This window comes from Mustela nigripes, chromosome 1 (assembly GCF_022355385.1).
Source record: "Mustela nigripes isolate SB6536 chromosome 1, MUSNIG.SB6536, whole genome shotgun sequence".
In the NCBI taxonomy this organism is placed as follows: Eukaryota; Metazoa; Chordata; class Mammalia; order Carnivora; family Mustelidae; genus Mustela; species Mustela nigripes.
In genome coordinates, this window is record NC_081557.1 from 20,108,460 (window position 1) to 20,180,548 (window position 72,089).

A 72,089-nucleotide genomic window follows, 5' to 3' on the forward strand; every position below is an offset into this window, starting at 1 on the left:
TTCCCATTTAAGTATTACAAACTGTGGAATAGAGTGAAAGGTCGGGTCTTGCCACCCTAAGTGTGGTCCTTGGAACAACAGCAGGTACTGGCTGGGGGAGTCAGATCTGCAGTATTTCATCCTCACCCCAGACAGGCCAAATCAGGATCGGTGTTCTAACAAGATCCTCAGGCAGTACCAGCTAGATAATTTGCAGGGCCTGATGCAAAATGAAAACAGGAGCCCTTAGTTTAAAAATTAGTAAGAGTTTCAAGATAGGGGCAGCAGAGCATTCAACCAAGTGTGGGTGGTACTACGCAGGTCTCACACCCCTGGAGGCAGCCCTGTCCACAGGTGATATTCATGTGTACACACATTGGTATATACCGATGTGTGTATTTACTGATACACATCGGTAAAGCAGGAGAGCATAACCCTAGAGGATCCGTGTGGCAGCCCTTCCCTAGAAGGGTGCTTTTTTTTTTTTTTTTTTTTAAGATTTTATATATTTACTTGACACAGAGAGAGAGATCACAAGTAGGCAGAGAGGCAGGCAGAGAGAGAGGAGGAAGCAGGCTCCCCACTGAGCAGAGAGCCCGATGCGGGGCTAGATCCCAGGACCCTGAGATTATGACCTGAGCTGAAGGCAGAGGCTTTAACCTGCTGAGCCACCAGGTGCCCCTAGAAGGGTGTTTTTAAGTTTACCTTTTTTTGTCCTAAAAAGACAAAAAATTTGCATTATACTCCATAAGGTCTTACCATGAAAAAATACGCACCTCCCAAGAAACCTGAAAGGAAAATTGATAGTCTCAGATGATGCATTGTTTATCTATAGCATCAACAGTCTTGGGCACTCTAGCCATCCAGGAAGCACACACATCCCCAGGCACGGAGCCTGAGGTTAGCCAATCCCAGGTGCAGACTGAAGAGCTGTGGTTAGCCAGTCCCAGGTGAGGTTAGCCAATCCCAGGTGCAGACCTTGATTAAATGGTTTCAGCAGAATCACACCATGCAAGTCAAGTTTCATGTGCCTTTCTTGCAAGTGGTTGGGCAGTCATGTTGTATCACTCTGGACCATTTATTGAAGCTCTTCGCACTTCAGTGCTCCCGTCTTATAACGTGGGGAGAAGAATAGTACCTCTTCAGAGAACCGTGGTGAAGATTCAGTGAGATCATAAATAAAAATACAACACGGAGCGCATCTCCTGGCATATGTTAAGTGTCTGATAAACATTGACTTATCATTGCATCCTGGAGATGAGGTTCTTGTGTTACTTGGAAGAAAGTGGAAAATGAGATGATAGAGGAGGGTCCCAAGGGCAGGTTGGCCAGCTCCCAGGCAGAGCCCCATGGGAAGGTACTTATTCTAGTGAGTTCATCTCAACCTGCGGTCTGGTCTTCATTCTACTGATGCAGAAACCTGATTTTATCAGCACAGTGGTAACTGGGGGGGGGGGGGGTACTGGATGCCGCTGGTGTGGGGTGTGTGTGTGTGTGTGTGTGTGTGTGCATGCACCCTCGTGTGTGCATGAGCTCAGAGAAAGAGAAGGTGTTGGGGGAGGAGAAGAGGGAGAGGGATTGAGGCCGAGCAAGAAATTTAGGGCCTGGTGAAGAGGACCTTTATATTTTTCAGTGAGAGACACTATTTCTACAAAGAGCTTGAAGGTTGTGGGGAGGAACACCACCAGCAGTGACAAGACAGTCTCAAGGGACTAGTAGATTGCTTCTTCTGAACCAACCCGATCTGGGGAGCGCTGTGGAGCCTTGCGCCTCAAAGGGGCGCTCTAAGCTTCAGCCCCAGAAAAGAGGCAAGACCGTCTAGCCAGGTCTTGCCTTTTGGGTATAAGCAAACCCACCGGATTTTTGCAGAGAACAAGGAGGATAGGTCGGTGGGCTGTGCTTAGGACAGATGGGATTAGTCTGAACACGTGGAGTTCCAGAAGTGCGTTTGGGGACCATTGCTAGGGAAATGTTTTTCTCTCTCAAACTCTACAACTGAATATGATAAATAATGTGTGTGTGTGTGTGTGTGTGTGTACACATATACATCCGATTATAACAGCTAAACATGCCTGTTGAAAAATTTTTAAATACTAAGGAAAGTACGGCTTTAAAAGTGAAATTCCTTCCTATTTCCTCCGTGCCTCCACCTCCCACCCCCCAACAGTGTTAAAAGTTTAATAAGTTTGCTATGACCACACTCACTAACCCGCTAGCAGATAACTAACAGTAGTATTCAGGAGGGCATGCATAGGTATTTCTACGTAAATACGATTGCCAACGTTTAAGTCCACGATGATAACCTGAGCTGCAAAGCTGGCCTGTAGGCTTGTGTCACGTGGCCGGGTGCCTTCCCTTCTGGTGAGCAAGCAGCGCAGAAAGGCAAATTATCGGGAATTTATGAGTAGAGTGGGAAAAAAACAAGAGGAGTGAGTTAATTTTCTGAAACGTCTCTAGACTAAAAGACAACCCCCATGTCCCCCCCAGTCAACGTTATCAGGGAACTAGGATCTCCTGGGACCACATTTTGGAAAATGCTGATCTTCTTCTCCGCCTATGTCATTTTGAGATCTCCTTAAAGCAGAAATTATTACTGGGTTATACTATGCCTTTTCAAATTCTTTGCATTTGTGTAAAAATTAATAACTTTCTTTAACTTACCTATGGGTTATTTGAAAGGATATTTAATGACCTATTTAAGATGACTAAACCCCATCCTATTAATTTTTTACTCATGTTTCAAAAGAGAGTGAGACAAGTAACAGTTATTTAAAATACAATAAACCAGCAGACCAAAAAACTATTAGTACTAATAAATCTAAAAGTCAAGACTGCCATAAGGGATGACTTAAATATATGAAATATTTCTTTTAAAACAACCATGATTTCTATATCCCTCACGTAGCCCCAGAAGCACAAGTTATGATTACTTTTAGGCATATAATACACAAACAGATGACAAACGGTACCTTTGGCCCCAGACCATTCTTCATCTCATCCACTAGAGGGTACCTGAGGGTTGTTCAGTGAAAGTACTCAGGAAACCAAATTATAATGAACCACAGACCCAAAGTGCTGCATATATATTTTAATACGTCTAGCACATTATTAACCAAATTCAGTGTGCTAAAAGACACCCAGGTGGTTTCTTCCCCTCTAAATTATAGAATCTTGACGTTTCTGTTCTGTAGACTGATTTTTACTTTTTTTTTTTTTTTTTAAGATTTTGTTTATTTATTTGACAGAGAGAGACACAGCAAGAGAGAGAACACAAGCAGGGAGAGCGGGAGAAGAGGGAGAAGCAGGTTTTCTGCTGAGCCAGAAGCCCTGTGCCAGGCTCGATCCAAGGACCCTGGGATCATGACCTGAGCCAAAGGCAGATGCTTAATGACCGAGCCATCCAGGCATTTCTGATATTTACTTTAGAAAATATTTTGAATCTTGCCTAAACCAGGGTAACTGTGTATTTTACAATATGCTAAACACAAGAGCTTTTCTAGTCAAAGTTGTGGTATTTAAGATTACTGGAAAGACTAGTAATTTTATTATCATAATCCCAGACTTGTTTCTCTATTTTGTGTAATTAGTATATGACTACACTGGATTCCCCCCCCCCCCCCCAAATAGTCTCATGAAAGATGCAGTGCTGCTTTTCCTTCATTAGATTCATCTTCTACTTCTCACTCCATGTTCCAGTAAGAGTTAGTTACTGTATTGTACAGTACAACTGAAAATTGAAAGTAGTCTAAATGACCAGTAGTAGGGAGGGGGAAAGCCAACAGTGTTATGGCAATGGATATTTATATCCATATAATTATATTTATATCTAATCTATTAATTATAGTGTACGTAAATTATAACACTATATAATGAAATAGTATTAAGAATGCATTTGCAAAATATGCTGACCATTCATGAAGAATCAGTCCCTGTGTTATGTGAATGATGAACAGGAAATAAATTCTAGCTATTGAGGACTATATAATTTGGCATGTATGTGCGGGCACGCGCGCGCGCGCGCGCGTGTGTGTGTGTGTGTGTGTGTGTGTATAAAGAGACCCATAATTGAATACTTGGAGTGTAAGAATTGAGAGCATGAGCTTTGGAGTCAGGAATTCACTTTGGAGTCCCACTAGTTTGTTATTTTTTGACCTTGAGCAAATTACTTCACCTGAGCGAATTATTTCTCTGAGCCTTGATTTTCTTATCTGTTAAATGGGGGATAGTCATCTACCTTAATTTTATTGTGAAAATTAAGTGGGGCCATAAACCTAAAGTACCTGACACTGAGTATTGATTATGGAGTTTAGTAAAGGATAGTAGAAGTGGTGGTTTTTATTATTGCCGCTTTCTGTGTGTGGCAGGGAATCACTGTGTGATGTCGTGTGTAACCGGCTGTCTCAGCCGGCTGCCCCCAGGATAAGATGGAAGCATTGTTCCGGGGCCAGACAGTTGCTCTGGTCAGGCAAGCTTCAGTCACATCCTGCCAGTCCAATTTTCTGGATTGCCCAGTGGTCTGGGCTCCCTGGTGTGTAGAAAGCCCTTGAGAAGGGATCTCCCCTCCCTTGGAGCAGTTGTGTGTTTCTGTTTTTCCTATAAGTGCTTCAAGATCCAGTGGTGAAAGTGGGCTTCTTCAGGTGAAGACTTCCTGTGTGGTCCTGAGAGCCAGTGTGCATGGCTGCTCGAACTTGAGCTAGCAGACGGAACTCTCTGCATTGAGAAGTAGGCTTGGGGCCAGCCTAGGACGGTAGAGGAAGTGTTCTCAAGGCAAGCTCTGAGTGATGCTAAAATCCAAGGAATCTGCAGAGCAAAAAGTCAAATGGAATCAAAAGAGCCAAATGCGCTGAGGTCAGAAAGTCAGAGGGGGAAATCCAAACGGATTACCAAATCAAGGTGGGTAGAGCCATCCTGAAATCCAAGGTGTAGAACAGGGGTTGGAAACTGGGGTGGGGGGGCACCTGGGTGGCTCAGTAGGTTAAGCCTCTGCCTTCGGCTCAGGTCATGATCTCAGGGTCTTGGGATCAAGCCCCGCATCATCAGGCTCTAGGGAGCCTGCTTCCCCCTCCCTCTCTGCCTGCCTCTCTGCCTACTTGTGATCTCTGTATGTCAAATAAATAAATAAAATCTTGAAAAAAAAAAAAAACCTGGGGGGAGGGTGCGCACAGGGAACAGTGAGGATTACTATTCACCAGCTCCTATATCCAATACTGGGAGTTTATATCCCAATAAGCTAATTTCCCAAGCTGGTAGGTACTATGAAGATGGATAGCATAGGACAGTGTAATAAGAGTTTCTGGGGAGGCTGTTTTAGCTAAGGTGGTGCTCTGGGCAGAAGGAACACCAAAGGCAAAAGCCCTGAGGCAGGAATGACAGGTCATTGTAGCTGCAGTGTCATGAATGAAGTGTTAGGTGGAAAGAAATGGGTTTAGAGAGGTAGTCAGGGCAACCTCTTGTAAGATCTGGTAAGCCGTGGTAGAGTTTGGATTTGAACCACGCGATGGGACACTATTGGATGTTTTAAATTGGGCAGGGGAGTTGAAGGGATCTGATTTACATTTTAGAAAGACCCCTCTGGCTGCTCTGTGAAGGTTAAATTATAATCAGGGGCTCCTGGGTGGCTTAGGATTATCCGTCTGCCTTCAGCTCGGGGGTCATGATCCCAGGGTTCTGGGATGGAGTCCCAGGTTGGGCTCCTTGTTCACCAGGGAATCTGCTTGTCTCTGTCTCCCTTTGCCTTACCCCACAACCCCCGCCTCCAATGCTCTCTCTCCTCTCAAATAAATAAATAAATAAATATCTTTAAAAAAATATAGCAAGACAAGTGTCTTATAGAGGCAAAGTCTTGGATCAAGGAAGAAGTAGGGATCGCTGAGCCAGATCGGATAGAAATTCCCATGAGCTGGGCCAGTGGAAAAATCTCTGTGTCACAGATCTACTCCCTCTCCAGCCCTGAGGTTGTCCTTGTACTGACACCAGGCCAGTAGGCGGGCCTCACCTCCTGACTTCTTCTCCAGGAGCCTCTTGGTCGTAGGGGTTTATTCGTTCAGGTTTCCAAATATGTACAACCCAATTTAGAATTTTGAGGGAACGCAGCTTGAGGGTCAAATGGAGTCAAAACGGGGCTTCCGCTACACATTTCATGCTGCTATAGTACAAATGAGGAGAAATAGCTCAGAGTCTTTGAAAATGCAGAGGGTGGGGTAGAGAAGCAGATTGGTTTAAATTGATAAACTGAGTTAGTTATTTAAAGACATAACTTGAAAGTCTATAAAAATAAGCATTACAATAGCTACTACCTACTGCGTGTCTGCCACGGGCTAGAGGCTTTGTAAATGAATCAGAGAAGTTACTGAGTTAGGAGTTTTTTTGTTCCTGTTCTGCCTACTGCTCCTCTTGTGCAAAACGACTCTGGTTCTGGGACTGATCCCTGTAAGTCTTTGGATGCAGTATAGTTACAGAAGTCTTTCTTTACAACCCTGAAAGCTAAGCATGAACATGGCTACCTTTTGGGGGACGAGGAGACTCAAGAGGTTGTTTACTAGGTCCAATTGAGTGATAAAGCAAGAATGGGAATCCTGGGCTAGCCAGCTCCAACATCCCCAAATCCAGGCTGGAGCAAGTTTTAGACGTGACTCCTACAGGTAGGGTGCGGTGATTAAGGGTGTGAACCATGTCATTAGAGGGTCTTGGAATTGAATCCTGTGTTTTATGAGCTGGATCATCTTGGCTGGTTACTTACCATCTCGGACCCTGTTTCTCCTCATCTGTAAAACAGGGCGAGACAATAGCCCCTCTTTCAAAGGTTGCTCTGAATATTATGTGAGATACATAGCATGGACCTGGCAAATGGAAGAGGACCCAATAAACGTTAGTTACTTTATATACATACCATGCTGGCCTCTGAGAGGGATATTTTGGCATTCGTCTGAACCTGTTTCCTTGCCAGCATCAGAAACCTATATCCTGCCCTGGAAATGTCTCACATAATAGATTGTGTCTGCTCAACTCGCTCTGCACCGTGCCTCGAACACCGGGCATCTAGGAAGCGGTCTGTGTGATGATATTACCCACCTGCATGAGTGGGTTTGATAGCTTTTCCAAAGGGCTGGTATTTCAGTTGTGCAACTGTAACTGCTTCGTGGCAATAGAAAAGATTTATTTTTTGGACCCCAATCAACCCTGAGCCCCATTTCTCAAACTCCGGCTCTGTCACAAGATGTCAACGTCGTGTGGTATTAACGTTTGGTCAAAGGTGCTAGTGGCATTTTGCAGACATAATGAACAACCCACATTGTCCAAGATTGCTTTGTGATGCCTTCTGCCCTGAGCCTTGCTTGCCCTTTAAGGCCCAGTTGGCAGGGAAAATTCAGCTGCTGGCTCACCTGGAAGACAGCAGAAAGACAAAAAGAACGGGATCGTTCAACTCTGCAAGAGCCTGGGACCTCGGAGTGAGGTAAATGATGCCATCCAGGGAGGGGGAAAGTCTCGCAGTCATCTTCCTCTAGACCCGAGCCACACAAAGGAAAAGATCTCCCATCATTTTTAAAAAATTAGGCATAATGGAGTGGTTTTCGAATGTGGGTGGTTTCGTGGCTCTGAAGAAGGCAACAGGCGTAGGGGCGGAGAACAGAGACAAAGGATGGGTGTTTAACTGAGCATGTTAACCATGGAGGGACCAGGGACTGGTGCTGAATGTGGCTCCAGTGTCTGGAGAGGGCTGAATGGCTTTACCCAATAAATAGTTTCCTGGGGTTTCTGGTTGCCAGTGAGAGAGAAAGAGGAGGGAGTATGGCCCAAACAATGCTGCAGAAGCTCTGACCTTAAAGGGCCTGGAGAGCCCAGCGGCTCTTCAGTTTCCATGTTTGTATATATCCAAGCACCGAGAATAATCCTGGGCACCGGTGAGCATTTAATCAATAGCAGCTGGGAGCCACATAGCATTGCGACAGCATCGCTGCCTTCAGAGAGTCCCTCTCCAGAGAGGAAGAGTGTCATCTCTCTCTTTCGTGGTGTGTGTGTGTGTGTGTGTGTCTGTGTGACTGTGTCGGGGGGGGGGGGGGGGCAGGATAGACAGCAAAGAGGAATGTAATAGGTTCAGATTCTGGTTCAGGAGGAATTGTTTCTCTTTCTTTAATCTTCCACCTCTAAATTGGGACAATAAATAGTACCTCATCTCATGTGATTTATTTGAAATTTAAACAAGATAATCTAGATAATTCATACGTTGGGCATTTAGCTTTCAGCAAGTGTTAGCTTTTGCTACTATTCTATAATAATAGTCTTCGGAAGATGGCATACTGTCCCAGGGCATGTGCTTTGTGGGTTTCATTTTAAAATTGACAGGTAGGGGCGTAGTGGTTGAGCGTCCCTCTCTTGGTTTTAGCTCGGGTCGTGACCCCAGGGTGGTGGCATCCAGCCCCTCCTTGGGCTCCACACTCGGCATGGGGTCTGTTTGAGACTGTCTCTCCCTCTCCATCTGCCCCCCCCCCCACCAAAGTTTCTCTCTCTCTCTAAAATAAATATATGCTTGAAAAAAAATTACATGTATATGCTATACAAAAAACGTGAAAAACCAAAAGAACATAGAAAGACAATAGCCACTCCAACAGAAAGATCACCAATGTTAACATTCTGGTGGATGTCTTTCAATTGTTTTTCCTCCCCAGTGTATGGACGTCTTTGTTCTATCTTTTCAAAATGGAATACTATACTCTGCTTCTTCTTTTTTTTTTTTTTTTTAATCTAGCAATAGACTGAGAACTTTTCCCCATGGATGAGTTGCTTCTTAAAATAGATGTTCCAGGGGAAGAAGCAGCCATACCCGGGGCCAGCAGATTCATTACTATTCTTTTTTTTTTTTTAACAAATCGGGGCGGGGGGTGTCTTATGGCCATCCAAATCTGGGAAACACTGCACACGCATTTCCTTGTTGGAAGATTAACTGTGCCTATTAGCATGTGAGCGGCTGAGAAGCTCTTACGTAGAGAACCTGCCTGACTTGGATATAATCAGTGTGTCCCAAACTAATTTAATACTGTGGGGCCATCTATCCTCATAACTCCCACTGATGCCTCCAGAATCATCTGGGGAAACACTCCTGCAGGCGAGGAGTCCTTAAAGTAGGGAGCAGGTTTCGCTCATCTTTGCTATTTCCATGGCCTTAAAAATGGGTTTTTAAGAAATTATGGAAAATGGGATTGGCCTGATGAATCCACTTTCTAACCAACACGCGTGTGAATCGGGGTTAGAGGCTGGGGCTGTGCTCTGAAGTGTCGCTGTGTGTAAAGCTAATTGGCCCCTTTGGGGATGAACCTGTGAACTTGGCCTCGTTAGCACCGCTGCAAAGACAGCTGAGTTTCTTTGGCTGGTGCCTGGAAATGGTTTTCTTCCCCAGAGTCTCACGCTGTCCTCCAGGTGGCGATGTGGGTTTGTCAACCTGAGAGCCTGAGGGGCGGGGGGGCAAGCAAAGTTTCCTAATCGAGGCAGGTGTGGATGAGGAGCAGAGCTGGGAGAGAGTGATGATGGAAACCCAGAAGTCACGCTGTCAGGTGTGTGGGCCAATGTGCTACGGAGGTGTTGCCGCATACACTGGGAATAGGACCCAGGTTTTAAAGAATCTGAGATGAACCAGTTAGCCAATACATACCGCTACCCTTTACTGAGCACCTGGGTAACATGCCAGATAATTTCCTTCATGATTTCTTTTGATCCCCCCAACACACCGAAGAGGCAGGTCCTGCCACTAGAAGTAGCAAAGCTGGAAATCCAACCCCGATGCTGACCAAGCACGGATACATGTAAAATATATCTCTATCCCTCTATCGATCTATCTATCAATTTGCTTTTCATTTATACAGGATGGGCCTAATAGCACTATGTAGTTGAAAAGAATATTCTGGTTAAGTCCCCCTGAGAGGATTCTGGGAGAGAGAACTTTTCTGATTTCATTACATTTCCTATGATTTTTATTCTCTCTTCTAGATTGCTGCCTCAGGGGGTTGCTCAGCTGTCACCCTATAATTCCACTGTGCTGGGGGTGGGGGAGGGTGCTGTGCAGAGAGCCATAGGACACTTCAAAGGGAACCTAGCCCTGACGTGGAGGGCAATGGAAGACAGAAGGATGTGTAGGAGTTAGCTGTGCAACGTCGGGCGTGGCTCTTCCAGCCAGAACAGCACATGCAAAGGCCTGAGGTCAGCAAGAGCGTGGTGCATTAGGGGACTGAAAATAGCTTAGTGTGACTCTCTAATAGGGTAAGGGTGTGTGATGCTTAGGCAGGGGTGGGGGTGGAGAGTAAAGAAGGGCGGAAGAGGTACAAAGAGTCAGGAGAGCGAAGGACCTTGCAAGCTGTGTTGAGAGCTTGAACTTGATCCTGAGCACCACTGGGAAACCCTGAAGGGTTTCCCCCCAACCCCTGAAGGGTTTTAAAGCAGATAATGAAATGGGCAGGTTTGCATTTTAGAAAGAGCACTCCAGCAGGGAGCCTGCTTCTCCCTCTCCTTCTGCCTGCTGCTCCCCCTGCTTGCGCCCTACCTCTCCCTCTGACAAATAAGTAAATAATTTTTTTTTTTAATTTTAGAAAGATAAATAAAATCTCTCCTCATAGTGCATGCATTCAAGAACATGAATGTCAGAGTCAGGCTGATGCTAATCACAGCCCTTAGGATTATTAGGATGTTTATTTTAACTTTGTTGACCCTCATTTATTCAGTTATAAACGCAGATAACGGTACCTACCTCATTGGAGTAGGGTTATGATTTAGCGCAGATTTTCCCTGTCGGACCCAAACCCAGTTCTCTCTCTCGGATGGGTGGTCAGTGGAACCACCTGATACCCCATTTACCTAAGCTGAAACCCATGCTTCCTCCTTTTCTTTACTCCCCACCCATGTGATTTGCTGTTCTCTGTTGCGTTAATGGCTCTGATAGCTTCCTTTTTTTTTTTTTTTCAAAGATTTTATTTATTTATTTGACAGAGAGAGGTCACAAGTAGGCAGAGAGACAGACGGGGAGGGGGTAGCAGGCTCCCCACTAAGCAGAGAGCCCGACGTGGGGCTCGATCACAGGACCCTGAGATCATGACCTGAGCCAAAGGCAGACGCCCAACTGCGGAGCCACCCAGGTGCCCCTCTGATAGCTTCTTAATTGGTCACCTGCTTCCATTCCTCTTCTTCAAGGATCCTTGCTCTGTGTTCTCCATAGAGCCGCCAAAGTGATCTTTTTTGTTGTTGGTTGGTTGGGTTTTACAACAACTTTATTGAGATATAAGTCACATACCATAACATTTAAAGGACACAATTTGGGGGCGCCTGCTTGGCTCAGTCAGTAGAGCACACAACTCTTGATCTTGGGGTCGTGAGTTTGAGCCCCATGTTGGGTGTAGAGATTACTTAAATAAATAAATAAATAAACTAAAAAAAAAAAAGCATGCAATTCAGTGGGCTTCAGTGTCTTCACAGAGTTGTGCAACCATCCCCACTATCTGATTTGAGAGCATTTTAATGGCCCCCACAAGAAATGTGGGGTCCATTAGCAGACTCTTCCTATTCCCTCCTTCCTCAACTCCTGGCAACCATGAATCTAATTTTCATCTCTCCGGATTTGCCTACTTGGACATTTTGTGTTAATGGAATCAAACAATGATGTGGTCTTTTGTTTCTGGACCCTTTCTCTTAGCATAGTTTTAAGGTTCACCCATGTTGTAGGGGATAGCAGTGTTTTATCCTCCTCGTGGAAGAGTAACATCCCATTGGATGGCTAGATCATATTTTGTTTATCCATTCATCAGTGGACGGCCATTTGAGTTGTTTCTACTCATTGGCTACCACACATACGTTCTTTTGGTGTTGACTTATGTTTTTAATTTTCTTGGGTTGCATGCCTAGGACCGGACTTGTTGAGTCACACGGTAACTCTGTGTTTGGCACGTGTGAGGGGCTGCCGAACTATTTTTCAAAGTGGTTGCAGCATTTTATAGTCCCGCCATCAATGTATGAGGGTGCCAATCTCTTCCCATTTTTGTCAACACTTGTCCCAGTCTGCTTTTTTGAATATAGTCATCTGGGAGAGTGTGAACTGGTATCTCACTGTGGTTTTGATTTGCATTTCCCTAAGGGCCAGTGATGTTGAGCATCTTTTCACATATCTATTGGTCATGTACATCTCTTCTTTGGAAAAATTTGTGTTCAAATCCTTTGTCCCCTCCCCCTTTTCACTTTTCCCACTATTGCGGTAAAATAGACATAATATAAAAGTTACTGTCCTCAACTACTACCGTTCAGTGGCCTTAAGCACATTCACAGAGTCGTTCACCACCGTCTGTCTCAAGATGGATTTTTATCTTCCCGCACTGAAACCCCAGCCCCTTACTTTCTCCTTTCAGTCCCTGGTAACTACTCTCCTTTCTGTTTTATTACTGTGGTTCTTCTTCTTGTTTTTAGTTTTGTTTTTGAAATACCCATCCTACTGGGTGTGAAGTGATACGTCATTGTGATTTTGATTTGCATTTCCCTCGTGATTAGTGAGGCAGAACATCTTTTCATGTACTTATTGAGGCACTTGTCTATCTTCTTTGGAGAAATTCTATTCATGTCTTTTGCCATTTTTTTAAAAAATTGGATCATTTGTCTTTTTCATATTGAGTGGTAAGAGTTATTCTGTTATTGTATTCTGGATCCAAGTCCCTTATTAGAGATATGATTTGCAAATATTATTTTCCCTTCTGTGAGTTGTATTTTCACTTTTGGGATGGTGTACTCTGAAATCAAAGTTTTTAAATCTGAGAACTCTAACTTATCTGTTTACCTTGCTTGCTTGTGTTTGAGTGTCATAGTTAAGAAACCATCGCCTAATCCAAGGTCAGAAAGGTTTACTCCTACGTTTTCTTCTAAATGTTTTCTAGTTTTAGCTCTCACATTTAGGTCCATGATCCATTTTGAGTTAACTATTGTATATGGTGTGAAAAGGAGCCAGGGTGATCTTTCAAAAACAAACCAGACTCTGTGACTCCCCCACTTAAAATTCTTTACTGGCTTCCTGCTGCTCTTAGAACACAATCCAAGTTCCTCACTCCAAGGTTTTCATCCTCATCTCAACGCCCCCTGCCCCCTCCCACCACCTCTCCTGCTGGAGCCTGGCGAGGGTGGGGGTGGGTGCTTCTCACAGTTCATAGTCATGCAAACTCCTTCTGCTGGGCGTTTCTGCCCTGGAAACAATTTCTGGGGGCTCCTGCCATTCTTTCCACCTCAGTGTAAAAGTGCCTTCTTCAGGAAGACCCTTGCTGACCACTCTACTACTCTAGGTTACCCCACCCACCCCCTTTATTTCTGTATTTGTTTCCTTTGCAGTAATTAACAAAGGCTGTATTTGCCTTGTTTATCTGCTTACTTGGCTATTGCCTCTCCCCTCACTGAAGTCCCAGGGGGACCAGGACCACATGTGTCTTATTCACCTTTATCCCCGGCGCCTAGTACAGTGCCTGGCACAGAACAGATGCTCCATAAATGTTTGCTTGAAGAAATGAAGAGAAAGGGGGCATTATAACTCTTTCTTCCCTTCCCAGCTTCCCTTCCACTGTTGCCAATTCTTTTTTTTTTTAAGACTTTATTGATTTATTTGTCAGACAGAGATCACAAGTAGGAAGAGAGGCAGGAAGAGAGAGAGGAGGAAGCAGGCTCTCCCCTGAGCAGAGAGCCCAATGCGGGGCTCAATCCCAAGACCCTGGGGTCATGACCCAAGCCAAAGGCAGAGGCTTTAACCCACTGAGCTACCCAGGTGCTCCCACTTTTGCCAATTCTATGATCTCCCTCTTTCGTCACATTTTGCCTGAATTTTCTTTTATATCCTGTTTTCATGGAATATGATCATACGGAGTTGGAAGGGCCAATCCCACTTTTTGTGGTTATCTTCTTTTCTTACTGTTCTTTCTCTCCTTACTGTTCTTAGCATGTAAGAATCAGTGCTGAGATTTAGCTTTCTAGCTCACAACAAAAAAAAAAAAATTTTTTTTTTCTGAAACTTCCTCAATAGCAATTCAATGTTGAGCTCTCCTGGTCTTTTCCTGTGTTTTCAAATGAATAAGATTTTCCCCCTCAATGAAGACGTAGGGTCTGTAAGAACAGGATTTCTTTTCTAACTCAGAGAGTAGATGGTTCAATTCTGGGCAAGCTAATCTCAATGCACAGCAAGCTGGACTTTTAAAAACCCAACAACACGTCAGGATCCAAATATTCCAAATTAGTATATTCTGAAACTTACAAACCCCACCGCATTCAAAACGTAATTAACCAAGCACCTTCTGCGTAGAAATTCTATGAGAAGTAATAACCTATGTTGTCAAAAATGCTGCAGAATAATTTCTTACAGATGACTCCCTGTTTAAATGGAAGAACTGGGGCCCTTTGTTTGGTGACATATCTCTGCACACATTTCTGCTTCATATCAGTTCAGCAGGATTATAATCATAAAAAGGGAACATACCTTCATCTTAATGTTAAGCTCTGCTCCCCCTGCTGATAGAAATTCTTTTGATGAAGACCATAGCCAGGAACATGGTTAAAGACCATTTCACCTGAAAGCTTCATATTCTGGATTTTTAAAAAAAATTTGTTTGCCATCTTGTTTATCATTTACAGATATCCAAATACCTAAGAAGTGAGCCCAAAGATGATTGAAACTTTTGATCCAAGAAATAACTCACACATTTGTTTTGCTTTGCTCTAATCTTCGGAGCTGTGTATCATGCTGACAAGTCCCAGATTTTTAAAAAACAGATTTTCCGTTGGGTTCCACCCCCCTCCCTTCACTGTGGTAATATTTTCTTCTATCTTTCATCTTCTAAAAAAAAGTAGGTGTAACAGTCTAATCAGCCTTTACCAACTTTTCTGCAAGAACAAGGCAGAAAATATGAAGATATAAATCAAGAATTGTTATTATTGTTTATGTAGTGGTGATATATGGTTCCAATGGTCTTTCTGTTTTACATGGCCACTTTGAAAACATAGAATGCTGCTCAGGCAAAAGCGATTTGTTTCTGAGCCCTGTGTTGGGATATTTCTAATAAATATTATTCTGCCTCTGATTTTATGATATCAACAAGATACCCCTGCAGTAAAATATTTTCAGATTCCTGGTATTGTCTATATTGTCAAACAAAGATGAGGTCCCTAAACTTCAAGACTGATAGGTAGAAAAAACATAAGACATAAAGTAACTACGTATTTATAAATCATCAGAACTCTGACAATGAGAATTTTATCCATGGGACAAGGTCTGGAAGTATGTGTGAATCAGCACATTCAGACATTGTTACTTCTGAATAAAGATACCGGAAGTGATTTTAATTTTTCCCCCTTTATCCATATTAATATTTTCTCACTGTGAATGTTTATTATTTCTGAAATAAAAATACATAAGAATAATTTATAAACTGGGTATAAAAATAAGTAAGTAACATTCTTGAACAAAAAATGGGGAGCGTAGCTTCTGAGAAAGTGAAAACCTGATTGATCATCTATTCATTTTTTGAGTTTAGATCATGCACATTGCCTTTAGCTCTGATGAAGACGTGGGTTCCCTTTTGTCTACCCCATCCCGCTATATCTGCATGCCCCATGCCAGGAGAAGCAAGTAGCAGACCCTCCTATTTCCCAGTGGGAAAATAGGTTTCTCCTTGGATTCCCAACTGGTTCCCACTCTAATCCTGTTTCCGCCTGACTTCTGTTTCCTGCTTTTTCCTTTTTTTTTTCCCCCTGCCTTTTTCTTCTGTCTAAAGCCACGTGATTCCCACAAGATACCCTAAAGACTTGGCCTGAACCCAAACTTCCAACTCTGATGAGTGGTATCTTCCTATACTCCACAAACCCATGTTATAGCCGTGCCTCTCCCCCAACTACTTCCCCCATTCATGGTCAAAGAGGACAAGATTGAAATCTTTTGCTTCATCTTTTTTTTTTTTTTTAAGATTTTATTTATTTATTTGAGAGCGCGAGAACCAGAGGTGGTGTGGAGGGCAGAGGGAGAAGCAGACCCCCACTGAGCAGGGAACCCCATGTGGGACCCTGGGATCATGACCTGAGCCAAAGGTAGATGCTTAGCTGACTGAGCCACCCAGGCGCCCTGCTTTTGCTTTATCTTAATAACCCCACTATCTCAGCTCTAAAAATTCCTCGTCTTTCAGTCTTATTTGGGAACAGAACTTAATGTGAACTGGAAAAGAAGGCTGGACCAGAAGATACAAAGGCGTGGTGTTCAGATCAGTGGCCTGAAGATCTCTAAGACCCATCCACTGTGTATAACTGGTCTCTGGCCTTACAGGTCTCTGGCCTGACTGGTCAGTACCCATGCTTTATTAGTTGTTAAATATTTGGATATCATTCGCAGAGTAAAGTTGTAGTGTTGTAAATGAACAGTATACAAGAGACCTGAACTTGAGCGTGACTCAACCAGTGGTTTACCCTCTCCAAGCCTTGGTTTACACACTGGGAAAATGGGGATGCTAATATCGCCTTGTCCCCTTAAAAGAGTTACTGTGATAACCAAACCATCACAAGGGATGCATAAGTTCTTGGGAAATTGTGAGAAACTGTGTGTAGGCATGGAATGATGATAAAAATGATCAGTTACAGTAATAGCAATGTTGGTGGTGAAGATCAAGGTGATAATGAAGAAAAAGAAGAAAAACTTGGGAACACTGAGGACATTCCCTTTCTGGTTCGGTAAGCTACCAACACTGCTCCCTGGCTCACAATTCATGGTAACAGTTAGACAGAAGCATATCAGCTGGCAACATCAACCCTCTCTGCTTCATGCCATTGTAGCTCCCAGCTTGGTGACTGGCCTGGTGCTGATAGGTGCTTCCCTTTGTCCTTGGGCATTCTTTCCACAATTTACTTCACATCCTAGCTGGGAAACCCTTCTATCCTGTCATTCCCAACACCAGGGACATCTGTTGATGTCCATTTAATGATCTGCTAGGACCTGAAGCCAGCAAAATGGAAATGTGGGATTATCCCAGTGGGTTCCTGTACTCCTACACCACGAAGTGAAAGCTGAACTCTCCCGTGCCCTCTTGCGATAAATGTCCCGTGATCCCCAAATCCGCTCTGCAAGGGTCTTGGATGAGCCTGTTGGTGGTGGCCAGCTGGGGTTAGTGATGCTGCCTCCTCTCTCCCTCCCTTCCTTTCCTGTTCTCGCCCACCAGCCCCACCCACCATTACGGAGACTCTGGGTCTGTGCTGAGTCCTGTAAGATGCTCCTGGCCAACCTTGACAAGAGCTCTCCCCACCCATCCCCACCGCACCCTGCCGCCCTCAGAGAAAGGCACCAAAGAGCTCTGTGGAGTCTGTTCCGGCAAGGGCAGTGCATGCTCCCCAAATAATTGGCTCCTATAATTCATTCACAGCAAAGCTTGGGTGGCAGGGAGGTTTAAATCCTGTGGCCTTGAGGGAACAACATACTCTGGAAAGGGTTCTCTTTGCCTTTGTTAATTGCAAAATAAAAATACTTCCTGGACAGGAGACCCCCTTCTGGGGAGGGCTTGGCAGTTCCTCCACATAGTAAATGGTCTCTGGGATCCTCTCTTCCCCTTTTCCTTTTAGGATCAGGTACTTAAAAGTTATACTACATGTAAGACAGTTGGGAGAAGACACGAAAAGCCAAGTCTTAAACAAGTCTTTCATACACAGAGAGCAGGGCCTTGGGTGTGGGGAAGTGGGAGGGGGTCATTGTGCCGTGGCCTTCTAGTCACAAAAGTTCTCAAATTCCACTTTATACATTATCTCTGAATGAGATTTGGCCTAAAGCCACAAAAGTGCACTGGCAGAAGTCACAATTTCCATTTGACCCAGTTTGGAGCATTTCTTAATCTAGAGGGAGACTCTCTCGACCTCACAGAGACCCTGGATATGACCACAAAGCCACCAGACCGATTGTCAGGAGCCGTGAGCTTGGGCTTCCCTCTACCTGAGGAATTATTCGACTAGTCGTCGTGTTCGACCCTCTTGACAGTCCTGTGAACCTCGTACTGTTCTCCGCCTCCTTTTGCAGACCGGGAAACTGACGTCTTGCTCAAGGCCACAGCTAGGAACCGGGAGAGCCGGGGTACAAATCCAAGCTCGTCTAACATCGGAGCATCTTTCCATGCTGCTATCATTAATGATAACACAACCCAGCATTGTATAGCTAACCCTGCACCATGGGCCCCTGTGACCGTCCTCCTGGTGGTACCAACTCCACTTAGGCCCCCTCCCAGAGATGGTCTTGCAGGAGTTGTCAGGTGAGGCTTAGGTTTCTGCCTGGGTTAAAATCCTCTAAAATTCCCTTCTGAGAAAGTGCAAGACAGCTGATGCCCTGATTGCCTCAGGTGACATCATGTTTAAGTTAGTCTGACCTCCCTGAGCTCATTTCTTTGTCCCGGTCACCTCTGCTTCCATCAAAAATAACAGGTTGCTGATAAACTGGCTTTCAGCTCCCCTGCTCAGACGGCGGACTCAGAATCTGTGCTCAGAGCAGGCCTCTCAAGTTCAAAAGAGCCCTCGTGCTCTGTATTTTGACAGGTTGAGAAATCCAATCCATTTATTTTGAAAACCCATTAAGCCCAGCCAATATGGGTTATTTAGAAAGGCCAGAATTCTGCTTCTGGTCAGGAGGTCGGTGCTGTCATAAAGTAACAGCTAAAGGAAGTGAAACAAAACATATTTTATTGTACAGCTATAATTCCCAAACATTCTTTTAAAATGTACTTTCAGTTAAAATAAGACAAAACAAAAACACAGCACATTGAATTGCCGGAAATTGCCACCACTATAAAGTCTCTTTGTTCAGAGTACACATTCAATTTTACACTCCTGGTTCTCAGACCAGTGGCAGGCATATAGTATAGTAGGTGCTCAATCAGTGTTCAATGAATGGGCCTCAGAGTGGTTCATTTTGCTACTTAACATCTTTTTCTAGGTATTAGTTTCTCTTATTCCCAGCGGCCGTTAAATCATCCTCAAGAAAAGAACATCTGATTCTAGTTCTCTGGGGTTTTGGAAAGTGCGTTTCCGAATTGGTAAGTTTGACTCTTCTTGGCATCTTGAATTATATTGTTTATGATACAGATAACAAGGTCTTATGGTCAGAGTCTCCAGAGATAACTCATTTGAGCCTTTCAACCTTGTGAAAGAGGAATGGGAGATGTTACTATTTTTGTATCACCTCCCTGGAAGGGTGCATAGCACAGACCATTCCCTAAAAGCAAATAACCTTACTATTAAGTGATCCTGAATGCAAATGGTATTCAGAAGATGGTACAGAGCATTCTTGCATTTTCCCACCGAGTCACCTTGCAGTCCACATCCTGTCCTCCCCTTGATGGGTATCTGGGCGGCCCTCTTTCTGGATCTCCCCTCCCTCTTCTCTTACTTCCCACAGTTCGCTCCATCTTCTCCCCCATCCCCCAATCTCTCCAAATGCCATCCTGGAGGATCACCAGAAGCCTCTCAAGGTCCTAAGCATGGATCCTGCCCTTGTCTTGGTGGAATTTAGTGGGCCCTAATCCTGCATCCAAAAATTTGGTTTGTAGTAAGAGGGAGCAAACATATACCTTGGACCAGAGCTGACTCTTGGAATCTAGCAATGACCCAGGAAAGAGGGCTTCTTCTCTCTGCCTGAGCTGGTGAACTGACTGGGAAGTAAGACCAAAGAGAAGCTGTTGGAGGTCAATGTGTCACCTTATTGATGAAGCTGATGTTGGAGAATATGGCTTATAGAGGAAGGAGTCCCAGAGTTGGAGACTTAGTTGTGCTGGACTGGGGTAGGCTGCCCTTCATCTGGGTGGAGCACTGTGGGTGGGCAGCTCCCAAGGGAAAGGGAGGGGAAGGTGGTGGGTTACGAACATCCTGTTCTTTCCTCCAAAACCATCCATCAAAATTACTTCTCCCCAACTGGGGAGGAATGAATGAAGACTGGGAGAGGCCAGATGTCACCTCCATAGATGTCTGCTCTTATGAGGAATCCAAGGAGGGAAGCATGTCCCTTCAACACAGCACATTTTATTGACCCACACTGTTTTTAAAAAGTTGACATAGTAGGTCATGTTTAAAAATAAGATTTGGCATAAAAACCAGAAAGTGGAACGATGTCTCAGCAGTGAACCTGTGTTCTCATGTGACGAGCTCTAAGCTGAGTCATGCCTGCCCCTTTAGGCAGCTCTGTGAGCTTTATTTTAGCTCATTAAGGACCCCCAGGCCTTGTTGTGGAGACATTACTCTCTCTGATTTTGCTCATTGGTTATGACCAGCCTAGTCCTGGGCATTTTCGCTGGTGGCCTCTGTTTGACATGAGTAAGCCTAGGACGGAATAGCCTCAGGGCTAACAAACCTGCCTCTTGCTAAGCTTGCCCACCTCTGTGATCATTGTCTTATGTTGATATGTTTTAGAGTAAGGTCTCAGTCTTTTGGGCTTACTAAATAGCTCTTCCATGCTAGAGGCTTTGCACTAGAGAAGACGAAGGAGGTGAAGGAAAAGGAAAATCCTGTCCTATTAGACAAAGGAAGAGTCCGAGGCCTAGAGATTAGGAACTGGTCAAGGTGTAGTGCAGAAAGAAAACACCTGTGCATGCTTTCGCACCTGTGCATGCTTTCACACCTGTGCACGCCTTTGCACCTGTGCACACAGTTGTAGTCATTTCCGATTTCCTGGGTATGCTTGATCCAGATGAGTGACAGACTGCAAGTTACTGAAAGATACTTTGCCTCCTGAGGGTGACCAGTGAGGCAGAAGCCCAACCTGACCCAGTTCACAGCCACTTTTTCAGGACCGGTGATGGGTGACACGGTGCAGGGATGACAACGAGAGAAAGTAGTCAAGAGTCTGTTTTTATAGCCTACCTGAAACTCTTCTATCTCTTCCAGAGGCGCAAAGGAGTTAATTTGGGGAAGAGAAGGGCAGAATTAAGCAAGCCAGGCCTGCACACACCCTTCCTCTACCCCACCCAACAATCTGCAGGATGTGCCTATCCTTTCTTCAAACACTTGGCATAAACTAGAGGGAAAGAGGGTCACCATGACACCAGGATGGACAGAGGGACCAATGGATCCGTGACTCATCTCAGGGAGTTTTGCAAGCCTCTTCCATGCGCTTGCTGAAGAAGACATTCTGACTGGTTTTTAGACTCTTACTTTTCATACCAAAAGGTCAAATGTCAAGGCTGAACCAGCAGAGATCCTCTGTCTCCAGTAGAAAGGAAGCATGGTAGAGATTAAGAGCACCGGGTTTGGAGTCATTTGCTCCTTATCAACGTATCTGAGCCTCAGTCTTTTTGTGTATAGAATAATAATAATAATACCTTTCTCCAAGACAGTTGCTATTAGAATCTGATGGTTTTGGGAAAATACTGCTAATTCCTTGCCTGGAAGACAGAAAGCACTCGGGATATAGTAATTCTGATTCCATTGAAATAATTCTGTTTCTTATGGAGACTTTCCTCCATGCTTCACTCTATCACAGGAGCTAGGTGTGTATTTGTGTACTAACAGAGGTTGGGGAGATGGGTGTCTGCAGAGTACGGTTATGAGATAAACACAAGGACTTACGGATATACCTGTAATTGAGAACCTTCCTCCACATTTTGGGGCATGGCTGGAACTGTCAAGAAGTGGCTGAGTGGAAAGTGGAAGGCAAAGGGAGTTGGGGATTAGTCCCAGATGAGAGAAGCCACACCCTAAGGGAGCACAGCAGATGTGGCCCTGCCGTTTGTTGGCATAGTTAGGAAGCAGGTGACTAGAACTGGAGTTGCTGGTTAATTTCCTTTCAACCCAGAAGCACGGAACGTCTCCTAAGAAGCAAGAGGTACTTTCTATGGAACCTTGTCGCCTACTAGTTATTTTATCTCGCCCTCGTCACTGAAACCATTCTGAGCCTCAGTTTTTCATCCCTGAAACAGGATGCGTTCTGTTCATCTCATTCAGCATCGTGATGGTAGTGAGATCGCCAACAAGGAAGGCCGTTGTAAATGGAAAACCCCTGTGCAGACATAAGGCTGAGTGTTGATGGCCCTTTGACCTGACAGCCACATTTTAAAACACTAAGCAAATCATTCCCTTGCTTAAAACTCCTACAGTGCTTCCCTATGACACTTAAATCCAAGCCTCTTACCAAGGCCAACTGGATTTTGTACAGCCTGGCCCCAGGCATCCCCTTTCCTCTGTTCCACCAAAGGCCATTCCTACCTCAGTGCCTTGCACTTCTTATGTCTGCCAGAAACTCATGGCCAGCTCCCTGTTTCCATTCAGATCTCATCTCAGAAGCCATCTTCTCAGTGGCGCCCTCTGGGCTACCCAAACCAAGGTACTGGCCACACCCCTGACCCCCACCCCCAGTCTCCAGCAGCTCTCTCTTCACCTTGTCATGTTTCCCTGTGTTGTTGCTCACTCTCCAAGTGTACCTTCATCATTTATTGTTTACTGTCTGTTGGCTGTTCTCCTCTCCATCCCTCTGCTCCTCTCCCATAGAAGTTCCTTCCAAAAGGGTGTGGAGTGTCTTGTTCGCAGCTCTCCCAGTGCCTCGGAGAGGTATCCAGTAGAAGTCTCCTGGCAAAGTTTGAACATATTCTCCCAAGCCCCTAGCGGTTTTCAACAAAAGCCAAACAAGTTCCATTTATGGGAAACATATTTCCAGTTCACCACAGACTTCTCAACCAGGAGGATTCTGAAACATACTGCATTCGGTTCCTTCCCGCTAACTCTGTGATTTCAGAATCACGAATACTGAGGATGTTACCAAGAGGAAGGCAGACATCAAGTTTGGACCATCCAGCACAGTACAAGTCAAGGTGAAAGACATTAAGCTCACTGCTGTGTAGTTGATGAAGATGGGGCAAGGGGCATTTCAGAGGAAACTGGTGGGCGGCAAGTGGGACTCTTCAAGCAGCAAAGCCAAGAGGGGCCAAGAAGGTGTTTGCTGGAACTGGCAGGCAGTGGCTGGTGGTGGGGCAATTTGTGCCTGTCTGTCCCTGCCCACAGAGCTGTCTGTCCGAGGGAGGTGTTGGCAGATCTGTGATGCCCTGTGGTGTTCTGCAAACTGCTGCTGTTGCTCAATGAACCAGTAAACCATTAAGTGCCTCCTACACAATGGGAGCATTTGCAAATTAAGCATCTGAAGGAACATACTGGAAAGCAGAGGAGTTGTCTTGACCAAGTCCTTCATATGCTGCCTATTCCATCCCATCTCTTTAACCTGAACTCCTAACATTCTCCTTTTGTTCTCTTTGCTGCAGCTGCAATGACCTCCTTGCCTTTTCTCCAACCCACCAAGGCCATGCCTACCTCAGGGCCCTTGCACTGTCTGTTCCTCTGCCTGGAACACTCCCATCAGACCTTTGCCTGTCTGGCTCCCTGACTTAATTCACGTCTCTGTTTTCATGTGGCCTCTTGAGAGGACTTCTTCAGCCACCCTGCCTAAAAAGAGCACACTGCCCTCAAGTTCTTCACCTTCGCTTATTTTTCTTTAAGAAGAGCTGGTGGCTAATTGTTATCTATTTGTTTATTTGCTTACTGGCTATCTCCAGGCCCCCAGCTACCCCCTAGCTCTGCTAGTCTAGTGTAAATTTCTGGAGAGCCTGGGCCAGGTTCTTAAGTTAAGAATCATGCTTAACTTAAAATATCCATGATAGGGGGCGCCTGGGTGGCTCAGTGGTTTAAAGCCTCTGCCTTGGGCTCAGGTCATGATCCCAGAGTCCCGGGATGGAGCCCTACACCGGGCTCTGCTCTGTGGGCAGCCTGCTTTCCTCTCTCTCTCTCTGCCTGCCTCTCTGCCTACCTGTGATATCTGTCTGTCAAATAAAATATCCATGATAATCATTGATTCAATTGAATAAACGTGATTCAATTGAGTTTATCGAATGAGTGAATGGATGAATGAAAGAAAGGTAAGAAGATAGCAAGCAAGGTCAGGTTCAGGATGCGCTGGGTTATGGAGAGCTTTGAATACCAGAGGTGAATACAAAAGAGCAGGGGGTCCGTGGTGGGGAGGGGTCATGACTGTAGGAATTGAAGCAGGGAAATCTTGAGATAAAGAGGAGTATCTTGAGAGGTTTATAGGACCAAGGCATATCTGTCCCACACTAAACATACAGACTTTTGCTAGAGAAAAAGCAGACAAGGTTTTGATAATTGTCACTTCCAAAATGATTTGTTTCCAAATACATGTGTTAAATTAATTAAACCGGGAGACCATTAGACCGACATGTTCTTAAGCTTTAGCTGCCTCTATAAGCAAAGAGCAACCTAAACCTGTAAATGCCTCAATATTACAAAATTGAAATCTACAGAGCACCGATCAGAAGCCCACAACGCGGCTTTCCCAGCAAGGCGATTGTTAAGCTATGGTTGGTCGAATAATTAATTGTTTTGCTTCCTCATCTTTCCTACAGAAGTCTTGCCCCCAGGTCCTGTTGGAGGAGCACTCCGAACCACTTTGGGAGCTGCCTGATTTGAACTGATTTTTGCTCAGGTGAGCCCCCAATTTTTAAGATACCTCAGTTTCTCTTTTAACACATTTATTTCACAATTGGCCATGATCACTCAGCCATCAGTATGTGTCTTCAGAAATTCATGCAAAGTTATACAAAACTAACTTAAAAGTTATTTTCAATTGAGATGAAATTCTATAGGCACCAAAATTGAACAAATTAACTTTCTGAATGCTTATTAATTGCAATTCTTTTTTCCCCCGTTTTGTTATCCATGAAAACATATTTTAGCCTGAAAACAATATCCTAGAACTGCCTCCCCCCACCCCCTCAACCAAAGCAGTATAGGCCCTGGGCCTCATGCCTGAAGCCACTGATGACTACAAGGGCCTGGGCAGGGAGAAGAGCTGAGTTTGGGGGAAGATCTCCACCAGCTACTGTCAGGATGGTTTGTAGCTCTGGAAACCCCTCAGGCCTTATTGCCCTCACCCTTCCCTCCCCAGATGGAAGAAGTTCAGGATCGGGAAGATGGTATCAGCAGCAGGCCTGCAGAAAGTGAGGGGAATCCTTAGAGAGTTCAAAGACAGGGACTCTTCAGACCCAGGAGATAAAGGAAATCTAGGGAGGACAGAGCGATGCTTCGTTTCAGATCCCAGGGGTGCGGGGTTTGGAGGGAAGATGATGGGCTGAGTTTGGGAATTAGTAAGGGGAAGGGCTAGGGTGTCATTTTCCTTGTCTGTTAAGGAGATGTATTAGTCAGGGTTCTCCAAAGTAAAAGAATCAATACAGATATGTGTGTGTGTGTGTGTGTGTGTGTGTGTGTGTATACACATATATTTGTAGATATGTATATATAAAGGTGATATATTATAAGGATTTAGCTCATGTGGTTATGGAGGCTGACCTATCCCAAGATACGATTCAACAAGTTGGAAACCCCGGAGAGCTTACCATGTAGTTCCAGTCCAAGGCCTGGAAAAAGACCAGTGTTCTAGCATTAGGGCAGTCAGGCAGGAGGAGTTCTTTGTTACTAATGGGAAGGTCAACCTTTTGCTCTAGCCAGGCCTTTGGCTGATTAGGTGAGGCTCACCCACTTTCAGGAGAGCCATCTGCTTTACTCAAATTCAAATGTTAGTCTTACCCCAAAGACCCTCACAGATCTACCCAAATAATGTTTGACCAAATGCCTGGGCATCCCGTGGCCCAGTCAGGCTGACACAGAGGCTAACCATCATGTGGGGATGAAGCAGCACTACTACCCACGACACAGAGTCTCGAGGACTCCATATACCGAAAGCATTTAGCACATTGGCTGGATACACTGAGGGTTTAACACATGGGAGCTGTGCTTATTCATTATATTAAAACAGAAATTTCTGGAAGGTGGTTCCTCTTATTAAGATATGAAAGCCTATTTACACCAGGGCAGTGCCTTTAATGAGTAAACACAGAATAACTATTGGTTGAATTGCTGAATTTAGAGAGATCCCTGCCAAGGTAGAGAACAAGATCCTTCTTCCTAAGGGAGCCAACACTGGTTCAGAATGTATTTATGTGGGCCACTGTTCTCACAAGTCCAGATAGTGTCACTTTGGAACCCAGGGGGAACTTTAATTCAGGAGAGCCCCAGGCCTGGGGACAAATATGGCAGAGATGCTGTCTCCAGGCTTGCTCATGGGTCTCCTACAGCTGCTACGAGCAGGAGTGTATGTTAGGACCGCAGGACACAAGAGCAGGCCTTACCCACCATACTTCCTTCCTCTCAATTCTCTTGCCCATGAAACACGGAGAATAATACCCACGCTTCCCAGTACTCAAGGGTGTTTGAGGACCACAAAGTTAGGCATGTGAAAGCATTACATCCTCTCTAGAGAACTACCCAGATACAAAACTCCGTTTAGGCTATTGCTTTAATCAAGAACGACATGGCTGAAAAAAACACACTACAAAACATGGTTAATTCATATATACGTTCCTGTATCCACAAATATTTATTAAGCACCTATTATGTGTTGAGGACCCCATGAGGCCCCTGGAAAATGTGGAGGGTGGCGAGGAACCTGGATATCCACTGTCTCCTTGGGGACTCTCCGGTCTTCTCTGATTCCCACAAACCCAGATTAGATCCTTTGTGAATTGCTTCTTCATAACTTTGCTGCTGGGTGGCTTAGTCGGTTGGGCACCTGACTCTTGATTTTGGCTCAGGTCATGATCTCAGTCGGGGTAGGAAGACTTAGGCCTGAGTGGGACTGCTCACCGAGTGTGGAGTCTGCTTGAGATTCTCTCTCTCCCTCTCCCTCTGCCCCTCCCCTTCTCCTCCACACTCTCTCTAAATAAATTAATTAGTTAAATATTTTTTAAAACAGAATTTTGCTTCTTTTCACTATAATCTTTCAAATGGTTTGTTGTTCTGTGATATGTTAATGATTATATAATTAATTTCTTTCTCTGCCACTTGGATCTTAAGTTCTGTCCAGGATGAATGTGGCTGGTGTTGCTCACCATTTTTTTAAAGATTTAATTAATTTATTTATTTGAGAGAGACAGAGCATGAGCAGAGGGAAGGGCAGAAGGCAGAGGGACAAGGAGATGCCTGGATGAGCAGGGAGCCCACTACCAGGCTCCATCACAGGACCCCGAGATCATGACCTGAGCTGAAGTCAGACACATTACTGACAGAGCCACCCACGCGCCCCCGGTCCTGCTCCCCATTATAGTCCCATGTGCACCACAGTGCCTGGCACACAACTGGGACTCAGAAACAAGTTGTTGAATGAAAGGACGGATGGATAAATGAATGAATAATTGCTTTCAAAATGCCCGGGATGTGTATGAAACCATAGAAAATATATGCATTGGCCTCTGACTCTGGTTCTGACCCAAAGCTCTTAAAATCCTCATTATTTCCTAAATGATAAGAATATTAGGATCTTTTAATATATTTTTTTGACCCCAGTTCCTGACACAGAGCTCCTAAGTCCCTAGGAATTTCCGGGGTGATAGGAATGTCTTTTGTTCTAATAAGGTGACTCTTGATGGGGTCCTGCATAGGGACTGGTCACTTGAAAGACCAAGCCATGAGCCAACCTTAGAACTTTTAGCCCCACCTCCTATCCTCCGGGAAGGGGCTGGAGGTTGAATGAATGATTGATGATGCCAATGTGTTCAAGCCTCCAGGGTTCAAAGAGCTTTTGGGATGGTGAACACATCCATTGCAGGAAGGGTGACACACCTCAACTCCATGGTGACAGAAGCTTTGTGCCTGGAACCCTCACGACCTCGTCTTCCATTGAGCTATTCATCTGTGTCCTTTAGTATATTCTTTTTTTATATAATAAGCCAGTAAACATAAATAGGTGTTTTCCCGAGTTCTACATGCTGGTCTTGCAAATGATCAAACCCAAAGAGGGGGTTGGGGAACCCCATTTTGTAAGTCAGTCATAAGTACTGGGGGCACCCTGGGGCTTGCCGCTGATGTCTGAAATGGGGACAGTCTTGTGGGACTGAGTCCTTAATGTGTAGCTTTGGTGGGTCGTGTCAGAACTGAACTGAACGGCAGGACAGCTGGCTGGTGGGGAAGAATTAGTTGGTGTGAGAATAAACCGCAGCACGCATCAGTTGTCAGCGCATCGTGAGTGGTATCAGTGCGAGAGTGCAGGACAGTGCAGAACACCAGACGAAGTAACTTGAGGCTCAAATATATGTGATAGTAATTATTGTGTGGCATGTGGCTGGGCCAAGGGATCTGGATTAAAATCTTCATTAGGTAGTAACTGAAAGTCAAGATTAGCCATCCCCTTTGAACTAGATATGATGGAGACCGAATATTATCTTCTGAAGCAGCTGTCGTATGCCAAAGAATGAGTGGAAGTTTCAAAGGCTGGAGTATCCCTTGCCCAGACTCCAGATGCTCACACAACAGGACCTGAGAGATTAGTGCAGGCCTTCCTGTGGCTCCTTGAGGCCATTATCTAGCGGTTATCTGGTCCCACCTGCTGCCTGGCCTAGGGGGACTGAGGCACAGCTCTACCTCCGAGCAGCCCTCTCATCTTTCCATTCAAGCTACCTCCAGTACTTCTGGTGAAAGAAATGCTCTACCAGCCACAGGACATTTGGGAGCACTTGATATCTAAAGCCAGCTCCCATTTATCAGCCACCTCTGGCTGTTTCGGTGCCATTGACATGGAAATTCACCTCCTTACCAAAAGATGTGAAACTTGCAATGTGTTTCCAGCTAACTAAACTGAGCCTTCTGGTTTCTTTGAACTCACCCTTCCGCTAGAGAGAAAGTGATATGTAGTGGGGAGGGAGGGAGGGCAGGTTCCAATGAGAATAGCCAGCCTCATGAAGGACTTGAGCTTTCTGGATGGAGACATCTCAGAAGGGGTGTGCCAGCTCTGTTCAAATATTTGAAGCATTTCCACATAGAAAGCCACAGAGATGGGACTTAATTTTCCTATAGTTCTAGAGAGCACAGCTAGAACCAAATGATGCCTCCAAACAGAAAATCTTTGACTCAATGACAGGAAGAAATGTCCATCAACCAGAACTTTCTGAAAATGAAATGAGCCACCCCAGTCAGGGAGTAAGTCTTCTGTTTCTGGAGGTATTCAAGAATGGCCTGGGTATAGTCATAGACTGCATTCTAACATCTAGTGAGGAATGTTTCATAGGCCTGCTGTTTTTTTTTTTTTTTTTAAGATTTTATTTATTTATCTGACAGACAGAGATCACAAGTAGGCAGAGAGGCAGGCAGAGAGAGAGCAAGGGAAGCAGACTCCCCACTGAGCTGAGAGCCCAATGGGGATTCGATCCTAAGATCATGACCTGAGCCAAAGGCAGAGGCTTAACCCACTGAGCCACCCAGGCGCCCCAATAGGCCTACTGTTTGTGACAGAGATCTGGATCCTGCCAGTAGAGGAGAGAGATAATCTAATATAACAAACAGTTAAAAGCCATTTGTAGCTCAATATGTGGGTCTCCAGCACTTATACACACCAAGGACTGAACCAACTACTTCGTAGGCATGGTCACTTAATCCTCATGACAATCTTGGGCATTAAGTCCTGTAATTACCACCCTGTTAGAGACCAGGAGACTGACAGTGAGAGAAGTTAAATAATTTGCCCCAAGTTGCAAGCTACGAAGTATAGAGCTGGGTGGGACTCCAGTCCTAACCACCAAACTATGACCCATTCTGTTATAGCACCCCACTCACTCCTGCCTCCCCAGTCCCTCCTATTAGAGCATAAATGCTATTAGACCATTAAAAGAAATTTCTCAGGGGCACCTGGGTGGCTCAGTGGGTTAAAAAGCCTCTGCCTTTGGCTCAGGTCATGATCCCAGGGTCCTGGGATGGAGACCCACATCGGGCTCTCTGCTCAGCAGGGAGCCTGCTTCCTCCTCTCTCTGACTGCCTCTCTGCCTACTTGTGATCTCTGTCTGTCAGATAAATAAGTAAAATCTTTAAAGAAAAAAGAAATTTCTTCCAAGAAAGTTCATCAAGATGGGTCCCAACACAGAGCAGCAACTAACAACCCAAACACCCAAACTGGGGGAAATTATGACCTTTGAGTACAATTTGCAAGTCACCTTGGGAGAGAGTCTTCCTGCAAAGTGAGAGCCAATTTTAAAACACCCACATCCTCTGGCCTCACTCTCTCCTCCCTCCTCCCCAAAGGTTCATCTGGCCTAGCTCAGGGCAAAAATCCCTTTGCCTTCATTTGCATTGTTCTTGGGAGGAGAAAAGTGAGCAAGATCCGTGAGCAGTCACTTCCCTTGAGAAGAGAGTCAGAATCACACCTTCGACTCAACCAGCCGTGACTTCTTGGGAATTTGGCTTAAGTGTCCCAAACGAGTCAAACTTATTAGTCAACTTTTACCCCCAGAGAATGCAGACATTTGATCCTTTGTAAGAAGATGAGTGCACCCTGCCCACTGAGAAGAAACGAGAGGTGCTGGTCACCAAAAAGAAAATAGGAAAGTGGGAAGAGCAGCATGTTTTCCTTTTAACTGAGATGAAATTGATATTATACTAGTTAACAAGTTATATTGGCTGACATTTATTAGTTAATATTAGATTAGCTAACATATCATAAAAAATATAATAATATTATATTAGTTTCATGTCTACAACACAATGATTTGATATTTCTGTATTGTGAAATGACCACAGTAAGCCAAGTTAACATCTATCATCACATACAATTACAATTTTTTCCTGTTTTTATTTATTTATTTATTTATTTTAAAGACTTTATTTATTTATTAGAGAGAGAGAGAGTGCAAGCAGGGGAAGGGGCAGGCAAAGGGAGAAGCAGGCTCCCCACTGAGCAAGGAGCCTGATGTGGGACTTGATCCCACGATCCTGGGATCATGACCTGAGCTGAAGGCAGATGCTTAACCCACTGAGCCACCAGGTGCCCCTATTTATTTATTTTTAATTGAGTAAGCTGTGCACCCCATGGGGCTTGAACTCATGACCCCGAGATCAAGAGTCACATGCTCTACTGACTGAGCCAACCAAGTGCCCCACAGATTTTTTTCTTGTGTTGAGAACTTTAAAGATCTTCTCTCAGCAATTTTCAAATACACAATACTGTAGCATTAACTACAGTCCCCACGCTATCCAGGACATCCCCAGGACTTACTTATTTTATAACTGGAAGTTTGTACCTTTGACCACCTTCACCCAGTTTGCTCATCCCCACTCCCTGTCTCTGGCAACCACCAATCTGCTCTTGTATCTAGGAACTTGGGTTTGTTTGTTTGTTTTGTTTTTCGATTCCACATAGAAGAGAGGTCACTCAGTATTTATCTTTCTCTATCTGATTTAATGTACTTAGCCTAGTGTCTTCAAGGTCCATCCATGTTGTCACAAATGGAAAGATTGCCAAATAGTATTCTCTCTCTCTCTCTCTATATATATATATATAAAATATATATTTTATACATACATATGTGTATATATGTATATGTGTGTATATGTATATGTTATATGTGTATATATGTATATGTATGTATGTGTATGTGTATGTATGTGTATAATATATATAAATACCATCCCAGGGCCCTCAGTTGGTTAAGCATCCTACTCTTGATTTTGACTCAGGTCATGATCTCAGGGTTATGAGAATGAGCCCTGCTTGGGTCTCTGCGCTTAGCAGAGTCTGCTTGAGATTCTCTATCTCCCTCTCCTTCTGGCCCTCCCTGGCTCGCTAAACAAACAAACAAACAAACAAACCAAATAAATAAATAATAAAGCATCTCTCTCCATTCATTCCTTGCTAGACACCTGGACAGCTTCCATGTCTTGACTATTGTAAATAATGCTGCAATGAACATGGGGGTACATATATTCCCAAGTTATTGTACTTCCTTTGGATAAATATCCAGAGTGGAACTGCTGTTTTTAGTTCTTTGAAGAACTCCCATACTGTTTTCCATAGTGGCTGCACCATTTTTACGTTCCGACGTTTTCCCACGCTTCCACTCTGCTGGACCTGGAGCTCCAGGCAGGCAACATCTAGGCCTGGCCCCGTGGGTCACCGTCATGTCACAGCCAATTTGGGGAGGCCCTGGGCCTGTGAAGTGTTGCTTTCCAATGGTAGCCCAAGAGCCACAGAGAGCTTGTGTGGGGCTAGGTCATTTTTGAAAGCCCTTCCCTATGCCCTGAGGTGGCTCTTAAAATCCTGGAACCCTGGGATGACCCTGTATGAACTTTCTCTAGTTCCTTCTCTTGAGCTACCTCATGATGTGCTTTCTTGTCTGTGGGTCCTTCTTCTCGGCTGCAGGGGTCCTGCTCTGTCCCAAATCATCAATTCCCCACCAGGGTCCTGGGGTGATCATGACTTTTTGTTCAGAGGGAGAATGAAAGTCATCTTTATCTTCATGAAGCGTCAAATGGAGCAGAAGGTGGTGTGTGGCTGTCCCCGGCCTCCTGGGGGCCCGGGGCCACTGTCGCCCTGCGCTGCCAGGGAGGAGAGAGAATGACTTTGCAGGAGGGGGGTGTTTGTCATTAGAACAACACGGCCAGGAGGAGCACTGCTCCGGCCCTTATCAGAGCGGGAGGCCTAGCTGGCTTCTATTAATTGCCCAGTGCTGTTGGGCTTGGCAGATACAGGAAGCAGTTTACATGGCTACACAGGGGCCCGGCTCACAGTCTCTCTGAAACGGTATTATTGTAGCGGGCTAATTGTGATTAGGGACAGTTCCCCGAGGAAGACCAGGCCTTTGATGATTGAGTCACTTCCTCCCCACTCCGCTTTGCTGCGATAGCGCCGCTGTCCCCACAGACACACACCCTTTGCTGGCCGGGCGGTCCCGTGGAGGGTTCCCAAGCAGGCGGCTCAGAGCCAGGCCCACCTGAGAAGTGGGAGCAGCTGGAGGACCCCCCACCTTCCCCCCATCTCCTTTTTAGGTAAGGAGACGGGCACCCTCATTAATGATCAGCGAGGCCCTGACTTCAGCGAGCATGTGCTTTGGAACAAGGAGAGACCAAGCTCTATGTTTACTGGCCGCAGTGTGGCCTTGGGCGGTCCCCTTCTTGAGACTCGGTTTCCTTGTTCCTAAAGTGGTGATAAGAGAACGGACCCCAGATGATCATCGTGAGGGTGACATGACATCACTTTAAAGCTTATGAGCAGGTAATAAATCGTAACTGTCAGTAATGACATAGGCCTTCCCCTTCCAGGCAGCAGTCTGCAGAGGGCCAGATCAAGTCGCCCTCACTAGGTGGATGACGGTGGGTGGGGGGCGGGGTGAGGGACTGGAACATGTGAGCCCGGCTAGATGGGAAGGCCTGGCGTAGAGCCATTGGGCCATTTCTGGACCCAGAGCTCTGGGAGAAACAGAACCCATGGCTCACCCTGTGTTTGGCACGCGGTCGCCAAAACCACTCGGAGCTGCCCTAGTCCCCTGGCTCTGCCCACAGTTTTTATCCAGAACAGCCCCTCATGAGCTGTCCTGAATCATGCTTATCTCAGCCTCCGCCAGGCTTCTGTCTGAAAAACACCCCTGTGTGCTCATGGGTAGGAACCGCGTGTGCCCGAATGGGGACCCCACCCTCTTACTGGAACCCTTGCTCGGGGCTCTGTGACTGCCTTCAGATGTGAATGAGGGTGGGGGCAGTGGGGTGGAGCCGCTCTGCCGCACTCGGCACTCGCGGGGGCGGCCACACGGTGGGTGGAATAGAGGGTGGGGGGTGGAACAGAAGCTGTTCAGCTGACAGTGTGGGTGGGTTTAGAGTCAGAGGCTTGAGGCTCACACCTGCCACTTACTTGTCATGGGCCTTTAGGAAAGTCACTTACCCTCTCAGAGTCTCACTTTCTTCACCTGGTAAATGGGGATAAAAAATATCTCTCAGAGACCGTGGTCAGGATGAAAGTAGGTCAATATGCAAAACACTTAGGATAGTCCCAAACACTAGAAAATACTCAATATCTTCTATTAAGCTAAAGGAGCTACATTAAATAGGGCAAGGAGAGCATGGAGCACCACTAGCCGGGCCCTGGGCTCCAGAAAGGGCAGAGCTCCCACTGCCTAATTTGCTTTAGGAACTGCTGACCGAACCCGGAGTCCGCAAACCCTGGCAATATCCAGCCAGCTCTTAAGGGCAGAGCCTGTGTTTATTGTGTTTACTACTGTACACTCAATACCAGTAGGTTCATTTCCTGTGGCTGCTGTAACAAATGACCACAAACTTAATGGCTTAAAACACTACCAATTTATTATCTTCCCGTTCTGGAACTCAGCAGCCTCCAATGGGTCTCCAGGGTCTAACATCAACAGTAGAGGGCTGCTTTCCTTCTGGAGGCTCTGGGAGAGAACCTAGAGGCCCCCTGAATCCCTTGGCACATGGTTCTCTTCCTTCACCTTCAAAGCCAGCAGGATTGCATCTTCAAACTTGACCCCGACTCTTACTTATAAAGGACCTCGGGATCACATTGGGTCCAACTGGGTAATCCAGGATACTCTCCCCATCTCAAGGTCAGTTGGTTAGCAGCCTTCACTCCAACTGTAAACTGACTCCCTGCCCTCGTCATACCATAATACGTCCATGGGTTCTGGAATATGCCCTAGTTATTTCATTTTAACATGGCAATAATAATAGCACCTGTGTCAGGGCACCTGGTGGCTCAGTCGGTTAAGTGTCTGACTCTTGATCTCAGCTCAGATCTTGGTCTCAGGGTCATGATCTCAGGGTTGTGAGATCAAGCCTCACACGGAGCCTGTGCTGGGCATGGTGCCTACTTAAAAAAAGCAAAGAAAAGAGAAAAAGCAGTACCTGTGTCATAGGATCTTCAGGAGAATTACACTGCAGGAGTATACATAAGGCACTTAGAGCAGGGTCTGGCGTACTGCAGTTGTTATGCAAATGTTAACTAATTATGATCCCCCACTTATCTTTCTCTGGGTCTTTTTTTTTTTAAATATATTTTTAAAAAATTTTATTTACTTATTTGACAGACAGAGTAGTAGACACAAGTAGGCAGAGAAGCAGGCAGAGAGAAAGGGGGAAGCAGGCTCCCCACTGAGTCAGATACGGGGCTTGATCCCAGGACCCTGGGATCATGACCTGAGCTGAAGGCAGAGGCTTAACCCACGGAGCCACCCAGGCGCCCCTTTCTGGGTCTTAAAGTAGCAAGCAAGGAATGAGGGATATTCCAGCTGACACGGGAAAGAGAGTGAAACCAACTGAGGATCTCTGGCAGGAGTGCCCATCTAGGGATGAAATTTTCAGTGTTCATGTTCTCCTAAGGTATGAAAAAAGACAGTTTCCACAGATGGCTGTTGGGTAACAATTTGTCTCCATGCAGATTTCCTCATGATCCACTGATGTAAACAGACCAAGGGCCACCGAGTGTGACCAGAGCAGCTTGGACCTGCCCTGAGTTGCTCAAGGCAACCCGTTGGTCTTCATAGGCTTCTGGCCCCCGCTGAGGGGTGGGGAGCAGAAGCGCCAGGAGCTCCAGGCCCAGGCTGGTGTGGTGGCGGGAACAGATTCCCTGGGGAAAAACCCGCTCTCCCTTTGTCCCCTGGAATCTTTTACCAAACAGATCTGGAGACCTCTCTCTGGTCGCTGGGAGTCCTAAGTCCCCGTTCTTCCTTAAACTCAGGGCTAATGGCAGATCAGTGAGCAAATGTCTCCGTTATCATGGAGGGCTAAAACTGGATTTGTTTAAAGCGTTTTCTCTTTGGAGGTAGGGTAATAGCTCTCCCATCAGACAGGAAGTCCTATTGCTCGAAAGGAGCCAGTGTTATCAAGAGAAAACACATCAGCGCCTGTCCTCTTGGGAAGGGAATGGTGAGTAATCAACAAGGCTCCTCTCCAGCTGGCCGCGGGGCCTTTGTCAGACGGAGGACAGGTCAGGGAAAGTTGGAGCGGGCAGTGCTTTCAAGGGGTGGGTGCAATTCCAATCCTTTCTCTTCATATTTTCCTCTCCAGGGCACAGGTTTTCCCTAGGGAAGGGGGCTAACGTGGGTAAATTGTTCTGAAGCCATCAGACAAATCTGATTACAAGGCCCTCCTACTTGAAACCCATCAAGGACACCGGCCATTGCCCTCAGGATCACGTCTGATTCCTTAATAGGGTTTACAAGGCCCTTCATCACCCCGCCTTGCTAGCTCACCTCTTCCTCCCGTTCTGTCTGTCATCACCCCAACCCGCACTCTTCTTTCCAGTTCTTTCAGCGACTGGAACCACCATCTCTGCACATCCCAGGGAACTGGGCCTAAGACATTGCCCATGAACTTGCAAAGCCAGGTGTGTGGACACCAGAGAGAAGTCCTGTAGAAGTCACGGAATGAATGAGACAGCCCCGACTGGGACGACCTTCCCGAGCCAGCCCCACAAACTAGCCGCTAATCTCAGTGTGGCTTTCTAAGTGTTCTTGCCCTTGTCTGAATGCTTCTTGGGCACAGGAGAAATTTACGAGAACTTAGGTTCTCTCACCAGAGGATCATATTGAGGGCAATTGTGATGATATGGAGAGCAGGTGTTTGGGAGGGAAAGCCACAAATATGTGTCATTTACTGAGTACATACTAGGTGTCACGCTGGGCTAAAGACTTTATGTGCCTTATCTTACTGAATTCTCACGATGACCCTAAGATGGAGGTAGGATTTCCCTCCTTTTATGGAAGAGAGTGTCAGGGCTCATGGAGGTGGTCATTTGTTCTGGGTTACGCAGCCAGGAAGACCGGGAACAGAAACTCAAGTCTAGGTTTTTCTGAGCCCAGACCTGTCCAGAACTCAAAGGCATTCAGCTTCCCACGTGTGGCCGGGTGGCCGCGTGCACCATGGGTCTAGGCTGGGGGCCATCCAGGAAGGGCAGGACAGACGTAATCAGGGTAGGGCCTCTATTGTCTGGCTTCACTTCAAACAAAGATGACAGCAGGGAAACTGGAGCCCCCACTTCCCTTCTATGAAGACCAAAGCAAGGCCAAAAATAGGAGAGACAGGAAGCATTTGATCCAACGTGTCACGTGGACACAAACATCCTGGCAACTTTGCCCTCGGGGAGCGGCCAAGAGCAGCTGCTAGTCACACTGCCCAGCCAGACCCCCTCAGGGTGACATGGGTCCGGGTCTGCTGGCCTGTCTCTAGGGTTCTGAGAACACCAGGCAGCAGGGCATATGGGGTGCTTTCCTGTGGCCAAAAGAATGCATCTTGTAGGGACGCCTGGGTGGCTCAGTGGGTTAAGCCGCTGCCTTCGGCTCAGGTCATGATCTCAGGGTCCTGGGATCGAGCCCCGCATCGGACTCTCTGCTCAGCAAGGAGCCTGCTTCCTCCTCTCTCTCTCTCTGCCTGCCTCTCTGCCTGCTTGTGATCTCTCTCTATCAAATAAATAAATAAAATCTTTAAAAAAAAAAAAAAAACAGAATGCATCTTGTAGACTTCCCAACGCAGGAGGCTACAGTACTGGCTCTGAAATCCATCCCTGGCTTTACTCCGAGGCCACACTTCCCACTGGCTGCTCCCAGCGGACAGAGAACAGCACAGGTGCTAAAGCAGACCTGTCCCAGGGAGACACTGGACTCCTCTGACGGCCATCTTGGCCTGACGACTCCCCAATGGCCTCGCCAAAAGTTCCTCAGATTTAGGGCTGGTCTGAGATGTTTCCATGAAAGCGTCCTCCTCCCGCCTCTTGACTCAGAGTCAGACTAGCATCCTGGTCAGAGGGCTCCCTCAGCCCTTCTCCGCTTCCTCCACATTTTCTCTCACAGGCGTTTTTCCTCATAACATCCTACCTAGCATGTTCCATCGTTCTTGGCATTTGCTTCTTGGAGGACCTGGAATAACTCAGAGATCATCTAGTAATGGCCTCATTTTGTAGTTGAGAAAACCAAAGCTCAGAGAGGCAAGTGGATTTTTCTGAGGCAACACAGCAAACTCAAGTAGAGCAGGAAATGGGTCTCCTTGCTTACAGGTCATATCCGTTTCCTTGACCTTGTGTGTATTTAGAATGTGAGAGCAGAAGAGCGATGATACCTGTCTAGTAATTTCTTCAAAAGAAAGTCCCTCACAGGCTCACTCATGGCTCCCTCCAGCCCGAGAGCCCGAGAGGGAAAGATAGTGGCTTGCTTATTCGCCCATTTGTCCCAGACACTCCAGTCTCCAAATCTTGGACCTTTGATTCTACGGCCTGCCTGATATACTAAATGTGAGAGCGTCATTCAAATGAGAGGGGTCGTTATTGCTTTTGTAATTGGGGCAGGGAGACTAGATAGATAGGTGCTCCCCCAGCAAATGTGTGTGCAGAGAGCAGACCTGAAGGCCACTAGGAGTGGAGATCTTTCCAGCCAGAGAAAAGGGAACATCAGCATTCGCTCAGGGCCCTCTCCCTGTAGGGGCCAACGCTGACCTGTCAGTTAAGAGGTTTCCTACTAATTTCTTCTGCACCTGGCCCGGAGCTGGCGCTGCTTCATGGCTTCCATCTTGCTAATTGCCACCGTCTCCCCAGTGACACTGAGCTCAGTTCCTGATAAGGTGCGTCCTTAATAGTCTCCCATTTCCCTGCTGACACCGGAAAATAGGCCTGACTTGGCGGTATATTACCGCACTGAGCAAGGCTGAGCTGTCACGCCCAGCCTCACAGTCTGAACCATTAGCGGGCCTGCAATCAATACCAGGCAACCCTCCTTTCTCTGAAAGCATTCATTTGGCACATTTGCTGTTTGTCAGACAGTTCCTTTCTCTAACGTCCCACGGTCCACGGCCCTGGCATCTGAGCCTCTCCTCCTTCCACGGAGTGCTGAGCAGAAATGGGAAGACGGCACCAGGTCGCAGTGAACGACGGTTTGCGTTGTGGATCATGGGTTGCAAGCCGCGGTAATCAGCGGTGTACGTGTAAGCCGAGTAGGACCTTGTGGGAAGTTAAACTGAAGGACTCAGCGGTGAGGCAACATGAGCAGCAGGGACGCATCCAAAAGTTCAAGTTTAAGGGAGAGAATGTCAGTGGAGTCAAGACGAAGGCATGAGGTTTTGGCCGAAGGAGAATAGGGCAACTGCCTGGTCTGTCCCTCCCGAAAGAGAGGAATGACACCAGAAGAGGGTAAGAGAAATTCACCAGGGGAACAGACATCTGAGGGACATAGGCCCAGAGGATATGCTCATGGCTTGGGAATGGTAGAAAGCTCCGTCTGGCCTTCAGATCTCTCCACGAGGCCAGTGAAAAGCACCTGGCGCCGGACACATGTTCAGTCAGTGATAGCTAGGACCATTAGCGCCTGAATTATTACTTTCCAGCATCATTTTAAACTCTAGGCAAAGTTAAAGCTCCTGGTACAATGCTAGAAGCATGACCTAATTATTATCTTGCAATACATGAAGAATCCTGTTAAGTGCTGTGACCAGCTCTTTTTAAAGGATTGTTGCTAAGTTTAACAGGCAATGGGAAAAAAAATAGGAGATTTTTGAAGACCTGGGTGCACTATAAAGGAATTACAGCTTCTGGAAAGGTCTACAGAACAAACAGTTTTGTGATCCTGCTTCTCAACAGATATTGTTCAACAGAACGGAATTTCATCCATATGGGCTACCTTAAACCTCTGCCATCATTCAGACTGTGTACTGTCAGGGCTTGTCAACTTGCCTGGATCCCCTTCTAGATTGCCAGCTCCTTGAAAAAGGCCAGCAGGGGCTGGCCCTAGGGGCCCAGCATAGGGCATGGCACACAGTATGAAGTAGAAAATATTGAATGAAAGGAGGGAGGGACAATGGGCTGATGACCCTTCAAGGTCACTGGTTGGCTAACTACAAAGAGTTACAGCCACAGAACCTGAATGTCTTCATAGAACCAGAATAGTCTCCAGGAGCTGATCTCATCAAAGGTTCTTATCTGAAGCCTTGTAAAGCTTATTGGTTGGATGAGAGAGAGAATAGAAGGACTCCCAGGGAAAGTCCTGATTCCGAAGTGAGGCCTGGAGGAGAGGAAACGGAAGGCAGAGGGCGGGGGTGTCGATAGGAAATTCCTGTGGGGACCCAGGGGCAGGTCCATTGCCAGGAAGTTCATTTCGTTCTGACCCGGAAACTGCTGACCAGAGATCCCCTCCTGACTCCAGTGCCCATAAGCTGGAGGGAGAAGGCCAACTCAAGGCTACACATTCTACCGGAAGAGAAAATGGTCGAGAAAACACGGGGCATGTCAAAGGGAGTTTTTTTTTTTTTTTTTTAGATTTTTATTTATTTATTTTGACAGAGAGATCACAAGCAGACAGAGAGGCAGGCAGAGAGGGAGATAGAGGGAAGCAGGCTCCCTGCTGAGCAGAGAGCCCTATGCGGGACTCAATCTCAGGACCCCGAGATCATGACCTGAGCCGAAGGCAGTGGCTTAACCCACTGAGCCACCCAGGCGTCCCTCAAAGGGAGTTTTTGATTGAAGGCCATGCGCAGGCCGAGGGAATAAATGCTGTGGCAGTTCAGACATGTACTGGACCGTTGTGGCCAGAAGTGGTCAGAGATGGCTCTGAGGACAAGAAGGGAGGTTGAGGTTCGTCTCGCATGATGGGAGAGATTTGGGTACCAGGAGAAAAAGGAGCTCAGGCAGGGCACAGAGTCTGAACAAAGCAAAGACGTAGGAGAGGACAGTGTGGGCTTTCTTTGGAAGAAAGGCGGGCCTGGCAAACTCGGGAAAATAAGTAATCAGAGAAAGGGTGAGACGGGAAAGCTGGGACTCAGGCACGGAGAACTCTTAATATTAAGCTAAATGATCATTTTGGATCCATGTTTATGTCTTATAAATCCTAGCTACGAATGAATAAATGTGAGGTGAACAGAACATGAGCAGGAAGACAAGCGAAGGCTCTTCTGCTGCTCAGGTAGTCACTGTCCAACCCAGGGGCAGCGAAAGGCTTTCCGCAGTGAGCCTCCCAGGTGAGGTGCGCTCCCCTCGAGAGGCCTCAGGGCTGGGGAGGTCGAGAACCCGGCGGGGGGAGGTGGTCCGGCTAAGACTAACTGTGCGGAGGCATCTGGGACAATATCTACAGCCAAGGGAAGGTCTCCAAAGATCTCTTTCCTGTCAGCCAACAGAGGCATTCGGCCAAGTGGGTTAACCTGGCAAGCTGAGTAAAATAGCCTATTTTCCCAGGGCAAAATTTTGGGGATGTTGGGAAGGTTCCCTGCCTGCCTCCGCCCACCCCCCCGCAAGGGTTCGCCCCCTTCAGTGCCTGAAATTTCATAATCAAAGCATCCTCTCTCAGCGAGAAGCTGCGATGCCTTCTGAAGCTGTTACCAGTCCATCACACCTTCGTGAACGTGAAGGATCTAAAATGTGGGTTTTGACACGGAGGCTGGAGAGAAAGGAAAATGGGACCTGCGTGCGTGATGTGGAAGATCGTCAGAGACTCAGACAGAAAGTGCTGGAAAGAGAACGCAGAGGGGAGGAGCGGGCATCCTGACAAACTTTGCCCCGGGGCAGTTTCTCCGAGTTCTAGCAAGGCATCCTGACACCAGCCAGGCTGTCCAGTTCTGAACAAAAACGTTTCGTCTGCTCAGTGGGATGACGGCATCAGCCCGGATGATTTAAAGGACGGCAGCAGGCAGTCGCTTGGGTCCCTAACACGTGGGGGAGCTTGGCTAATCTTAACCTTAGCAGGTTTCAGAACCTCGCCAGCAGCTGCCTGCTACAGAGGGTGAGTGATGCTGTTCTCAAGATCCCGAGGAGGCCCAGGGAGTTCAGGAGGATGGAAGTGTTCATTCTTATTATAAAATCCCCCGAGAACAGCAGGCTGCTTAAAGGATCAATGTGTGGGCCATTTTTCTTTGGAGGAGCTTTGCCTTACGGTCTCCTGCTGCATATTTCCCGGTCATAATAGTTTGGAGAAAAATATTGCTAAATGGCTGCATAAACAATTTTAATTGGCCTGGGCTCCCAAAATGTGCTATTTTTGTTCTGCTGCCAAGCTTGCTTTTTTACTGGCTAATTATGCCCAGCGTTTAACTTTCGGCAAAAAAACAGGAAATAGGGCATTCATTACTCGAGTGACAACTTTTCAACAAGCCTACATTTCAACATCCATTGTGTAACTTCCTCTCCCTGGCTTACAGTTAGTTGTTCCACAAGGCCTTTGGAAACAAACAGCTCCTTTCAGTGGGGTTGGGAAGGGCTTTGTTCAGGCTAAAAGCTTGACTATCTCCGAGGCAGGCAGAGGGAGGGGCTCCTGTATTCACTGGGTGGGTCTCCCATCTTTCTCGCTCCTCAAAGAAATTCCCTGGCTGGGCTTTCTGTTAGGCTGAGTTCGCTGCAGGATTGGGCTCTTCCATCAGGGGCCGGACTCTGCCTGTTGTTTATGCATCACTCCTAGTGTCCTGGGGATTCAGGCCACTCTCAGAGGGACACTCTCCTGTTCCCTGGGGAATCCCAAAGACAGCCAATCTCAGTTCGATAGACAGTAATTCTTAGAAAGTGCTCTAAAGCCATGCCTTATTGTAGAAGGCATGTTAAAATGATTTGATTTGATGTTTTAAAAAAAGATTTAGTTATTTACTTATTTAAGAGAGAGAGAGAGAGAGAGAGAGCAGGCTGGATGAGGGGGAGAGGGAGAGAGAGAATCCACAAGCAGACTCCCCACTGAGCATGGAGTCCGACGTGGGGCTCGATCCCAGGACCCTGAGATCCTGACCCAAGCCGAAATCGAGCTGGCCTTTCAACAAACTGAGCCACCCAGGTACCCCCTAAATTTATTTTATTTAAAAAATGTCCATTGCAAAAGTATATTACATACGAAGAAAGTACACAAATTATTGTGTACTGCTCTCTACGTTACCATCAAGTACATAGCATGGGACTAGCAACCTGATCAGGAATACATCATTACCAGCCCCTGGGACACCCTTCTCGTGCTCTTCCCCAACCACGGCTCCCTTCATCCTTCCCAAAGTTGACCACTAGCCTGACTTCTAAGACTACCATTTTCGGTGTTTAAACTTTATATAAATGGAACTACTTTTACATGCATACAGCAGCATGGCCACAGGGCTATATTTTTATATTTGGGCCCTTTTGTTCTGCTTGACTTTGTTGCTTGTACCTTATTCATTTTCATGACTCTGTAGGAATGAGTATAGGACATGCAGTCAATTTTACCATAAATGGACATTTGGGTTGTCCATCAGGCTATGATGGGAAATGCTGCCGTTCCCGTGTGTGTTTTTCACTGTATATGCCCACACATTTCTGTTGAGGGTCAGTTGGGAGTAACGGCCGGGTTACATAGTGGGTGTGCACATTTGATTTTTATAGCGGCAGCCAAACCGATTTCAAAGCGACTATGTATGTAGGCTGCCACCACACCCCTTCCTCGGCACCACTTGGAAATGTCAGTATTTTTTATTGTAGCCAGGGCTAAATGAGTAGTGGTTTCTCAGGATGATTTTGATTTGCTTGTTCTTGACAATCGATGACGTTGAGCACTTTGTCCTATGTTTATTCGTGATTAGATTAGGATAAGATGGAGACTGAAGCACTCTATGATTGAAATCTGGAAAATGATATTTTCACAGAAGAAGAGGCTGCCCAGATTTCCAGCTCCTGAATCAGCAAGGATCCAAAAAGAATGATCAGATCCCCACAGTGGACCTGCAATTGCTCTAGTGATGTGGGGGAACCAGAAACAGCTGATCACCCCACACACCATTAGTGCTTCTCTAAGCAATACCTCCTCCCATCTGCCTTTGTCATTAGGTATCTTACACGGTACTTTTTAATGGCTGCATTGCAGTTCGCTATATAAAGGTATAAGTCATTTGGTCAGTCTCCCGTGTTTTCTGGTTTTTGCTCTTATCAGCAATAATGCACTAAAAATCCTTGGGACTAAATCTCTGGACACATCTTTAATTATTTTCTAACACCAGCACACTTTAAAACTACAGTATTTTGAAGGCAAATTGGAGAGCACATAGGGACATATAATGAGTGAATGAATGAATGAGTATGAGCACTGATGCTTCATATTTTTTTTTCCCTTCCATGAATCTGCCCACCACCTTGAACAGGACCCAGTGGCTTTCCTGAGGGTGAGCTGAATGGAGTGATAGCGACAATGGTGTCAGGGTACATCTGTGCGGTCTACCTCCTGCTTTGGCTCCTTATGGTGAAATTAGTAATTATTATTATTACTTACCAAACATGTATTTTATGGCAAACTCTGTGTTAAGCATTTCATAGTGGATGTTCCCACTTAATTTTTGTAACCTTATGATCTGGATGGCTATTATTGTGCCCATTCTTTTGGTGGGGGTTCCAAGGCTTAGAAAAGCTAAGAATATTGCCCAAGGCCATTTAGTAAATGGTAGTGTAGTAATTGGAATCCAGCTCTCTGACTCTACACTCCTAGTTCTCAATCATTATGGCACTAATTCTCAACCCGTGTGCTTTGGCATTCCAGTGTTCTGCAAACTTGTCTTATGTTAGCATGTTGCTAAATTTTACAAATAAAATTATGTCATGGGGCACCTGGGTGGCCCAATGGGTTAAGCCTCTGCCTTCAGCTCAGGTCATGAGGCCAGGGTCCTGGGATCGAGCCCCACATTGGGCTCTCTGCTTAGCAGGGAGCCTGCTTCTTCCTCTCTCTCTGCCTCTCTGCCTACTTGTGATCTCTGCCTGTCAAATAAATAAATAAAATCTTTAAAAAAAGTAAAATTATGTCATACAGTAAATCGATTTCAGAGATGGCTCTAATTCTTCCTAATGCATGCCTTTTGCAGTTTACCTTTGCATCTCCCCCTGCTGAGAAGTGAAGCTATTTCTCCACCCCTCGGGCACGAGCTGATCTTATGACTTGCCTTGGCCCATAGAATGGGGTAGAAGTGATGGCGTGCTTGTCTCAAGCGTAGGCCTCAAGAGACATTGCTTACTTTTGCTCTACCTCTTGCTCCTTTGTCACCATGGGAACAAGCCTGTGCCAGCTTGATGGGGAATGAGATGTGGGAAACAAAGTCTGGGCAAAGCTCCAGATGTGAGGGAGTGCAGCCCAGCCAAGATCAGCCAAGCCTCCTAAGCCAACCTACTGTTGAGTGTAGATGTGTGAATGATCCCTCTAAGCCCAGTGAAACCACCCACCTGACCCAGAGGCTTGTGAGCAGAATGTTGATTGCTATAGGTCACTGAAGTTTTGTGGTTATTTGTTGTACAGCATGATAGTGATGATAGATAATACATACTATCGTGATTGTATCTAATGGACAGAATATTAACTATATGGTGATGAAGATGGAGAGACTCCAGTATAACTTGTCCTCAGCACAGCAAAATATCAAGCTGTCACCTAAGAAAAGTGTCTATTCACTGAAACATGTAGAGAACCATGCTCCAGGAGTATATATAAGAAGATGGTCAAGACAGTATCCAACTTCATTCCAACGGCAGCCTTGAACTGCTGGACCACTTAGGGATAGAGTGATGCCATCAACCTCTGCTGAGTACAATTTAAAGTTGCATTTTGATGACAAGTTACATGTCATATTATTCATACATTGGTTGTACTAGTTGAGTTGGGTTTCCATCCCTTGCAACCAAAAGAGTTCAGGTTCCAGGGAGGGGGGAATTTGAAGAACTACAATTCCTCCCCTCCCTTCTGATGCTCATGGTCCTGAGGACTGTGGCTCAGAAAGCAAGCTGGAACCACTTAAGCACATTCAAAGAGCAGTCTGGTTGTTCCCTGTGTCAGCTTCCTCATCTTACCAAGAAGGCCTCCTCCCAGAGATGCCTGGGTATAGACCAAAGAGGATGATGTTTCTCTGTAACAAATCACCTTTGCCAAACCCCATCCCTGCCCCAAGGCTACCATCCTGGTGTCTCTTCAGACTGATGACTGGAATTTCGTGGAGCTGCCTCTGAACACCAGCTGAACAATGTTCCATACTCCTGGCCTTTCTCCTAGTCCTTTACAGACTTCTGTTTCAGTTATACAGGTTGTGTTACAAACTATCCCAAACTTAATGATATAATACAACCACCGCTTTTTTTCTTCTGTGGGTATGTTCCACAGGTCAGGAATTTAGAGATGGCGTGGTGGGTTGGCTCCCAGATACCTGGGTCTTCAACTGGGAGGACTTGAATGGCAGGGGCTGGAGCCATCTGGAAGCTTCTTCTTTCACATATGGCTAGTGCCTGGGCTGGGGACTGTTGACAGCAACATGCAGCCTGTCCACAGTACAGTGGCTTCATGGCAGTCAGGCCTTTTGTGTGGTAGGTCAGTGCTCCAAGAATGAGAAAAAAGCTGCATGGCCTTTCGTGGCTTATCCTCAGGACTCATCTGTACATTCCCATCTCTCATGCTCTGTTGGTTGGGACAGTCGCAAGTCTGCTCAGATTCAAGGGGAGGGTGGGTAGGTTTCATTTCTTGATGGGACAATTGTCAAAGAATTTATAGCCATGTTGGAAAACTGCCATCCCTTAAATTGATCTATCCACTGTGTCAGTGACTAAGAGCCTTTATTTTGTGTAATAATCTTTTGGTTACAAGGAAGAAAGATAATTCAAGCTAGCTTAGGAAAAAAAAAAAAAAAGACATGGGTAATTTACTATAAGGATGCAATGGTATCTCACGGACCACCCCAAGGATGTCACTATATTACTGTTGTGTGCTCAGGGCCAGTAGGTGCTAAGGCGTTAATCAGGCAAACTCAACCCTGTTGATGTATCTCCATTCCTGGGCAGTGATGCCCTAGTCCAGAAGGAAGGAACTGGGGTCCTCGGGGAATGTCACTAATGGGAGGGAAGGAGACCTGTGGTAGGCCTGTCACACGCAACAGAGAAGAGTCTAAAGTAAGGGAGTGGTCATGTCTCCCCAGATGGGAGTTGGAACACTGAGCATCTAGGGAGGACCCCTTCTATCCCTAAACACAGGGTTATTTATTCTAAAAGGTCGTCTTCGATCTCTCTCCCATCTCTAACCCTCAGGCTGACTTGCTGTCTCCAGCCTGGCAGATTCAGCCATTCATGGATTCCACAAATGTTTATCGAGTCTCTTCGATGTGCCTAGCACTGGGACAGTGAACAAGACATTCAGGAGCCTGAGAAAATGAAGAAATGTTCTGACCTAGGACACAGGAGTCCTGATTCTGCCAGTCACTCTTGAAATAACTTTGGACATGTACTCTGTCTTCCATGGGCCTCAGTTTCCCTATCAGTCAAATCGGGGCCATGACCTTGAAGACCACTGAGGTCCTTTCAGAACCCCCAGAAGAAAGATGATTCAGGCACAGTAGGCACTCCTAAAATTTCAGTCCTCAACCTCAAGTTTATTTTCTGTCTTTTGCCTTTACTGCTAGCTGGCTTACTCCTGCTGTAATTTATTTAACTGAGCCATGCTGAGCAGTTTGGAACTGAGTTTGCATGAATCACTGTCCATAAAATCAAGTTAAGTGGATTTCATTCCACACAGCGCACCTGTGTATATACTCAGGGAGAAGAAGCTGGATTTTCTTGGCTCTTCCAGACCACTGTTCGAATTGCTTCTTTACAGATACAGCGTTCGCCCTGTATTTATAGTCCATTGTTATAACAGCCTCCTTCAGAGACCTGGAAGCAAAGTGTTGGATGCAATTTTTCCTTCAGATCATTTTATATAGCTGTCCTGTTTCTCTAGCTAGCTAGAAAAGCTGACATTGATTTCTCCTATTTTATCAGAGTTGGCAAATACCAGATTCAACTTCATTGGGTCATTCAACAAATATTTATTGAGTGTTACATGAAGTTACATTGAGCTAGGTATGGGGGTGAAGGTTAAGGGGGAGGGTCATGCTGCTCAAGGACCCTAAGAACTATGTGAAGTGTTAGGTAACATCAGTGTGGGGGGGATGTTGCCAGGCAGAAAAAGGGAAATTTGATGTGTTGGTTGGAAGAAGAAACCTACAGAGGTGAGTGACCTGGGAAGGATCATGGAGTTTGGGGAGGATATTGAGCTTATGAGAGGGATTCCTGTTTGGACCCCTCCTTATAGTCACCCTGTCCCCCATCCCCATTTGACATAACCAGCACTAGAATCATTTCCATTCGCCATATTGGAAAAGGATGTGATGGGGGGGTGGGGGGTGGGGTGGAGAAGAGGTTTGAGAGATGAGCATTTGTGGGAAGAAATGCCCAAAGGGTCTGCTCTGGTGCTTGTGAAAATACTTTTTTGGAGCCAGTCTGAGGGATTATAAAGGGATTTATTTCATTTTGTAACACAGCCAAAAGCACAGGCAGACTGTGACTAAAATGGCGGTGTGAGGGACTGGCTGTTTGGATCTTTGTTCTTATTTTCTATCTTGATAGAAAATGTACAATTTTTACCCTGCCATCAAATAAACATTTCACAATTTTCCTGGCCGATTTCAAAAATGCTAGTCCATCTACCCTCTGGGACTCAGAGACATATTGAGATGCCGGGGACAGGCATGCTGGGACCTCCCTCATGGCCGACACTATGCTTATGGCCATACCATCCTTTTGAGTGAATGGAATTGCTTAAAAAGACTAGAAGCTTTTGCTGTACCTCTATCTGTATCCAGGCCACAAGCAAAATTTGCTTTGCTTAATGGGCTCTGTTTGTTGTGCTGTATTGGGATAAGACGTGCCTACATTTTCCCAGCAGTTACTCGGGGAGCTTGAATGCCCAGATGGTGCTTGAGGCTGGGTGATCTCTGCCAAGAGACCCTGGACAGCGCCGCTTTTGCCCTGGAGGAGTAACGCAATGGTCCATTGAGCTATCCGAGCAAAACATAATGCCATATACATAATTTTAAAATTTCCAGTAGCCACATAATAATGTAAAAAAAAGCAGATGAGATTAATTTTAATCATATATATGGTATCCAATATATCTAAAATATGATCATTTTGAAATAGACTTAATATGAAAATGATTAATGAGATATTTACATTCTTTTTTTTAAAAAAATGAAGACTTCCAAGTCCGGTATGTATTTTATACTACAGCACATCTCAATTCACACCATCCACATTTCAAGTGTTCAATAGCTACATGTAGCTAGTGACTACCATTTTGGACAGCATAGGTCTAAAATTCTTTTCCGGTCCTTCTGCAGACCCCTTGAAGCCCTGGAGGGTCTTTTCTTTCAACCATTATAAGCCATGAAGAACCCAACCCTTTGGCTTTGAGTAGGGATAGGTCCCTACTTAATCTTCCAACTGCATAATTATCTCCATTACTCCCAGAGATAATCTGGCAAATTCAGGGACCTTCCATTATAGTACCTATCACCCCCCACTCCTGTTCATGCTATACTCATACTTTGTTTGTGTTTCATGCTCTGGCCTTTTCTGTACTTAATCCCTCTGAAACTTACCCTTCCTTGGTGCTTTTTTCCCTAAAAGCCCCCCTTAGGACTCAGGGGATAATGGTAAAAGGGCTATCGGCATTCTTCTTGGGTCCTAGCATGCACCAAGCCACCTCAAAATTACAGATAACACATGGCCATGGGGCAGGACAGCAAGAGCATTGGAACTGGAAAGCATTTAGAGAGCTCCTACTTTGGTGTTTTTAAAACTGAGGTACAATTTGCATAACATAAAATCAACCATTTTCAGTGTACGATTCAGAGATATTTAGTACATTCACAATGTTACGTAACTATCACTTTCGTCTAGTACTAAGACATTTTCATCACTCCAAAGGAAGTCCTAGCCCCATTGAGCTGTCAGTCTCCAGCCCCCTCTCCCTTCCTCTAGCTCCTGGCAACCACTGCTTTCTGCTTTCTGTTTTATGAATTTGCATGTTCTGGATATTCCATGTGAATGATCATGCAAGATGTAACCTTTGGCGTCAGGCTTCTTTGACTTAGCGTCACGCTTTTGAGGTTCATTCATGCTCTTGCCTGTGTCATGACTTCTTTTTATTGATGAATACTATTCTGCTGCATGTGTGTACCACATTCAGCACATCCTTGCTAACCCTTGTTATTTTCCAACATTTGTTTTGTCTTTTTTTTTTTTTTAAATACAGCCGCCTTGTGGGTATGAAGTGATATCTCATTGTGCTTTGTTAAAAAAAAAAAGTCTTTAAATTAATAAACTTAAATGTTTTAATTTAAGTTTTAATTTTTCAAAGGCATTTCCGGTTCACAGCAAAATTGAAGGGGAGGTCCAGAGTGTCACTCTCTACCTCCTATCCCCACACGCACAACCTTCCCTGCTCTGATGTCCTCCACCGCACTGGTGCATTCTAACAGTTGACACCCTACCCCAATGTGCCATTATCCCTCACAGCCCAGAGTTCCCATTAACGCTCACTCTTCATGTTGTATATTCTCTGGGTTTTGACGAAGCTACAATGATATGTGTTCCACCATTGTAGTACCATACTGAGGAGCTTCATTGCCCTAAAAATCCTCCGTGCTCTGTCTTGTTGTGGTTTTGATTTGTGTTTTCCGAGTGACTCATGAAATTCAACCTCAGTCTGGTGGTGGTTCTGCAGCACCTTGAAAGCCCCCCAAGGAATCACCATGGTAAGGAAGAGATGAAGACCCAACAGTAGGTAGCAACAGTACTCAGGGCTCCCACTCCCCCCTCTGCCACAATCATTCTGCTCATGTCTATTGGGTATGCTTGACTTACTCAATATGCCATTTGAGGAGGGGGTTTTGAGGCTCCCGTAAATTTGGCAGTCATTTACCTGGTCTTACAAGATACTTAGCTAGTGTCTTGATTGGTAACTTCTAAAACCAGTAGCAGAGCCCTATTTTTCTGACTCCTGGTCTCATTCTCTTTTGGTGTTCTCGTCCTATCATTAATAACCACAACAGTCACAACCACATAATAAATGTTTACCATGTGGCAGGCGCTATGGTGACACTGTTGTGTAACTCACTCAGAAAAACTCTAGAAGGTTCATGCCATTGTGAGGCACATAGGACACTTAGAATGGATGTCTTCACCATGGCCCGCCTGACTCCTCTGTAACCTCTTACCTACCCCTTTTCCACTCTAGAACTCTGCTCCAGCCACACCATGTTCTTGCTGTTCTGGGAGAAGACCGCCATGTGCCAGCCTCAAGGCTTCTCATCATTCTACTCTCCTGTTCCACTAAATGATAAGCTCTTACAGCAGCTTAAATAAAAGAGCAATGACTTTATCAACCAAAGGAAGTCTGGAAGTAAGCAGACCTCCGACATGTGGGTCATCAAAGTTCCAGGCTGCTTTTTTCCTCTTCCTGCTCTGTCACCTTAGAGTGTCTTCCATTTGAATGGTTCAAGATGGCGCTGGACCACTAAAAGTCTACCTGTGTTCCAGGCAGTAGGAAGGAGGAAGGCGAGGAGGACAAAAATGGAATACTTCCCAGCTGAGTCAATTTCCTCCCAGCAGACTTCCCAGAGACCTGGTGAAATGCCTACTTAGATCTCACTTGGCCTCAGTTAATGTCAAGAGAAGATGGGAAATGAAATTTTTCTAGCTTATCTTTTGTCACACCAAATAAATTGGGGTTCTATCCTAAAGAAGGAGGGGAGTATGGATACTTGGAGACACCTAGAGTCTACCACAGATATTCACTGGAAGTACTTTTTAATAGTAAAACTTTGGAAATAATATAAATCTGAAAACATGATTGACTCAGCAAATTAACAGATTCATCAATATCATGTGTGCTTAAATATTACATTTTAGAAGAATATTTAATGACATGATAAAATGTTTATGATGCTGAGTAAAAAAGAGATGACTGCTTTTCTAAGAAAACAATTAAGATATTCTATAAAAATCATAAAAGAGAGGGACAGCTGGGTGGCTCAGTCAGGTGTCCAACTCTTGATTTTGGCTCAGGTCATGACCTCAGAGCTGTGAGATCGAGCCCTTGTGTTGGGCTCTGCACTGGGTGTGGAGTCTGCTTAAGATTCTCTCTTTCTCCTTCTCCACCCTGCGCTCTCCCTCTCTTTCTTAAAAAAAGGGGGGGGGGCGCCTGGGTGGCTCAGTGGGTTAAAGCCTCTGCCTTCGGCTCAGGTCATGATCCCAGGGTCCTGAGATCGAGCCCCACATCGGGCTGTCTGCTCCTCAGGGAGCCTACTTCCTCTTCTCTCTCTCTCTGCCTGCCTCTCTGCCTACTTGTGATCTCTGTCTGTCAAATAAATAAATAAAATCTTTAAAAAAAAGGGGGGGGGGAACCATAAAAGAGGAACAGCTACTTGATATTATAAAAGAATTATGGTACTCTATCTTTAAAAAAAGAGTCCTTATCATTTGGTGATGTATTTATGGATGAAATGTTATGATGTTATGATGTCTAGAATTTGCTGTACAGTGGAGGAGAAACAATGTTGGGGTGGGGGTACGTAGATAAAACAAGAATGGCCATACGTGGGTAATTGCTGAAGCTGTGAATAGAAAATGGAGGTTTGTGATCCTATTTTCGTTTTCTTTTATGCATGTTTGAAACTTTCCATTATAAATTTTTTTTAAAGGATGAAGTACAAGTCATTTAACCTCTGTCTCATTTCTCAAATGGACTAATAATAATAATTAGTTCATAGGGTGGAGTGGAGATTAAATGATATGATAGATTTTGTAAAAATACTGAGATGAATAAAGGCAGTCAGAAATGCCAGTTCCTCCCAGCAGGTTGGAGCTAGCATAAAGCCAAGTTAAAAACAAAAGCCAGGTTCTCGGACTCTGCTTCTTGGAGTCTTTCACTCTCAACTTCACCTTCCCTGCTAACCCCACCCCTACCCCCACCCTTGCCAGGGGTGGCAAGGAGATTCTGGGACAGCTAGGTGCGATTCATAGCCAATGGCAAGGCAGGTTCCATGCTCGGATCTCCCAGGCCTTCAATGCCAGCTCTAGAAGTACCTATGTTCTTGGTCTATGCATGCGGCCCATAGACCACTATGCACAGATGTCACCCATTCGACTGCCACAGGCTGGGTCACACAGCACTCCACAAGCTGGCTGTGTGGCCTTGTGCAAATGACTGCCCTCCCAAGGCCTCACTGTCCCTCTGTCTAAGGAAGGGACTGAACACGTGGTTTCCAAGGGTACTGTGCCCTTGATGTTTTCAGAAGATAAATGTTAAGGGACCCCTGGGTGGCTCAGTTGTTAAGTGTCTGCCTTGGGCTCAGGTCATGATCCCAGGGGGATCGAGCCCAGCATCGGGCTCCCTGCTCTGCAGGAAGCCTGCTTCTCCCTCTCCCACTCCCCCTGCTTGTGTTCTCTTTCTTGCTGTATGTCTCTCTGTTGAATAAATAAATAAAATTAAAAAAAAAAAAGAAATATGAATACTTGAAAAAAAGATAAATGTTAATGTAATAACAACAGCCAGCATTTGTTGAGTGCCTACTATGAACAAGGTATAATGCTAAGCACCTTATAAGCTTTAATTCGTGTAATTCTTACAACCTTTTGAAGGCAGGATCTATTATCATCTCCTTATTGCAAATGAACAGGTAGGCTCAGAGAGGGTAAATCACGGTCACAGAGCTCATAGGTAGCAGAGCTGTATTTTGAACTCAGGCAGAATGCCCCAGAGTTTAGTCCACAGGAGAAAGGAGCCGCCTGAGTGTCACCGAGTGCATCTCTGTTAAGAAGGCAGCATTGGGGGGCACCTGGGTGGCTCAATCGGTTAAGTGTCTGCCTTCGGCTCTGGTCATGATCTCAGGGTCCTGGGATCGAGCCCCACATCGGGCTCTCTGCTCAGCAAGGAGCCTGCTTCCCCATCCCTCTCTCTGCCTCTCTCTCTCTCTCTGTCAAATAAATAAATAAATAAAATCTTAAAAAAAAAAAAAAAAGAAGAAGAAGGCAGCATCGGTCTACAGCTGCCACATTAAAGTCTGGAGTCCCTGACAAAGCCATGGGTCTGTGAAACTCAGGAAAGAAGACCCCAGTGCTTCTCCCAAGGAATGAGGAGCGGTTCTGGGCACTCATTGTGGAGATGAGAACAGGCTGTCAATGTCCCACTTAGGGTAAGGGGGCGCTGGACTGATGGTCAGTTGGCATGGATCAGTTTGGTCTTCGGGGTGTTTCCTGCTGCGACGGTTTGGATTAGCCCATTTCCACAGTGTGCTGGTTGTCAAATACTTGGTATCAGCCTATAAGAGAGAACTGTCCTGTTTGTTAGCATTTAGAAGTTGGATAATCTTCTCAGAGGAGTCTGGGGCCATTCTCAGAAAATGAGGGGCAGCTCTCTGGCTTGGGTAGATAACCAGGCCATGCACTGGATGGCCCTTCCAAGTCCTGCCCAGGCCCCAAATTCTCATCAACATGACTAGACTGGCCACTCTTGTTTGGAGAAAACGATAAGTCAAAACCACTAAGATAAGAAAACACAAAGTTCTATGGTGGAAACATGTCTTTGCCAGCCCAGCTTTCCCAGTTCCCTTCCTCAGATTCCCTACCTTGGCACTGGTTTGGAGAACTAGTTCTCCTCTCCACTTCCTTTCCTAGTGGGACTGTCCATCATGGCGCCTCATCCCCCCAAACCAAGGGAGGGCCCTGTGGCCCAGTCCAGCTTCTTGGATGCTCTCTCAGAATATAAATCCTGGAGCAAAACGCAGGCACATCCCCAAACAACACCTTCACGAGAGCAGGCTCCGGTTTCTAATATTTCTGAGACCCAGCAATTTAGCCTTTTTTGTCAATTACACCTCCTCACCTGACAGTACTTTATTTCCTGAAGTTATCCAGAGTCTGCTTCTCTGGCCTGTACGAAAAACGACAACAATAACAAAGCAAAAACAAACCCTTTCTCACATTGGGTTCATTATCAGATGTCAGTGCTTTTTTTCTCAGAAGCTTTTAATCCTAAATGACAGACCTTTCCTTCCTGGTCCAAACACCCCCAACCCTAAGTCCTTTCTCTTCTATTTTCTTCCAAAGCATCCTGGGCCAGAGTGGAAAAGAGCTCTTGTCAATGTGCTAAGCTTTACCTTGAGGGATGAGTGAGGACACCCTTTAAATTACCTATAAAACCCTTTGATTCACTCAGCAGAGGTTGCCATGGGCAATTTGCTAAGCTTATTGATTATTTTCTGTTTAAATTAAAGTTTGATGTCCTGGAACAGGCTGGGCAGTGCATGGAGTTAATGGAAAAGGTTGAGATCCAGGAGAGAGACACTCGCTGGGGAAATGGAGGGTATTCAAGGGGAAAACAGGGAGTCTATGAAGAGGAGATTGTCTGCGCCAAGTTGTAGTAAATATGATGGCGATAAAAAAGAGAATGGAATTCTTTTATGGAGACCGGCAGCCTGCTGGACATTTAAAGCCTCAGGAAGACAGTGGAAAAAATGTATCCATTCCATGGATATTTGTTGCGTGCCTGTTATGCACCAGGCATCGTGCTGGGCACGGGGGTGGGGGTGGGGATAGCATAGAAAGGACAACACTTGCCTCTATGCTTTACATCGGTGGTTCTCAAAGTATGTTCCCTGACACAGCAACATCCCTATTTGCTTGCAAGGGTGTTAGCCATGCAGATTCTCAAGTCCCACCCTATACCTACTGAGTCAGAAATACCAGAAGTGGGATCCCGCCCCCTCTAGGTGGATCTGATGCATGCCCCAGTCTGAAAACTGCTGCTCTAGGAGCCAGCCTCAGGTCTGGCTCTGCCAGCCAGGAGCTCAGTTTGCGTTGGGTGTTATTATGGCCAACCTCCACTGAGTGCTTATCATTGTCTGATACTGTGTGAAGCATGACATGTGGGTTGCGTCATTTCAGCCTCCCAACAACCCGGTTAGTGACAGATGACACAGAGGCACACTGAAAGTAAGGGGAGGTAGGCAGAATTCAGATGTCAGAGCCTAACCACGCTGCTCTATGGGGTCCCGAAACCAAACTCCCACGAGGACTGTGATTCATTCTGCCCTGGGCAAAGCCAATCTGCAGACAGAGACAGAACCATGGCTTCCCCCAGATGAGAGATATTATGCAGCTGGGTTTCAGATGCTTGAGGGAAGAAAAGAAGGAATGGGCTAGGAAGGGGGCAGAGGGCTGGCTAGGCTTCAAGGAGAGGCCAGGCCCACAGACCCGCAGGCACAGTTGCTCCTCATCTTAAGGGAGGCTAATGTAATGATCAGGGAGGGGGAAATCTTGTCAGTTCAGTCAGAAAGGGATTTCGTGTCATGATGCCTAAATTCAAGCCCTTTAATTCTACTTATCGTCTGTATTTGTTTCCTATTGCTGCTGTAACAAAATCTGTATTGGTTTCATATTTCTGCTGTAACAAATTACCACAGACTTAGTGACTTAAAACACCACGAATATATTCTCTGAGAGTTCTAGAGACGTCTACAGACAAAGTGTTGGCAAGGTCATATTGCTTCTGGTGACTTAACGTCAGAGTCCATTTTCTTCCCTTTTCCAGCTTCTGGATGCTGCTTGCAGTCCTTGGCGTACGGCCTCTTCCTCTGTCGTCAAAGTCAGCAACCTAACATCTTCTCAGCCATCTGACCTCTGCGATTCTCACATCTTCCTCTGATTCTTAGCCTCCTGTCTCCCTCTTATAAGAAACTTTGTGATTATATTGGGTCCAACTAAATAATCCAGAATAACTTCCTCATCTCTATATCTTAACTTAATCCATCAGCAAAGTCATTTTGCCCTGTAAGGAAACATATTCACAGGATATACATATCCTGGGAGTGAGGGCTGGGATTTTTCTGTCTACCATACTTCATGACATTAGGAAAGTCACTTTTCTTTCTGGATTGTCTAGTTCTCCCCAAAAATGAGGATTATAATAATTTGTAGTCCTAATCTTTCAGAGCTGTGATTGAAATGACAGACATGTTCATTGCAATCACATTTGTAAATATTACTATTGCCTCAGTTTCTTCATCTGACAAATGGGGATGAGTGATGTTTCTTGTTCATTCAGTTAAGAGTATGTACTGCTTACTCAGCCTGAGTTGTGTTGTGTTCACATTGCTTTGGAAAGGACTTGTCACAGCATCTACAACAAAAAGATGCTCAGGAAAATGTAGTTGCAATAATAGTGTGAGTTAGTTAGGTTTTAGAGCCTTAAATATGTGTCAGCAACAGAGAGAGATGAGGTCAATTCTCTTGAGGAACCAACCATCTGATGACTCATATCATGGCGCAATGTTTGGAAGAGAAGCAATCAGCTCAGGTCCCAAGATGCTCCGGTGATCGGGAACTTAGTCCACCGAGTTAGCCGATGGCTGGAATGATCCTCTGTCCCTGCCCTGTGGGAAAGGACAGCATTGAGGCTGCCTGTGCCCACTGGCGGCCATTACAGCCGCTCCTCTGGACCTGCATTTGTTGGTGATCAGGGGAACAAAAAGCAGCAGCCGGGTCCACCAGAAGAGAGACATTAAAGTTGATTAAGTGAGTGGGCCAATTAGCGTCTGGCTTCATGCAGTGTGGAGTTAATTAGCCTCTACAAAACAACAACAGCTGCTTTAATGGTTGGGCAAGAGGCCCAGCAGAGAGGAGCCATGGGAAGAGAAGTGATAGGGCTAGTGCTTAATAACTTGGCCGCAGTGGGTCCTGCCCCACTAAAAATGTAGAACAAAGCCCTGGGCAAACTTCTCTGCATGCTTCCAGACAGGGCACGGGGCAGAGAACCAGACCCTTCTAGTGTCCTCCCCCTAGGGAGAGGCCAACCTCAGACCTCAGACCTGAGTTCCTTTTTTTTTTTTTTTTTTAATTGTATTTAAAGAGAACCATGTAGTTTTTTTTTTTTTAATTAATTTATTTGACAGACAGATCACAAGTGGACAGAGAGGCAGGCAGAGACAGAGAGAGGGGGAAGCAGGCTCCCCGCTAAGCAGAGAGCCTGATGCGGGGCTCGATCCCAGAACCCTGAGATCATGACCGGAGCTGAAGGCAGAGGCTTTAACCCACTGAGCCACCCAGGTGCCCCCCTGAATTCCTTTTTAATACACAACTTAGTTTGCAGTCTTACTAAAATCATGACCCTACACATTTCATCTTGATCCTGAACTTCATAATGCACATAGTTTGCTCACGTTGATATTTTTCCCTTATCACTAAAGTTAATATATATTATGGGGGTAACATTTGGAAAGTATATAAAAATACTGAGGAAGGGGCACCTGGGTGGCTCAGTCAGTTAACTGGCAGGCTCTTTAAGATTATTTATTTACTTATTTATCTGAAAGACAGAGATCACAGACATAGGCAGAGAGGCAGACAGAGAGAAGAAGAAGCAGGCTCCCTGCTGAGCAGAAAGCCCTGGGACTCAATCCCAGGACCCTGGGATCATGACCGGAGCTGAAGGCAGAGGCTTTAACCCACTGAGCCACACAGGCGCCCCTACTGACAGACTCTTGATTTCGGCTCAGGTCATAACCTCAGGATCATGAGATCCAGTCCCACATCAGGCTCGGCACTCAGCAGGGACTCTGCTTGCGACTATCTCTCCCTCTGCCCCTCCCTCCACTCATGTTCCCTCTCTCTCTCAAATAAATAAATCTTTAAAAAATATATAAATAAAAATACAAAGGAAAAAACAGTCCCTCCACCTTGAAATAAATTCATTCATTAACTATTTCTTTTGTGCTTGCTAAATGCTGTTCAAGTTGTTCAGACTAATTATGTATCCATTTTGTTCTTTCTCTATGCAAATATATATGCTGTTTTACACATCAGACTTATCTTGTATAATCTTGATAACCTACTGTTTTCAGCAATACGCCATGAACATTTTCCTTATCTCACTAAAATATTTTTTTAAACTACTCAGCCTCTATGGTTCCACTAACTAAACTATATTTTGGTTGTCCATTTATTTATGCCTCTTGCTTCATCTTCCAACAAAGTTCTTGTTTTTTTTTTTACCACTATATCTCAATGCTTAGAACAGAGGCAAATATGTGGTTGGCACACATTTAAAATGTGGTGAATGAGTAAGCAAATGAGTGAACAAATTTAACCAATTCCTTCTTAGGGGCCACTGAGGTTGCTTCTACTTCTTCACCATCAAAAAAAGTGCTATTGAGGGCACATATTGTATGGAGCACTGGGTGTGGTGTATAAACAATGAATTCTCGAACACTGAAAAAAATTAAATAAAAATTTTTTAAAATGCTGTTATATCAGTTAAGATTACTTTCAAATACAAATGACAGAAAATCTCCCAAAGTAATGCCTTAAAAAAGATTTAAAAGTTTCTCTTTTGCAAGAGTCTGGGAAGGTCCAGTGCTTTGCCTCCCATTGGCCTGGACTCCATTTCCAAAGTGACCTCACTGTTCAAAATGGCTGCTAAGTCTCTAGCTATACTCCAGTCAAAAACAAGGAAAGGAAGGGAAAAGAAGGATGCATTCCCCTTTTTAAGGAGCCTTCATGGAAATTCCATATACTCCTTCTGCTTCCTTTCTAATTAGTCATAATTTCCTCATGTGACTTTATGTAGTTGCAAGGGAGTCTGGGAAATGTAGTCTTAATATTGCAGCTAATATTCAGGGATACTGTTAATGAGGAAGGAAGGGAAAAAAATTGGGGACCACTAGCTGGGATGGCTCTTGAACTTATGGATTGAATCCAGTCTCTCAAGCTAGCCCTTCACTAAGGTGACCCTTAGTGTTTTCTATCTGGGGGTTGGGTCAAGTCAATGTGGCTTCTTGGATCCAGGCCTGGGACCAGTGCACTGGAAGGTTTCAGAGACTTCACTTCTGTGCTATAAACTTCATCTTGCCAGTTGACACAGTCATCACCAAAGATTGACTCAATAAAGATGCCCCATTTCCCGGAGGATGTTTTTCCAATTAGTGCACAGAGGAAGTTCCAGCTGTGAGGACAGGAGTCCGGGTTCCTGAAATGCAATGATTATTAGTAACAATCAATCAAACAGCCTCATAGGACAACAGAGAGAAAGCCAGCTTTCAGGGATGCTATGTGGGACAAGGATGACGGGCTGCCTGTAACAAGAGGCGATGTGCCTCAACCACAACGTGGCCAAGCCCCTGAGACAGTGAGGGACTTTGTAACAAGGTTTTACTGCCTGCAGTAAAAATCCTGCCAAAACGCATTCAGGAACGTGTGGGGAGACGTGTATTCATTATTATGCCCCTAGCAGCTATCACAGGAAACCATCTGGGCTCCGTTGGCCTATAAATTTGCAGCTTGCAGTTGGGTGGGCTACAGGGAATCGGCCAAGCGGGAAGTCAAGGTGTGAAGTGGATCTGGCAAGTTCCACACACAGAGCTAGCTCAGAAACTCACCACTCCTGACACTTAACGTTTCTTTTTATTTATTTATTTTTTTATCATGAAATGCATCACACCTACAGAAAAGTACACAAAACATAAATGCACACTTTAACAAATTATAAAGTGAGTTCCTACTCAGCAATCACCCAGGTCAAGAAATAGGACACTGCCGGCCCCCCAGAAGCCTCTCAAGGGTCTGCTCCTAAACATGCTGCCTTCTTCCGTACCTTCCCCAAAGATCATGATCCTGACTTTAATGAATATAACTTCCTTGCCTCATTTGACTGTTTTGTCACTTAGGGATTCACCCCCAGATGGTACAATTTACTTTGCCTGTTTTTGAACTTCACATTGTTGTGCAGAATCATAGAGTCCATATTCTTTTGTGTCCACATTCTGTGTTCCGTATTATCATGTTAGACTTTATTCGTCTTGCACAAGGCTCTAGTTGTCTACATTCATTCCTGAATAGCTTCTGAACATTTGGGTTCTTCTCAGGTTGAGGTTACTACAGAAAATGCCACTCTGAGCATTCTCGTAAGTAAATCCTTGAGCACACACATATGCGTCTCCACAGCCGTGATTCTCAAACTTCAGCGTGCATGAAAATGAGCTTGTTAAAATGCAGATTCCTGGTCCTCCTCCCTGAAGATTTGGATTCAGCAAGTCTAGGGTAGTGCCCATGCATTTTCATTTTCAACAAATTTTGGGGTGTCAATGAGGCTGCCGATCCCTGGACCGCCTCTTGAGTAGCACTGGAGAGCTGGAGTTGGCCAACTGTAGCCTACAAACAAACTTGGCCCACCACCTTCTTTTGTATGGGCCGTGAGCTAAGAATGAGTTGACATTTTTAAATGGTTGGAAAAAATTCAAAGAAGAATAATATTTCATGACACATGAAAGTCATGTGAAATTCTCCTTTCAGTGTCCATCAGTAAATTTTATTGGCACACAGCCTTGTCAATTTCTTTGTGTATTGTATGTGGTTGCTTCTATGCTTAGTAGAGTTGAATGGATTCAGTAGAGACCGATTTACTCATTGGTCTTTTACAATATAATGTTAAGTGTATTTTTAAGTGTTTATTGGCTATTTGATTTTCTGGTCTAGGAAATGCTTGTTCAATTTTTTACCCTTTTGGGTTACCTGTCCTTTTCTCTCCAGATTCTGGATACAATTCTTTTGTCGTTGATATGTGTTGCAAACACCTTCTCTCATTCTGGGGCTTGCCTTTTCATCTTATGATTGTGTATATGTGGTTTTTTTTTTTAAAGATTTTATTTATTTATTTGACAGAGATCACAAGTAGGCAGAGAGAGTGGGGAAGTAGGCTCCCTGCTGAGCAGAGTGCCTGATACAGGGCTTGATCCCAGGACCCTTAGATCATGACCTGAGCCGAAGGCAGAGGCTTAACCCACTGAGCCACCCAGGCACCCCATGATTGTGTTTTTAAATGAACAGAAGTTTTCATTTCAATGTAGTTCTAACTTATCAAACATTTTTGTACGTTGTTTAAGAAACATTTCCCCACCTTTATTTTTTCAAAGTTTTATTATTTTACTATTCACATTTAGGTTTTAGTTTACTTGAAATTGACTTTTTGTGCAGAATGTGGGGTAGGGATCTAATTCCATTTTGATGGATACTTAATTTTCCCAACACCATTTAGTGAAGGGCACTTTCCGCACTGTTGCGTGAGGAAACTTTTGTCATAGAGCAAATATTTATGTGTAAGTGTGGGTCTGTTTATGGGCTCTTGGTCTTATTTTTCTGGTCTATTTGTCTGTCCTTGTACTAATATCACATACACTTAATTACTGTGGCTTTATAAGTGTTAAAAAGCTAGTCTTTCCACCTTGTTCTTCTCTTCTTTGGCAATGTTTCAGCTATTCTTATCTCTAGAAGTTATTTTCCCCTTAATTTGTTCACAAAAAACATGAAGCTGATGGACAGTGAGAAGTCAGAGACTGGTAGCAGGGTTGATTAGTACAACCTCTTCGGAAAGCAGTTTGGTAATACTCTGCTTATAGACCCTTTCTCTACCTATACCTCCCCCCAAAGGGCACATACTTTAACCCCTAATTCCATTTCTGTAAATCTAGCCTAAAGAAATATCCAAAACCAAAATTCAAAACAGGGGGAAAGTTTTTGAGTTAACAAACAGACTCAGTGTCAGAGCTACATGTTGGAGGTACAATGAAGAAGAAACCTACCTTCCAGAAACTTCGAGTCTTTTTTTCTTTTTTTTTGGCCCACAGCTATTATAGCTGGAAAATAGGATAAAGGATTCAGGTCTCCTTCAGGGAGACAGCCATATAAATAGAGCATTTTGATCCAGTGTGGTAAATGTTCAGAGAGAGGTATGTACAAACACTAAATGCACAGAAATGTTCATGCCAGCATTATTTATAATAGTGGGAAATTGAAAACAACTTAAATGTCAGCCAGTGGAGGGACAAAGAAGTAAATTGTGGCATATCCGTATGATGGACTATTTTAGAGTTATCAAAATAAAGACTGTGAATGGAATAAATGATTGGAGTATAACAATAAGCGATAAAGAACAAGACACCGCAAAGAAAAACCTTCCTGTCTGTGGAGAAAACAGTAAATGCATTGAAAAAAAAAATACTGGAAGGACTATACCATCATGATAATAGTAGTTATGAATATGGGTGATTTTTTTCTTCTTTCTATTTCCCAAGCCTTTGGTAATGTGGTTATAGAAATTTAGAGGGAAAATGTAACTGAAACAGTCCTTACTCCTCACAGATTCCTTTCAGGACCTGCCTGTTTCAATCAATGTGCTAAAAGCTTTACATGTGGAACTTATTTAGTCCCCAGAGCCCTAAAGGGATAGGTGTTTTGGGGTTATCATTTCCTCATGAAGGGAGGAGAAGGGGACAGAGAGGTGAAGAAACTTCCCCAGGTCACAAAGTGAGACGCAGAGTTGACACATGGACGTGAATCTGCCACAGTCTGTGGCCCTCGCCACGGCACCAGCCCACTTCCACTTGCTTCAGAACATGGCAACTTATTTATTTATTTTTTAAAGATTTTATGTATTTATTTGAGAGAGAAAGAGAGAAAGAGAGAGGGAGAGGGTGAGAGAGAATCATGAAGCAGACTTGGTGCTGAGTGTGGAGCCCAATGTGGGACTCGATCTCATGACCCTGAGATCATGACCTGAGCGAAATCAAGAGTCCGACACTCAACTGACTGAGCCACTCAGGTGCCCCCGGAGCCGTGGCATCGTTCAGAGGGAACCAGACCACAATGGCTAAAGAGTGGCTCTGCTTAGAAGAGAGGAGGTTATGAGCCTTAGGACCCCTCCAGCCCAGCGATTCTGATTCTCAGCCCCGTGTCACTTTAACTAGCTGGGAGATCTTAGCTAGTGACCCAAACCTGCTGAGCCCCAGCTTATCCTTCTGATAAATGCAATCAGCAGACCTCATCTCTTAGGCTGTTGCATTGATTAATGAGATAATATATATCCCATGTCCTGCAAAAGGGAGGCACTTGTTAATTTATTCCCATCCACCCAAGGACACAGGAAACTTTAAAAAAGACAGACCCCAGCCTTTTCCTGTCGCTTGGCCTCTGGTTATTGTCCTGGGTGTAATGGAGTGGAAAACTCTATACATGGCTCCCTCTGACAGTGAATTTCTAATCTCAGAAAACTTAATGGTTTTTGTCAACCTGATTGTCCAGTGAGAGCGGATTAGGGGAATGACTTCCTTGTCACTGGAAAGTTGACTTGCTTCACAGCGTTTTTCCTGGTGCCGGTGGGAGGCGTGATCGATACTACACAGACCTAAATACTTACCTGTGGTCTGGGGACTGAGGACAAAGGTTGGACGTTCCATTTAAGTGCCTTAGCCATTTCCAAGTAGACCTGGGTGTGATGTGCATTAAGTGGTTTAGGCTGGTGACCCAGAGCTCTGCAGTGTGATGGGGCAGACCGGCAATCAAGCAGCTGCTTTCTCCTGACCAGTAAAGCAGAGGCCCCTCTGGCTCCTGCTGGATTTGTCTTCTCAGCTCCAGGTTCCCCATCTGGACAAAGGAGAGGGTCCATTAGTTACTGTCGGCACATGAGGGAAGGATGGCCTTGCTGGTTTCCGTATCAGGACTTTCCAGACACAGTGTGCTGATGCACAAATGGACAGTGGCGACTCACTGAAATCTGGTTCCAAATCCCTCTCCACTGCCAGCTCTGGGCCAGGGGCACTTCTTGCATGAGGCATGTCCACAGTAGATGGAACTGTGAGACAGACCTCAACATGGGAGCGCCGGCCAGAATTTAGTTACCTAGGGGAACTCCTGCCCTGCCTAGGGGAGATCTCTCTCAGCCTGGGAGGGCAAAACCAAACCCTATTTTATTTGATGTCACTTTCTTGGGAACATCATCTCTGACCTTTTAGATGAGTCAGATTCCCTGACTTTCCCTTCCTGATGCTTACGCTAATTAGAAATGAATCCATGTCTAAATCAATTCCAATATAAGCTCCACGAAGTCAAAGACATTCGCCTGCCTGGTTCTCTGCTAATTCACAGCGCTCAGAACATTTTGGGCACAAAGTACGTGTTTGATAAATACTTGTTGAATATGTTAATTAATAAATTCATATAATTACCTGTTTATGCTCTGTCTCCCGTACTTGTCTAGAACTCCCATGAAAGAACTGGGTCTGTCTTATTCTCTCTTTGTATTCTTAGCACCCAGAACAAAACCTGGCAGGTAGTAGACCCTCAATAAACAGTGAAAAGTAAAGTACTTAAAACTTTTTACATTGAATTAATGATATTAATTTTATTTAAGTAGTAAAACTGCAATATAGTTGGTTTAAAAAAGAGGGTAAAGTAAAAGACCCATCTCCCGTTAATATCACCCCTCCTGTGTAACTCCTTTAATTATTTGCTATTTTTCCTTTTAAAGGTTTCCACTGTGTACTTTACACATAATTATAATCAGGTTATTTTCAGCACATGCATGTGCACGCGCATGCGCAGAAACACACACATACATATCAACTGTCCGGGTGGCAGGGAGTTTTATTAATTTAAGAGCAGGAAGGGAGGCTTGGATGATTAACGTCTTTCTCATTGTTAAAATTAATTGTTGGTCCTACAATGGGATTGATAGCATCATGGGAACTGCTAGTGAGAAACATTTCTTTCTGAAGTTTCAAGTTTTACCCCTGAGGTCAAGGCAAATCTGGCTATGGAAAAAATTCACAGGTTGGAAATAACCCACAGGAAAATGCTTTATTTTTATGCTCGCAAGTCAGGGAAACTTGCTGTGGCCGCTTCTAAACATAAGCCTGTTATGCACACTGCAGTGGGCTTAGTGGCTCAGGGTTCATTTCTCAGCCTTTTTCATTTGGATCATTATGTGGAAATCAACCCAGTTTCTTTCCTTAAACCCCTAGTGATACATTGCCAACAAGTGATTCAACTGTAATTATAGAAGTGAGGAAACCACGGCGTAAGTTAAAAAACAAATCAAACCCCCGCTCTATTACATTCAAAATACACTTCTAAACATTAAGAGGGGAAAGGTTCTACTCCTTGTAAGGACAGTCTATAATGATGGAAAGCCTCTTAATTGACAATGAGGAAAATCCATGCAAATTTCTTACTGACAAATAACGTGGGCAGGAAGTTGAATGAACAGTTTACTCATCTGTTGGTGGGGGAAACGCTTTCAGAGTTGGAAAATAGATACATCTTAATCTTGATCTTGACCTTTTGTCTTTTCCCCCCTGTTTCTTATCTGAAATAAAAAACAGGAGTTTTCTATTTCTGAAATATTCTGAAATAGAAAACAGGGGTGGGGAGGGGGAGATTTATTGGAGACGAATAAAACAGCACTCCTTCAGGATGTGGGTTAGTAGAAAAGCAGAGGAACTGGAGGCTAGTCTAGTTCTGTGCCCACCTTAGGGCGTAGGTTTTCCTAGAAAAACCCTGGCTATGCAAACACTTGGAAAAGCGTATGGTCAAATGTAGGTATTTATTTATTTATTTATTTACCTAAACAAGTAACTTTTATTTTATTATTTTTAAATTTTTATTTATTTGTTTTAAAGAACTCTCCACACCCAAAGTGGGGCTTGAACTCTTAACCCCAACTACTGACTACTGAATGAGCCAGCCAAGCATCCCTCAAATGCTTTTAAAATGAGGTCTAAGTCTCCATAGTGCGGGAGGAAGCCATGCTCTTGGAAAGCCCTGGTGAGGAATTTCCGCAACCAAACTCCAGCCACCGTGGAGAAAACAAGCTGAGAATAAGAACCCAGGACTTTTCAAATATTGGAGGCCCCAGAGATAAAGAGAATGCAGTTTTCTTAAGCATACAAAGGATTGCCAAAGAGGTGCTTAATAATAGCTGAGTTTAATGGGAAAGAACATCTCCATCTGTTTCTACTTCTTAAAAATTTCCTTTCTTATGATGTTGATATATTATTGAAACTCAGATGGTGAAATAAAACAACTTATGCAAAAATTCTAAGACAATTAGCTTTCTAGGGCAAAATAATAAGTTCTATCTCACTTTCACCAGTTGTTAACTGAAACTGCTGGGTCTGATAAACATTAATAGTCTCTTTCACAGGCTCCATTTCTTTTTATCTTATTGAATTCATTTCTTCACTCCACAAATACTCATTGACTATCTGGCTGAATGTACAAGAAAGAAATAATTAGCTTCCCCAGAGCTGGTCTTCTAGTCTTAACTCTATTGTGCATCGCGAAGATCCACAAGGAAAAACTAAAGAAGGAATTGCAAGATCAAAGTGCCCTTTGGAATTCAGAAAAGAACATCAGAGGCGGTAACAGTGATTGTGGACTCTAGGTTTTCCTCTCTTTCCTGGGCACACAGACGGAGGACATTTCAGTTGCCGTGCCTTTAGCTATGGTCACAGAACTGAACTCCAGTCAATGGAATGAGATGTTACATTCGTCACTTTCAAGCCTGACCCATAAAAGCCTCCCACACAAGGATGAGCTCTTTTGCTCATCCAGCTGGCTGAAATTGAAAGGAGCTCATGTGTTGAAGATGACGGAACCTCCATCAGCCTGGATCCCTGCGTGACCGCACAGAAGCCTGCCCTGTTCCCCCATCCAGGGCTAGTAGGAGAACACAAAATACATTTCAGTTATGTTGAGTCATTATACACTGGGAAGTGTGCTGTTTCAGGGGTTATCCTAGTTTAACTAATACATATGGCAACTAGGTCTTCAAATTTGGGGCCCGTAAGAAGGAACAGTAGAGAGAGATTGAACAGCGGCAGACGCTTTTAGTATTTGTCATAAAAGGTTTCAAAGGGCTTGGGGTTCTCATTCTGATGATCTCAGGGGCGTGCCTTCTTGTAGGATCATCTTTATACTATTCTTGGCCTTAGTTCTTCCATGCAAAAGAGAGTTTTTATGTATACATATATAGATAAATACGGATACAGATGTAGATATAAATATATAGATACAGATTTTTTTTAAAGACTTTATTTATTTATTTGACAGACTGAGATCACAAGTAGGCAGAGAGAGAGAGGGAAGAAGGCTCCCTGCTGAGCAGAGAGCCCAATGTAGGACTCGATCCCAGGACCCTGAGGTCATGACCTGAGCAGAAGGCAGAGGCTTTAACCCACTGAGCCACCCAGGCGCCCCAATACAGATTTTTTTAAAGGTGAAGTATAACCATTATGGTCCAAAAGGATAGCAACCTACTGAACTCCTTCAAGGGCAAATGGAGATGTGAAAGCAGAATCTAAGGCATCAGGAGGAACCTGGTTTTCTGTATGTGCTCCACCAACCCAAGCCTGTTAGGGGGCCCAGTGTAATGTCAGACACATGCCCCTTGAGCCTTACCCCAGCCCTGGGCCAATGGGAGCGTGGCCTCCGAATAAACCAGGAATTGACCATCTATATCATTGTGCGAGTGGGCTCTGGAAATAGGTTCTCTTCAGCAGTCTTAGCCTTCGGTTAGGATGCCTTGTTTGAAAGCGATAATAAGCCAAACCCAACTGATTGAAACTAATAGGGAATTTACTGATAAACGCAAGTGCAAACCCCAGGGGCAGGAGGTTAGTGGATTCTAGGACGGCAGCGATGACATTATGATCTGGTCTCCCTCTGCTTCTCCTCTTTGTTCAGCTCTTTTTCATCCTTCAGACTCCTCTCTACATGGTGACAAGACGGCTACAGCCACCATCAGCTCCCTAAGGTGACCGGTCTGCTTCAAGCCAATCTCATTGGCCAGGGAGGTGGTGTGCAGTGATTGGCCAGTTGGGGTCACATGGCCTACTCAGGAGGCTGGATGTGAGGACTCTTTGTGGAGCTTAGAGTATGGTGGAGGGGGCTTCCCAAGGTAATATCAAGGGCTATTACCCAAAATAAGGAGATGGGTGCCAGGAAGGCAAACTACCCTGGGTAATTCAAGTCAAAGTGCTATGCTATACCTTTATGTTTCTTTGCTCTCTGTGGTGCTAACGCACCTCCCTGACTTTTTTAGAACCTGGGGAGGGGAGACTGGAGCCCTAGCTCGAAACTCCAGCTGCAGGCTACAAATGCTGTCCCACTTGCATACACCCTCACTTAGGGCTGGTTTCTAGGCTTTCCTAACCTGATGTGGGCTCCATACCCACAGGAGGTGTGTTGAGGGTAGGCGGGGTGGGGACAGCAGCTTTGGGCACTTGAGTAGAATTCCTCTTTTTTTTTTTTTTTTATTTCTAAAAAATATTTTATGTATTTATTTGAGACAGAGAGAGGAGCTGAGTAGGGAAGCCAAGCAGGTACCCCAATTCGGGACTCATCCCAGGACCCTAGGATCAAGACCTGAGCTGAAGGCAGCCGCCAAACTGACTGAGCCACCCAGGTGCCCCTCTTTAGCAGAATTTCTGCCTATGCATTTTGCAGTTGGATTCTCTTACTTCTCCGCTGTCTGATCTCTCTTGTCGCCCATCTCCCATACACAGTCTGCCTGCCCCATCGGGCTGGGCTCCTTGGTTTTCAGCATCTGCCTAAATTCCACTTAGGTTTTGCTCATGCTCCTTTGGACTTAATTGTCAAGTTCCCAAGAAAGAAGTTTCCATCCCGTTGGTCTGGTGGTGTTTCTGGTTCCTACTTTCCCTCTTCTCCCAACCTCAGTCCCACCTGCTCACACAGGCAGCCCTGCTCGGCAGTCATCTGGAGAATCCATCAGACCCTGTAGGCTCATCAGATGTGAGGGTTGGAGAATAGCAACAGTCAAGCGTCCTCTGGACCTCCTCAGGCCAGGGGAACATGCTCCAGAATTGTGCTAGAACTCTGACCTTGTGACTCTCCTCTGGCCTTGGAAAGTGGGAAGACTGGTGCTGTTTGTAGCTCTGAGAATGAAATCATTTTTAAAGCACATGTCTGTAGCTAATCAGTGCACAGGCCTGAAAGCCACTCATGGACAGAAAACATCTTGAGTCCTGACCTAGGTGGAAAAAAGGAGAGGTATTGTGGGATCTCTCTCCAGGTATCTGGGATCTCTCTTTCCCAGAGATCCATGGGAGGAGCCATCCTTCATGGCTCCTATCATCAATCTTGTGGAAATTCAGGATACTTCAGTGGGTGGTCCCCCATGAAAACCTTCTTAAAGAAATTTTTGGATCTTAGAAAAAAAGGGAAATGTCTTCCTATTTGGAGATTGGTGAAAATAACAATAATGATAATGGCTGATAACTACTGAGCCATTTCTTTGTTCCAGACTAGGTTAGAAACCTTTTCTATATCTCACTGCACTGAATCTTTACAACACCTGCATGAGATGAGTATTATAACCCTTACCCTTTATAGATAAGAGAATGAAAGCGTGAAAAGGCAAAATAATGTGTCCATGGTTACACACCTAGTAAGTGACAAAAACTAGGGTTCCAACACAGCTAGTCTGACACTAGGGGCTGTGCTTTTCACCTCTACATTATAGGGCTTCGTTTTAGAAGAGGCTTAGGTCATATAAAGGGCTTATACAGAGCAAGGGGCAGTCCCAGGTAGAACACTTCAAACCAAGCAGAAGCATCACCGAGAGCAGGCAATAGGCTGTCAGGCTGGTCCTCACCTAAAGATCAGGCTCAGCCACTGTCCCATGCAGGGAGAAAGCAGGAGCACCCGCACTCAGAATCAGATTGCCAAGGTCAGAATAGCACAGGAGGCCTGAAGCTGGGTGGTCAGGGCTGGAGAGGAAGGTGATCTGCAAGGAAGAAATTGACCTGGCTCATTTCGTGCTGGTGTTTCCCTCCTGTGTGTACGCTCGCTCATCGCTCGACCCCTTTGTACTCATAGACTCTGGACCTCAAAGCATCAAGCAGAGACTTTGCAGTAGGTTGAAGAGGGAGGCAGAGGTGGTCAGCTGGGGCGTGAGAGACGCATGGAAGTATTTTCTGCACAGAGCGCACCCCCGAGGGACCACGCAGTACCTGGGGAACTCACGGAGACCGAAGGTGTATGGCAGAAGAGAGAAATAGGAAGCAAGAAAATGAGAATGAAAAGAGGAAGGAGGGCAAGGGTGGAAAAACAGAAACGGACGTGGCCGAAGGTCAGACTCATGCTTTGACGATGATTGCTGTCTTTCCTCGGTGCTGCCTGTGAAGGAAGAGGAGGACCTGGGTGGGGCGGCGGGGGGTGGGGGGGGACAGGCTGTGCCTTTCAACCTGGGCTTCCTTCCCCTATTCTGTCCACTCTTTTTAATGCAGTTTTGAGTACAAAATGTCTCTCCCTAGGCAGGAAGAGCTTCAGTAATGAGATGCCCAGAGTTAGTCATGACACTCAAACTTCTTGCTGGAAAGAAATATATATATTTTTTTATGTCATCATAAAACTACCCAGCTCAGCTAGGTCTGCTGTGGAAATGGTGGCTCCGAGGACAGAGGGGAGATGAGAGCCTTCGACCTGGAGTTAAGGCAAAGGGGAGGGTTGGGGACACCTTCTCTCTCCCAGCCAGTGTTAAACTGGCCTTTCTGCTGTGCCCGAGTTAGTGGGAAGTGACACATGGCTGTTAGGGAGGAAAAGGAGGAGTCAAATGGGAGTTCCTGGCCTGGTCCAGTCACACCCAGAGGAATGAAGCCTGTGCAAGCGTCCCAACGACAGGTTCTCCCTCTGGGGAAGGGGAAGGAGGTGTGGGTGCAAAGGGCCACACATCCATGAGCAGCTGCCCTGAACCCTCATTTCCCCGGAGCGACTTTTCCAAGCTCCTGTCCTATAGCTCTATGAAGCCAAGGCTGGTCTGCCAGGCTCCGTCCCCAGACCACTCCCTCAAAGCAGAGGCAGGAAGACCTCTGGCCAAATGTTGCTTGGTCATTTCTGAGTCATCTTGGATGACGGCCCATCTCCAAGCCTCTGTTGCCTCATCCGAGAGCTGGGGGAAATAGTGTCCATCTACCCGTGCTCCGAGGCTCAGAGAAGGTGAACACAGTGCACCACCTGCAAAGTTCAAAGCATTTTATGTACAGATATATTACACAGTCGTTACTCACGGAGCCTACATGATAGTGTTCAGGAAACTTTTCCTTCCAGAGATGCAGCTCTGAAGGTCTTTCTCACCTAAGCCCTGGAGACACAGAGATGAATAAGGCAGGTGACTGCCCTCCAGGGCACACGACGAGCAGGTGAGACAAGAGAGGCAAACATCTGATTAGAATCAGTGAGATGAATGTGCCACTCTGGAAGCTCTCAAGAGAAAACAGTATCTACCCAGGGAATATTGGAGGTCAGCGTATGACCTGGGTAGTGATTGGTCAAGGAGGGACATTTTAGGAAGAGGGGAGCCCATGAACAAAAAGTAGGGGGACTTCACATGACCCAGAATATTGGGAACATGATGAATGGTCTGAAGGGTTGGAGAGGGCAGCCCACGATGGGAGCAGCAAGAGGGAGGCAAGGAAGGTAAGCTGATCAAGACTTAGAAGTGGCTAACAGAACTGAAAGGAATCCCATAGAACAACACAAGAGGACATTTTGTAATGGAAATGTTCCATATTGGCACTTTCCAATATGGCAGCCACTGGCCACATGTAACTATTGAACA

General features: G+C 45.3%; 1 long non-coding RNA gene across 1 annotated transcript; it reads left to right on the forward strand.

Moving 5' to 3' along the window:
• Window positions 1-18,830: 18,830 nt before the first annotated feature.
• LOC132010669 (uncharacterized) lies at window positions 18,831-53,102 on the forward strand. Its single transcript, XR_009402252.1, has 3 exons — window positions 18,831-19,028; window positions 24,390-24,469; window positions 50,862-53,102. It is a non-coding gene; the product is annotated as an uncharacterized LOC132010669 (long non-coding RNA).
• The last annotated feature ends 18,987 nt before the right edge of the window (window positions 53,103-72,089 follow it).